General features: G+C 56.8%; 1 protein-coding gene across 1 annotated transcript; it reads left to right on the top strand.

Moving 5' to 3' along the window:
* The first annotated feature begins 6,192 nt into the window (after nt 1-6,192).
* On the top strand, nt 6,193-50,284 carry LOC137140818 (adhesion G protein-coupled receptor E5-like). The gene is made up of 30 exons (XM_067529464.1): nt 6,193-6,202; nt 6,698-6,754; nt 7,775-7,912; nt 8,581-8,736; nt 9,988-10,143; nt 10,926-11,081; nt 13,863-14,018; nt 19,745-20,054; nt 20,778-20,980; nt 24,521-24,655; nt 28,913-29,068; nt 31,814-31,909; nt 31,992-32,124; nt 32,849-33,029; nt 33,878-33,952; nt 36,053-36,242; nt 38,566-38,694; nt 39,575-39,621; nt 39,982-40,053; nt 40,696-40,870; nt 41,226-41,342; nt 41,459-41,697; nt 41,941-42,105; nt 42,882-43,073; nt 43,261-43,481; nt 43,913-43,979; nt 44,295-44,386; nt 44,643-44,811; nt 45,072-45,164; nt 48,555-50,284. The coding sequence occupies exons 1-30, from the start codon at nt 6,193-6,195 to the stop codon at nt 48,588-48,590; spliced, it is 4,122 nt and encodes a 1,373-aa protein (XP_067385565.1). The 3' UTR covers nt 48,591-50,284.
* Nucleotides 50,285-62,468: the final 12,184 nt, after the last annotated feature.

The raw sequence follows: 62,468 nt of genomic DNA, 5'->3' as shown, positions 1-62,468 counted from the left end.
CTGGCTGAACTACGGGCAAAGCAGCATCATGTCCTGGCTGGACCAGATTCAGACACGCCCTGGGCAAAGCCTGAACCAATCTGATCCCTCGCCTGGCCCCTGGGTGTCCTTGCACACCCGGGCACTAGTGCCAGGGTCCCTCGCACCCCTCATCAGCTCCTGGGTGTCCTCGCACACCCGGGCACTAGCACCAGGGTGACTCACATCAGGTGCCGCCGGGCCAGGCTCCCTAGCGGGACAGGATCTGTGCTGTGCACTTGTATCTGGGATGCCCTGAGCTAGGGTACCACACCCAACGCTTGGGCCTCGTTAGCAGCCTGCCACCCTGCAACCCCTAACGCCTCGGGGCTTTCGACACCGCGTGAGTCATGCCCTTCAGAGAAAGGGGGGAAGTGGCCAGGAGATAAGGAGCTTTGTGAAAAGGGAACCGATAAAACCCCCTAGTTACCAGCCGGATGTTTTCACTACAGAACTGGCCATGGCACAGCCCCGAGATCCCAACACTGACTATGGGCCAGCTCCCCAGGTGGGGAGAATCAGCCTCACGCAGTGTCAGTTTGTGCAGCCTGACACAGCAAACTACGCCCCCCGCCAGCCACTCTGCTTTGCAGCCCCCATCTATAGACCCCCGACTGAGATGGGGGGAGAGGGTGCAACACAGACAGCCCTTGCCCTGAGGAGCTAAACAAGGGAAGGCTCTTGGAGCAGATTTTTTTTTAAATCCATGGGAGTTCGGCACCTCAACACCTTTAACAATCAGAGCCGTATCCCTGTTTTACAAATGGGGGAAACTGAGGCACGGTGGGTGGAAGTGACCTGTCCACGGGCTCTGCGGAAGGGCCGGAGAACTGAATCTGGGTCGCCGGAGTCCCAGCCCAGCTCCTTATCCCCAAACCAACCTGCTGCTCCGGGTCTTTCCCTTTTTGCAATATTAATAGCCGCATCCGGCGCCAGACCCGGGAGGTACCTGTCCCGCCGCGCTTGGCCCTGGGGAGGCCTCAGCTGAGAACCAGGTCGAATGCCGGGTGCCGCACTTTAGGGAAGTGGACACAGTGGAGAGATGCCGGAGGAGAGTCACAAAAATGATCAAAGGCTTTGAAAATCCAGCAGTGCGGGGCTTTAAGAACAGGTTGGCCAAACCCCTGGAGGGGTGGGCTCGGTTTACTTGGTCCTGCCTTGGGCCTTGGCTGCTCGGCCGGGGGTGGAAACGCCCCGGCTTCCTTTCCAGATGGCCCCCAGCTGGCCCAGCGAGCGGCTACTGGGCTGGAATTTCAGCAGCCGCAGCCAGGCCAGGCTCCAGCCTGCCCTGCGTACCGGGGATTGGGTTGCACGGAACTACAAACGCGCTCCCCGCTGGCCAGGGAGATCGATCAGCCGTGCCCACTGGCCACCGGGCCCCAGCACCCCCTCTGGACTCCTGGGGAGCAATGCCAGGGGGATGCACTGCCGTGTGCAGCCCCATCTGGGAACAGTGCCCACAGCCGGGACCCCGTGTGCATCAGGGGGAAGAGGGACACCCTGGGGGCGGCAAATTCCAGAGGAAACCACAGCTGAGCCGCCTGAGAAATGCAGCCCAGATTGTGCTGAGCGGCTAAATCAATCCAGCTGTGCGGGTTGCCTGGGGGGGTGGGCTACGGGCCGGGAATTGAGGGGTGAGCCCTCCAGGACTCTGCTGTCTTAACCCCTTGTAGCCCTAGGAGGCGCCGGTCTCCCGAGCCTCTGGTGGGTGTTTCTTTGATTGCAGCTCTGGTTTGCTCCCAGAATAAACTCCTGGCCCCTGAGCAAAGCAGCCCAGCAGCAGGCAGAGTAGTAGGCTGTTATCCTGCAGCAGGGCGGCTGCTGGGAACGATGTGACAGACACTCAGTAAATGGGGGGGGAGGGGAGGCCAGTCTTGGCTGGGCTGGCCTGGGGCACTGCGACAAGAGTCTACGAGGGAAATCTGCCCTCTGTGCCCCCTGCGTGGTCCCTCCCCCCTCCCCCCGGGGGTGCCCTCCATGCCCCTGTGGCCTGTTGACCTTCCCAGGGCTGGGCAGCTGCAGCCCACTGAGGGGGGGCTAACGAGTTGGCCTGACGATGCTGGAGCTGGAGGAGACTTCGGCTCATCGGCCTGGAGCCGGGCCAGCTGTGCCGGGTCGGGGAGTGGGCATGTGCTCGTGCCAAGCGCTGAGAGCGTGGTAGGCCTGTCACGGCGCTCAGGGGATCTGCCTGACGCACATGTGGGGGGGGGGGGGGTCACTTCCATAGTCCGTTCCCAGAGCAGCCCCCTCCCCGTGTGTCAGCCCAGCCCCTCCCCTCCCCGGATGCTCTCCTGCCCCATAGTTTGTGCCCATGATGCTGGCGCCAGCCTGGAACCGCCCCCCCCCCCAGCAGCCCGGGCTCTGCGGTGGCTCTGATCCAACGCCCGGGGAAGGAGGAGGGCACAGCTGGGGGCTGGCTGCACTTTGCCTGGGGCCGCGGTCGCTGGAGTGGGGCGGCCCGTCCCAGTGCGTCAGGGGGAGAATCGGCCATTTGTCCCAGGATCGTTGCCTGGCAACAGCCCTGGTTCCTCCAGCCCCCCCGGGTGAGGTGGGGTGGCTCTGATTCCACCCCCCAGCCTGACCCCTGGGGCGGGAGCCTTGGGGCAGCATGGTACCAGTGGGGCTGTGTAAGGGGGGTCTCCGAGTGCCTGCCAGTCCGTGCTTGTAGGGGGTAGGGCACAGGGCCTGATCCAGCCCCCACTTACACCATTTCCCAGCTGGGTTACTCCAGATTTACACCCCCGTGTGGGAAAGGAGAACTGACATTCAGCACCAACGGCAGTAACTGGGCCTGTTCACAGTGGGGTGACTCCTGGGGGCAGCGGGAGGAGAATCCGCCCCCCCCGCCCCCTCGGGATCTCTCGGTCCCTTGGTGGGGAAAGGCCTGGTCTGGGGGCCGCTGCCCTCCTCCCCCAGAACAAGCACTCCCGGGCCCTGGTGTGGGATGCCCTGGGGAGGCACAGGGGGTTGGCTTGGGCTGTAGGTTGGATCCCTCCCTGGGGTGACTCCACGCGGGTCCGATCTGGGCACCTCTCCTAGCCTCTGGGTCTCTGCCCCGTGCCCCGCTTCTCTCTTGTTCACCCCCCGGCCCCTGTTGCTCAGCGAGGGCCCAATCCTGCGCCCCGGTCCCTTCCCAAACTTCCACGCCCAGATGCCCAACCCCCGAACTGCCGCGGGTGTCTCTGCTGCGGGTGCTCAGGGGCAGGATCGGTGCCGTTGGGGGGGCACAGAGGGAGGGGCCCTGGCTAGCTGCGCACTGTCTTTTTAAGGCCTCTTGACACCCCGCTCCCCCCCCCCGCCCCACGTTCCTTTTCATCACTTCTGCCCCCTGGGAAAACGTTCTTGGCTGGTGGGAGGCGGCTGCAGGCCAAGCCACAGAGAAGCCAGATGGGAGAAAGGGACGGTCATTCTGTGCCCCCCCCCCCCCCCCCCCCAGCTGAGATATGAGCCTGAACCATTCCCAGGGAGCGGGGGAGGGGGACACGGCTCATCCACCTTCCCCCCCAAATGGGGCATTGAAATGTCAGGGGAGCTGGGGGAGGGCAGACCTGGAAGGGGGACACTGGATCATACCATGGGAGCACAGGAGATGGGGTGGGGCCCCATCGGAGCTAGGACTGGGGGGGCTGCTAGATCCAGGGAGGATGTATTGGATCCAGACAGACGGGTTGTGGGACCATGGACCCAGGGGAAGTGGGAGTCCAAAGGGCTGAGGGGCCATGTTGGACTCAGAGCCGAGGGACCAGGTGGGATGCAGGGGCCGAGGGGGGCCAGGTGGGAATCCAGGGGGCAGGGGAATTGGGGTCTCTCAAGCGTCAGCTCTCAGCAGAGGTTGTGCCATGATTCCCGGCGCAGTGGGAGGGGACGGGGCTTGCTGGCCGTGGTCGCTGCCTGGCCGCTGCCATCTGCTGGGGCAGCCTGGCGCTGACGTGATGCCCCGGCTCCTGCCAGCTACACGGGACTCCTGCCAGCGCCTCCAGCGCCAGGCCCCACTTCCACAGCGGTTTGAAAGTGCTGGAGTATTAGGATGTCAGCCCCGGGCTGACCCAGCAGGAGGCGCTGCGGAGAACAGGGCAGGAGCGCTGGCTGTGGGGTACTTGGGGGGAGGGCTGATTTCCTGCCAAGAGGGTTGCAGTGGGGCTGGTAGGGTGGGGCGGGGCCGCATGGGGGATTCTGGCCATGTCCCTGGGGGGGGGGGGGGCAGGGCCCAGCATCGCCTCTCTCTGGGCAATCGCGGCAGCTCTTCGGCCTCCGTCAGGGCCAGCGGGTGGGTTTGAAGGATGCTCCCTCGAGTCGGACCCGGCTGGGGTTTGAGCAGAGGGTGCTGGGGGGAGGTGGGGGGCGGGGCTCCTTCTTCCTGCATCTGATGCCGCAGCAGGCGGCCTGCGGCTGTGAACATGGCTGTGCCTCGGTGGCACACGTGGGTGCCGTACGTACATCTGCACCCGTGCACGAATGTGAGCCCTTTCACTCTCTGCGACTGGGGGGCTCCCCAGCTCCCCTGCTCCACCCCCTCCCAGGCTGAACCCCCACTTGGGGGACCGGACCCAGCCCAGGCCTGGACACTGGGTCTGGGGCCTTGGTGTGAGGCTGCGGTGCCCCCTAGTGGCTGCAGCTGTGCAGTGCCGCGCAGTGGAAATGGCTGGATCTGGGGGGGGGCTGGTGGCCCCAGGGATCAGGTCCAGCCCATGACAGTGGAGATGAAAAATCACTGACAGCCGCTGTATGAAATGAGTCTGGCCCTGCTTCCATTTCCCAGGAGCTGGGAGCCAGGACTCCTGGGTTCCATCCCAGCTCTGGGAGGAGGGAAGTGGGGTGTAGTAGTTAGAGCAGGGGCTAGGAGCCAGGACTCCTGGGTTCCATCCCCAGCTCTCCCCTGCACCAATGGCCCTTTGCCCCGGGAGGGGTGGGCTGTGTCCCAGCAGGGCTGGAGCTGCCTGGGAAGCAGGCCGTGCTGCGCCCGAATCGCCAACGTTTCCCCTCTCAGGGCAGGACTCCGGGTTGTGTTTTAACGGGGAGGGGAGGGCAGTTCACCCTGGGACGCGGCAGATTCGGACAGATGGGGTGTCGCTCTCGAAAGCTCTGCTCTAGCCCCGTCCCAGCTGTGGGCTGGGTGCAGGAATCCCTGGGTGATTCTCTGGCCCGTGCGGGGCGAGGGCTCGGAACCACCTGCTCCTTTCTGGGCCTTGGAATCTCTGAGCTCATTGCTCGGCCTTCGCTCCCGGGGGCTGGGCTGCCGGGGTCTCCCCAGCTCCTTGTCTTCCGGAGAGTCTCCCATGGGGGGAGAGACCAGACCTGAATCTCAAACGGAGCAGCCCAGCAGCGCCCCCTTTCTCTCTCCCTTCCTAGGGCGACGCAGTGGGTCCCACAGCCCCGTCATTTCCTCCTCTGCACACCACCTGGGCACTCGGCCCACGGGCCCTTTATCGCCTGCTTCTTAGAACTGGCTTGTGGTTAATGACTCAGAGCAACAGGCTGCAACGCACTGGTTCCCAGCCTGGGCCCGGGGGCCAAAAATGGCCTGGGGGGGTCTTTCAAAGTGGCCCAGGGCTCCCCTCCCGCTGGCCGCAGCAGGGAGCCACTGCCTAAGGACCCAGGTGCGTTGCCATTGGCTAAAAGACGGGTGCAGGCTCCTTGCTGCAGCTGAGGGGACCAGAGATCAGCACTCTCCTCCCCCAGCTGCAGCAGGGAGCACGGCAAAGCTCTGCCTGGGTCCCTGGGTGCTGGGGTCCCTTCCGGAGCCAGAGGGAGGGGAGCACGGATCTCACATCCCCCTGGCTGCAGAAGGGAGCCACGGCCTAGGGACCCAGGTGGAGCGCCCGGGGCTAAGGGCAGGTGCGGTTTCCCTGCTGCAGCCGGGGGACGGGAGATCAGTGCAGAGGCAGCCTCCTTGCTGAACTCCTTCTGTCTGGCTGCACTGGGGGGGGGGGGGCTGCTGGCAGAGGCTGGTGACCCTTCAGGGTTGTAAAAACGATACCTGTGGCCCCCGCGCCAGAAAGGCTGGGAACCCCGGTTGTAAATAAACACCAGTGGGAAGCTGCTGATCTGGGGCGATGCCTGAGTGAAAAACAGATTCAAAGCAGCCTGCGTCGTCTTTCTGTTCCACTCCACCCCCTTCCTCCCCCCAGTCCTTCCCCTTTCCAAGTGGGTTTGTCCATCACATGCAGGCACTGCATGACCTTGGGTAAGTCATTACCCCCCCACCGTGCCTCAGTTTCCCCATCTGTAAAGTGGGGGGAAATGCTCCTCCCTTTTTCTATTGGCATGAGCCTTTTGGGTCACTGACTGTCTCACTGTGTCTGCAGCGCCCGGCGTGATGGGGCCCTGGTCTTGGTCGGGTCCATGCAGAACCTGGCAGGACGAGTGCACTGATCTCAGGTGGGATCTGTGTGGCGCCCGGCATGATCAGGAGCCCTCATTTTTGTTGCTAATACAGACAACCGCAGACCCAGTTGTCCTGGCCCAAAAGTCCAGCTGCCAACTGGAACCAGTTAAAAACATTAACAGGGATCCCAGCAGGGGCTGATTTCCCAGTGTGACAGGTTAATTCCACCATCTCCAGGGCGCTGATGGGCCCCTTGGCCCAGGATTGGCAGGGCTGGGGCGGTTGGGGGTGTCTGTCGCCAAGGGGTTGGGAGCGCCTGCCCATGGTGCCTTACCCCGTCTCTTTGCCTTCCAGGGCTCTGCATCGTCCTGAGCGTGTCAGACACCGTGACTCAGAGTAACAGTACATCAGGTAAGGCCAACTCCTCCTGGTTAACCTTCCCGAGTGCTCCGGCTGCCCTGGGTCTCCGGCCTCAGCCCTCTCCATTCTGGAAGGGAAACAGAGTCAGGGGTCTGGCGAGCAGGGAGCAGCCCCTTGGCGTGGGGGGGGAGGGAGGGTTAGGGCAGGGTAGGTGCATGCTGGAGAGAGGAGACGGTGCCCTGTGAAACCCTCACCTTCCCTTCCCAGCTCCGTGGCTGGCCGAGAACAGGCACCGGGGACTCTGCGCCCGACACCGGCTCTGCTGCGAATCCCCAGATGGTATCTGGGCAGATTCCCATTGATCCACCCTGCTCCGTCTGCTCAGATCCCAGGCCCTGCAGCCGGCTAAGCTGCGTCGGGCTCCGTCCCCCCACGCTGATCAGAGGGAGGGATCCCAGCTGAGCCCCCAAACACCGGGCAGCTAAAGGATCCAGGAGCTTCCCCTGTAGGCAGGTCACGATCTGGGTCACAGGGGGCAGCCCAGGATCCAAACTGCCTCGCGACCAATTCTGCTGTCCATCAATGCAGAGCAGAGCCAGGCAGGATTTTCCCAAGGAAATGTTTTTTGTCCTAAAGCACCAGTTCAGATCAGAGGAATGTTTGTATTTACTAGGAAAAAATTTGAGGTCGGGGGAGATGAAATAATTTTCAAAACGAGAAATGCCCATTTTCCGGTTCGAAGCGACTTTTCGGATTCAAACTGAGGCTAATGAGAGTGACCGGAACCGCCGCGGAGAAGAGAAAAATTGGGTGAAATTGAAAATGTTTCATGTGAACCGAGGCCAGGCCCTGGTGGCTCGTCCCGTTTGCACTACCCGGGGAGTCCAGGCCTCCTGTGCAGTGGGAGAAACTTGCTGCCAGGCAGTGGATGGCGGCAGACCTGTTTGCCAGGCGCTCAGGGATCAGAATCAGTGAATGGGGCGTGTGAAAGGAGTCGGTCCCGCTGTGTGTGTGTTTGGGGGGAGCCGCTCTGCACTAGCTGACCCTGTCCAGCTGTTCTCACCCCTCCAGGTACCTCTGAGAGCTGCAACAACCACATGTCACACCTGCCAAACGCCAAGTGTGTGAACAGCACCCACTCCACCTGCCAGGATGGATACCAGCCGATTGGGAATCCAATATTCAGCGATCCAACATCCATCTGTGACGGTAACGGGGCTCCTGCCTTGTTCTTGGGGGGCTGGGCCAGAGCAGCCACCTCTAGGGCCTGTTGGGTGGGGCTCAGCCCATCTGGGGAACAGGGGGCACCAGCACAGGTCAGGGCTGCTCTCCTGGGAAATTGAACCAGGGGATTCCAGAGCAAGGAGCAGGAGCTGCTGCGGCTGGGGCTAAAGAGCCAGGAGTCCTGGGCTCTGTGGATCGGGCACAGTTTGGGGCAGGGGAGGCCTATCACATGGACCAGTCTGAAGCCCAGCCTGGCCCTTTATCAGCCCTGGTGGCAGAGGCCCCACAGATCCCTACCTAGAGGAACTGAAAGGGGCAGCCAGCTACACCTTCTGCCTCCCCGCATATGCAGGGATCCGTGGGGAGGGGAGGAGAGAGGGGATGGAGCTTCTCTTTCCCCCACCCCCAACACACAGGGAGCCTAGAGCTCCAAGGGGACATCGCCCCACCCTCTCCTCACATGGGGGATCTGGGTGCAGGTGGAGCTGAACCCCTGTTCCTGGGGCTGGGCGCTCAGGGGCCTTGGTCAGACATTCCAGCAGCATAAATGGGGAACTGAGAATCGGGGCATTATTCACTCACCAGTCAGGGGTGCAGTCGCCTGGGTCTCGCTGCCCAGCTCAGTGGACATCACGTCCCCTCCTGTGTTGCAGATATTAACGAGTGTCTGGGGCCGAGCCGGGTGGACTGCGGAGCCAACGCAAACTGCAACAACACACGTGGGAGTTACTATTGCAGCTGCATCGATGGATACGAGTCCAGCTCTGGGAAAACCACGTTCAGGAGCGTGAGTGAGAACACCTGCCGTGGTGAGCTGTGCCCTGGCCCCGACCTTTGAGAACCCCCCTCATTCCCCCACCTCACATGCTCATTCCAGGCCTGGCGCTGCACCGGGGCTTCTGCCAGCTTTGGCAAAGGCACGAGGCCACCACAGAGGCTGTGACGAGACGTGACCCTCACCTGCTCCCGCAGTGCTAGGAGCCGGGCTCACCCCTGTCCCCGGCGCTTGGATGGGGGATAAACCCCACAGAGCAAACTCCTTCCACCCGGTGCAGCATTAGCCCGTGGAATCACTGCTACCGATTGGCAGCCAGGCTGTGAGGGAGTCGAGTTTGAAAGAGGGACTGGCCGCCTCTGTGGGGAACGACAATACATGGGTCTGTGATAGTTAATGGACAATAATTCTGGGAGGGAGGAAAACATCCCGCGTCAGGGCTTCAGCCGACCTATGATTATTAGAGACCTTCCTGGGGGCAGATTATCCCACGGCTGCGGTGGGACACTTACACCTTCCTCTGCAGCACCTGTCGCAGTCGGGATACCGGGGTAGATGGGCCTTTGGGACTGACCCAGGCTGGCAATGCCGGTGTGTTCCCCTGTGATTGGAACGTGATAGGGATTTCTGCCACATTTCTACCCCTTGGGAGACCAAGCTTCAAACATGGACTCCTAAATCTCCCCAAATCGTGGCCCCATTTGGCCCCATTGTGGGACAGGGATTGACCCATAGATGCCACAGTGACTGTTCTCCCATCTGTTATGTTCATAGCACACACGCACACAGTGGGAAACAAAGCATAAAATCCTCTCGCTGGCCGGCTGCAGCACAACACAAGGTTATTTCTTAACTCCAGAATCCTAACAGTCAAGAACCCAAAACAGAGAGAGACAAAGCAGGCTGCTCCCTGCGGCAGATGGGCATAACTCTTCCCACCCCTTTGCTCTAGGCTAGCTCCTTTGCAGACAGACTGCTGAAAAACCAGATCACAGACTTCTGTACAGAGGCCCCAGTCTGCAAGCAGGACCAGGAAGACCCCTTGCAGATGTAAAGTGAGAGCTTGTGATACTAACACAATTTTCAATACACCAAATTCTCAAGTGGTCGTTACGCTGCCAAAGCAGCCTGGTGTGGCCTGAGTGTTGCTGAGAATCAGGCCTTTGATTGTTAAATTCAATTGCGTCCTCGTCACCTAGGTCCCCTCACCCAGCTCAGTGCAGGGGGTGATACAGGAAACGTCTCCCTGCCAGGACTGGACAGAGCGTCCCCTCCTGTGTTGCAGATATTGACGAGTGTCTGGGGCCGAGCCGGGCAGACTGCGGACCCCACGCACACTGCACCAACATGCCTGGGAGTTACAACTGCAGCTGCATCGTTGGATACGAGTCCAGCTCTGGGAAAGCCACGTTCAGGAGAGCGAGTGAGAACACCTGCCGTGGTGAGCTCTCCCCTGACCCTCACCTGCTGAGACACCCCCCCACACACACACCTCACACCTGCTCAGCCCACACCTGGCGCTGCACCAGGTTTGGCAAAGGCTCGAGGCTGTCACTGAGGCTGTGATGAGACGTGACCCTCATCTGTTCCCGCAGTGCTGGGGGCCAGGCTCATCCCTGTCCCCGACGCTTGAATGAGGAATAAACCCCCAGAGTTAGAAAGAGATCCACCCAGCAAACTCCTTGTGCTGCCGAGAAGCACCTTGGAGACAGGAGGGGACCCTCAGTGGCCCCAGCACACAGCGTCCCGGCTGCTAGTGCCCCCCTGAGCCTGGGAAGGGGCCTTACATGCGGGCCACAGAATTAGCAGAGTGCGATCTGACCCGCATGGGCCCTGGGGGCAGGGAATATCCACAGTGCAGGGCACCCCAGCCACGCCCCTGATCTGCCCCTTATCGCCCCTGGGAGGCAGAGAATAGCTGCAGCGCAGGGCGTCCCGGAAACGGCCCCTGCATCAAGGGTGGGAACAGGGTGGGGGCAAGGCCCCTAAAGCTGCTCCACACCAGCTGGGGAAGCCCCTTGTTCAGGGCGGGGGATTCTCAAGTGGCCGTTACGCTGCCAGAGCAGCCTAGTGCGGCCTGAGTGTTGCTGAGAATCAGGTCTTTGATTGTAAACCTCACAGGGGCCCAGTCGCCTGGGTCCCGTCACGCAGCTCAGTGCAGGGGGTGATACGGGGAACGTCTCCCTGCCAGGACTGGACAGAGCATCCCCTCCTGTGTTCCAGATATTGACGAGTGTCTGGAGCTGAGCCGGGCAGACTGTGGACCCCACACAAACTGCACCAACACACCTGGGGAGTACTATTGCAGCTGCATCAATGGCTACGAGTCCAGCGCAGGGAAAGCCACGTTCAGGGGCGCGAGTGAGAACACCTGCCGTGGTGAGCTGTCCCTGGTCCCCCACTGTGCTCTGCTGAGACCCCCCCGCACCTCTGCGCTCATTCCAGGCCTGGTGCTGCACCAGACGCTGCTGCCAGCTGTAATAAAGGTGCCCGATCCAGGCACTGGGGCTATGATCAGCCGTGACCCTCGACCACTCCCACAGCCCGTGGGGGCCAGGATCTCCCCTGCCCTGGGTGTTTGGATTGAGAATAAACCCCCAGGTTTGCAGGGATGCACCAGGGAGAGGGAAGAGGACCCTCGCTGGCCCCAGCACACAGCATCTGCGCAGCCCTTTCTTCGCCCCTCCCCCCTAACCCGAGCTTCGGAAGGGGCCCCGGAATTGGGCTGAAGCGTTGTTGAATTCACCCCAGGTCTCCTAGTGTTTCAGCTCCCGCTGGGGCCAGGCAGCCGTGCTCACCCATGGCTCTAGAGGATGCGGCTGCTAGTTTGGGGGACACTCCCACTCCCCAAGCTCCCCTGGGCAGCGCTGTGCGGGGCACGTGCTGTGAGTGGCATTGCCAGCCCAGCCCCAGCTTCCCTCAGACACCCTGGCTTCCAGCAGCATGGTGCAGGACACGGGTGTTGTCAGCTGTTGGCTGCGTGTGTGTCCTCTCTGTGCGCTGACCCGGCTCTGGCCAGTAGCCGGCCTGGCAGACCTCGATCGAACTGCCCAGACAGACACAGAGTCGGTTCAGTGGGGCAGGCGTTCGGCCAGGTGTGTTGCCGACTAAACACGGTACTAACCCCATAGACGCTGCAGGGACATTAATACCTGTGTGCCCGTGACAATGGACCAGCTCAGCGAGTGGCGGGACTTTTCACTGCTCCCTACGGCAGACAAAGGGTTAAGGCGGGATTCGCCGACATCTATAGACTGAGACGAACAATCTGGGGTAAACAACTCACGAAGCACCTTCCATGTGTCACAAGGTGTTTGTGACCTGCCCTGGTACCTTTCTCCCGACACTTCACACAAAACATCCCTATTCACCGCCTGGCTTTGTACTTTCCTCCTGATGTTTCAGACCAAGCATCACTGCTCATCCCTTCTGTCAAACCATCCTATCGTGCCTGGCTGGGGCTGTTCCTTGCGCTGCCCTGCGGGAATGTGTTGACGTAGTCAGTGTGTTTTAGCAATGCCAGCACCACCGGTGCCGAGTTCACGTACCGGACAGGGAACTTGCAGGCAAGCCTCTGCCTCCGGACAGGGCCTGACATTTGCTCAGAGAGTAACTTCTGCTGACTTTAGTTCAGGGCCCAGGTCTTGCTCCAGGCCACGTGCTCTCTCTACTCCAGCTCCATGTCGCTCTCCCAGGGCAGTGCAGCCAGGAGTTGGCCCAGGGCACAGACAGAGGGGTCTCTCTGTGCTGGCAGTCCAGTGGATTCGGAGACCCCTTTGGGCTGGTGAAGCTGGCCCATGCTCCACCGTAAGTCCCCTGGCAGGAGATACCCAGGTGCTGGTGTCTTCTCCACCAGGGGATGCTAGAGGCATCTCTCTCTGCTGGTCCCTGTCAGTGCTCGCTGAGGCCCCCGATTCAGCAAAGCACATGCTTATATGCATCCCTGCACAGCTACACACTTCATTTGGCTTCAGTGGGTCTCCAGTGACGACGATCCCAAGCATTCAAAGAAATCATGAGATTGGTTTAGAAAATCACGAGCTTTAAAAAGACCAGAGAGCAAGGGGGCAGGGCATGGATTTCATTGACTCAGAAAGGTGGCAAATTCAAAGCAGATACAGGGAAATACTCTTCCACCTGCTGCAGCATTAGCCTCGTGGAATCACTGCTACCAACTGGCAGCCAGGCTGTGAGTGAGTCGAGTTTTAAAGAGGGACAGGCTGCCTCTATGGGGAACGACAATAACTGGGGCTGTGATAGTTAATGGACAATAATTCTGGGAGGGAGGAAAACATCCCACCTCAGGGCTTCAGCCGACCTCTGATTATTAGAGACCTTCCTGGGGGCAGGTTATCCTACGGCTGCAGCTGGACACTTACACCTTCCTCGGTAGCACCTGTCACAGTCAGGATACCGTGGTAGATGGGCCTTTGGGACTGACCCAGGCTGGCAATGCTGGTGTGTTCCCCTGTGACTGGAACGTGATAGGTATTTCTGCCACATTTCCACCCCTTGGGAGACCAAGCTTCAAACATGGACTCCTAAATGTCCCCAAATCTTGGACCCACTCAAGTCATTGGCCCCATTGTGGGACAGGGATTGACCCATAGATGCCACAGTGACTGTTCTGCCATCTGTTATGTTCATAGCACACACACACACAGTTGGAAACGAAGCATAAAATCCTCTCGCTGGATGGCTCCAGCACAACACAAGGTTATTTCTTAAGTCCAGAACCCTAACAGTCAAGAACCCAAAACAGAGAGAGACAAAGCAGGCTGCTCCCTGCGGCAGATGTCATAACTCCCCCCACCCGTTTGCTGTAGTCTAGCTCTTTTGCAGACAGACTGCTGAAAAGACCAGATCACACTCTTCCGTACAGAGGCCCCTAGCCTGCAAGCAGGACCAGGAAGGCCCCTTGCAGATATAAAGAGAGAACTTGTGAGGCTAAAACAATGTTCAATATACCAAATTCTCAAGTGGCCGTTACGCTGCCAGAGCAGCCTGGTGTGGCCTGAGTGTTGCTGAGAATCAGGCCTTTGATTGCTAAGCTCACAGGATACCGGTCGCCCGGGTCCCAGCACGCAGCTCAGTGCAGGGGGTGATATGGGGAACGTCTCCCTACCAAGACTGGACAGAGCGTCCCCTCCTGTGTTGCAGATATTGACGAGTGTCTGGGGCCGAGCTCGGCGAACTGCGGACCCCACGCACACTGCACCAACATGCCTGGGAACTACAGTTGCAGCTGCATCAATGGCTACGAGTCCAGCTCTGGGAAAGACACGTTCAGGGGCGCGAGCGAGAACAACTGCCGTGGTGAGCTGTCCCTGACCCCCACCCGCTGAGATACCCCACCCCCACCTCACGTGCTCAGCCCAGACCTGGTGCTGCACCAGTTTTGGCAAAGGCACGAGGCCGTCACTGAGGCTGTGATGAGACGTGACCCTCGTCTGTTCCCGCAGAGCTGTGAGCCGGGCTCACCCCTGTCCCCGGCGCTTGGACGCGGGATAAACCCCCAGAGTTAGAAAGAGACCCACGGAGCAAACAGAGAAGCACCAGGGAGATGCGGGGGGATCCTCGCTAGCCCCAGCACGCAGCGTCCGGACTGCTAGTGCCCCCCTGAGCTGGGAAGGGGCCTCATGTGCAGGCCATGGGAATAGCTCAGTGCGCTCTGCTCCCCATGGGTCCTGGGGACAGGGAATAGCCACAGTGCAGGGCTTTCTGGCCACGCCCCCGATCCAACCATCCCTCAGTGCTGATAGCAGAGTCTGTACCAGCTCCACACTGACAAGGAGACCCCTGTACACGAGGGTGTTTCCTTAGGGGACACTTACACCCCCTCTATGCAACCAGGGCAGCCTGAATGGAGAATGGGGCCGGCGTCTTCCAAAGCCCTTGTCTGCGATGTCCAGCCAATAGCTGTGGTCTGGGGTTGTGTAACAAGTCCCAGCCAGCCCCTCCCATAGAAACACCCGTTCACGGGAGGACACAGCATGGTGTCCCTAGAACTTGAAGAACTCGGGTGTGCATCTGTTCAAACACTTCCCCCGCCGGAGATCCCAGCCAGTCGTTCCTGCACCCAGCCCCAGGCCGTGGGGGTTAAGCGCAGCCAGTCTTCTGGGGCGGATCTAAGCCCAAGATGAAATCAGCGCAGCCGTTCTCCCAGCCAACATCACGGGGTTTGTCTGGAGACAGCTGGTATCGGGAGCTGCGTGGAGAGAATCCTTAGGGCTTGCCCACGGGGGGAATTGATCACGATCGCCCTTGCAGACCAGGTCCCTTTGGAAGTGCACTAATTATTCCAGAACGGAGTGTGCAGATGGGCAGCTATTCCACAGTAACGGTTACCATCAATTTCCCCATGTGCTGAAGCCCTTAGAGACACCCAGCCTCAGATCTCCCTGCAACTCGGTGCCAGTTAGGAAGCTGAGGGAGGGAGAGAGCTCTGGCCGCCCTACCGAGAACCCAGCCCCTGGCGCCCCTTCTTCAGAGGCCTTCCCTCTCCGCGGCAGGGAGTGTGTCAGAGCTGTGGGGAAAAGCCCTTTGGAGCAGCTGCCATGGCTTTGGCTGGGTGCGTACAGCACCTGGCACCACGGGGCCCCTGGCTGCAGTGCTAGAAATGTCCCAGTCGAACCATGACGGGCTCGATAAAGACGGTGGACGCTCCGTGCCCAGCCACCGTGGACTGTCGGAAGCCTTCAGGGGTGAACCAAACTGTACGTCGTTTCCAAAATAAAGCAGGGTTCTGGAAACGCGGCGCCGCCTTGCTGCTGTCAGAAGAACCCGAGAGCGCGAGTGGTCGAGGGGCAGAGGAGGCGTCGTGTAGCAGGTGCAGCTGGTAGGTCCTTCCCGGGTTCAATCTGCCCAGGAGCTGTTCAGCCTCTGGAGAGCCAAAACCGCGGAGCCGGCGAGGCTGACGTGCAGCGCTGACACTTGCACAAAATATAGGAGCTGCTAGACTGGATCAGACCGAGGCTCATCTAGACCGGTATCCCGGCTCCGACGGCCAACACCCGGTGCTGCAGAACACGGTGGAAGAGCCGTGCAGTGGCAGCTGGTGATAATCTGCCCCCGTCTCCTGGTCTCTAACACTCAGATGGGCTCAAGCCCCGAAGCAGGAGTTTTATCTCCCTTCCCAAACGCTGGTGACCGTTCGCTGTGATCACTCTGCTGTTCTCATACTCGGTATGAACGGCCACTTGCTCCTCGAAACTTGCCTAATTCTTGGTCTCAGTGATTCCTCTTAGAATCATAGAATATTAGAGTTGGAAGGGACCTCAGGAGGTCATCTAGTCCAACCCCCTGCTCAAAGCAGGACTAACCTCAGCTATATCATCCCAGCCAGGGCTTTGTCAAGCCTCAGCTTAAAAACCTGTAAGGATGGAGATTCCACCACCTCCCTAGGTAACCCATTCCAGTGCTTCACCACCCTCCTAGTGAAAAACTTTTTCCTAATGTCCAACCTAAACATCCCGCCCTGCAACTTGAGACCATTGCTCCTTGTTCTGTCATCTGCCACCACCGAGAACAGCCTAGCCCCATCCTCCCTGGAACCCCCTTTCAGGTAGTTAAAGGCCGCTATCAAATCCCCCTCATTCTTCTCTTTTGCAGACTAAACAAGCCCAGTTCCCTCAGCCTCTCCTCATAAGTCCTGTGCTCCAGCCCCCTAATCATTTTTGTTGCCCTCCGCTGGACTCTCTCCAACTTGTCCACATCCTTTTTGTAGTGGGGGGCCCAAAACTGGACACAATATTCTAAATGCGGCCTCACCAATGCCGAATAGAGGGAAATAATCACTTCCCGCGACCTGCTGGCAATGCCCCTCCTAATGCAGCCCAATATGCTATTAGCCTTCTTGACAACCAGGGCACACTGCTGACTCATATCCAGCTTCTTATCCACTGTTACCCCCAGGTCCTTTTCTGCAGAGCTGCTGCCCAGCTCGTCGATCCCCAGTCTATAGCTGTGCATGGGATTCTTCCTTCCTAAGTGGAGGACTCTGCACTTGTTCTTGTTGAACCTCATCAGATTTCTTTTGGCCCAATCCTCCAGTTTGTTTAGGTCACTCTGTATCCTATCCCTACCTTGCAGGGTATCTACCACTCCCTCCAGCTTAGTGTCGTCCGCAAACTTGCTGAGGGTGCAATCTACCCCATCCTCCAGATCATTAATAAAGATGTTGAACAAAACCGGCCCCAGGACCGACCCCTGGGGCACTCCGCTTGTGACCGGTTGCCAGCTAGACACGGAGCCATTGATCACTACTCACTGAGCCCTATGCTCTAGCCAGTTATCTATCCATTTTATAGTCCATTCATCCAACCCATACTTCTTTAACTTGCTGATAAGAATACTGTGAGAGACCATATCAAAAGCTTTGCTAAAGTCAAGGTATATCACATCCACCGCCTTCCCTACATCCACAGAGCCAGTCACCTCATCATAGAAAGCAATCAGGTTGGTCAGGCATGACTTGCCCTTGGTGAATCCATGTTGACTGTTCCTGATCACCTTCCTCTCTTCCAAGTGCCTTAAAATGGATTCCTTGAGGACCTGCTCCATGATTTTTCCAGGGATTGAGGTAAGGCTGACCGGTCTGTAGTTCCCTGGATCCTCTTTCCTCCCTTTCTTGAAGATGGGCACTAGATTTGCTTTTTTCCAGTCCTCAGGGACCTCCCCCTGTTGCCACGAGCTTTCAAAGATAATAGCCAATGGCTCCGAAATCACCTCAGCCAACTCCCTCAGCACCCTCGGGTGCATTGCATTCAGCCCCATGGACTTGTGTATGTCTAATCCTTCTAAATAGTCTTGGATCTGTTCCTTCAGCACTGTGGGATGTTCACCTCCTTCCCATTCTGTGCCACCCAGTGCAGTAGTCTGGGAGCTGACCTTGTGTGTGAAGACAGAGGCAAAAAAGGCATTGAGTACCTCAGCTTTCTCCACATCCTCCGTCACTAGGGCGCCTCCCTCATTCTCTAAGGGGCCCACACTTTCCCTAATCTTCCTCTTGTTGGCAACATGCCTGTAGAAACCCTTCTTGTTCCCCTTCACGTCCCTTGCTAGCTGCAACTCCAATTGTGCTTTGGCCTTCCTGATTTCATTCCTGCATGTTCGAGCAGTGTTTTTATAATCCTCCCTAGTCATCTGACCAAGCTTCCACTTCTTGTAAGCTTCTTTTTTGCGTTTAAGTTCACCAAGGACATCTTTGTTAAGCCAAGCTGGACGCCTACCATATTTGCTATTCTTTCTGCACATCGTGATGGTTTGTTCCTGTGCCCTCAATAAGGTCTCTTTAAAATACAGCCAGCTCTCTTGGGTTCCTTTCCCCCTCATATTAGCCTCCCAGGGAATCCTGCCCATCAGTTCCCTGAGGGAGTCAAAGTCTGCTTTTCTGAAGTCCATGGTCCGTATCCTGCTGTTCTCCTTTCTTCCTTTTGTCAGGATCCTGAACTCGACCATCTCATGGTCACTGCTGCCTAGGTTGCCACCCACTTCTACTTCCCCTACCAAATCTTCCCTGTTTGTGAGCAGCAGGTCAAGAGAAGCACGGCCCCTAGTGGGTTGCTCCAGCACTTGCACCAGGAAATTGTCTGCGACACTCTCCAAAAACTTGCTGGATTGTTTGTGCTCTGCTGTATTGCTCTTCCAGCAGATGTCAGGGTGATTGAAGTCTGCCATGGGAATCAGGCCCTGTGAACTGGGAACTTTCCCTAGTTGAGTAAAGAAAGCCTCATCCACCTCATCCTCCTGGTCTGGTGGTCTGTAACAGACACCCACCACGACATCACGCTTATTGTTCTTGCTTCTAAGCTTAACCCAGAGACACTCAACTGACTTATCTCCAGTTTCATACTGGAGCTCAGAGCAGTCATAGTGCTCTCTTACATACAGTGCAACTCCTCCACCCTTTCGCCCCTGCCTGTCCTTCCTGAACAGTTTATACCCATCCATGACAGCGCTCCAATCGTGAGAGTTATTCCACCAAGTCTCCGTTATTCCAATCATGTCGTAGTTTCTTGACTGTGCCAGGACTTCCAGTTCTTCCTGCTTGTTTCCCAGGCTTCTTGCATTTGTGTACAGGCACTTGAGATAAGTAGCCGATTGGCCTACTTTCACAGTATGAATCGGGAGGCCTCCCCTGCTGCACCCTCCTCCTCCTGCTTCCTTGTGGTGTCCCTCTTCCCCATTTACCTTTGAGCTTAGGTCCCCGTCCCCCGTCTTCTTCGAGTGCAGGCTCATGTCCGCTCCGTTTAGGTGTGTCAACGCCGCATGCACAGACCTTGGATGGTTTTCCCCAGCGGTGCCCGTCGGGTCAGTGCAGGCGCCCCATGGGGTCGCGCCTTCATGGCACCGTATATTGGGCACCACCAACCGCCACCTCTTCAGTTCCTTCTTCCCGCCCGTGACGGTTGTTGGCGCTTTCTGTCCTCTCTTGCTTCGGCAAGTGTTTCCCCGGGTGGTCTTCGACTGTGATTCCTCTAAATCGTTACATTAGAAAGTAGTAGTTAGTAATTAGCTGATCAGCTGAGTTTTCTTTTCCACCCACTACGTCTTTCTCACCCGGGAACCCGGGCAAGTCCCAAGGATTCAAACCGTGTGGGACCTGCTATAAACCTATGCCAAAGGGCGACCCCCATGAATCGTGCCTGGGGGAATCCCACCAGACTGATCGCTGTAGGATTTGCAGGGGATTCTGCCTTAGGACCAAGAAGCGGAGAAACGTTACACTGAGCGCTGGTCTGTGCTAGAGAGTTTTGTCAGCTTTTGTCGACCAAGCAGTGGACGTGCACACGCCGAAATGCTCCTCCGACGGATGTAATTCTCTTGAGTTGGTGACTTAGTAAAACCACCTCAATGTAGGGCTTAGGTCGGCATAAACAGGGCGACGCCGTATCAGTGTAGATGCTGCGTTCCTTACCTCAGTTGTTATCTCTCATTCGTGTCAATTGCAGGGCTCCACCCCCCCCACAGGTAAGGGGATAGAAGGAAAGTGTTTTGCCCCCCCCAAAGGCATGGGTTCCTCTTTACCCACCCACCGCCAGGGTCTCTGGTGGTAGCGGCAGCGAATGAGAAAGAGAGGCAGGGGATGCAAAGCCCAATGCCCACGTCTGAGGACTTGAAGAAGCTGGCCGCCTTTGGTAGGAAGGCGTCCTCCACCGGGGCTCCAGCTTCGCATCGCAAACCAACAAGTGATACTGAGCCGATGTCATTGAATTCAGGGGAGACCGGGACAAGGTTCAAAGATCTGCTCCCGGCCGACTGTGGATCAGAATGCGGCGTGGTTGTGGACGAGGACAAGGCAGTGGCAGGGACCTCGCCACAGGCCGCCCTGGATGCGGTGGAGTTGGCCACGTGAACCGTGTTCTCTGCGATCGCCCAGAGAAGGAGATCTCGGCTGCAGGCCTCTGGCCTCCCTCCAGAGGTTCAACAAACAGTTCAGGACCTGCCCTTCGACGGCTTGGGGTTGTTTTCGCAGCAGACAGACTCCAACCTCCACTGCCTGCATGATCCAAGGGCAGCACTGAAACCCTTAGGGCTGCGTACGCCAGCCACTCAAAGGAGGCATTTTCAATCACCGCTGCTCAGCGGTTTTACCCCGTGCAGCCTAGGCAGGACTACGCCAGCGCAGAATAACAGGTGTAGGACACCTCAACCTCCACCCAGCTCATACCAATCTCGGCAGGGCAGCCCTCCGGCTCTAAGCAAGCATTTTGAGGGTGCACCCGAGACTGGCTCATCAGACCAGATCTCGGATCCTTCTCCCTGCTTCCTGCACCGTCTGTCCCATTTCCATCGGGCAGGGGCTGAGACAACCTTGGACAGATGGGTGCTGCACACGGTAGAATGGGGATATTCTCTCCAGTTCTGTACCTCCCCTCCCCCCATCTCCCTTCCCCTCCCTCCTCAGGGACCCCCCTGACAAGCAACGTCTCCTGCGGGAGGTGCAGAGGTTCCTAAGAGCAGGAGCAGTGGAGGAGGTTCCTCAGGAACTAAGGGGAAAGGGGTTTTACTCCCAATATTTCCCAATCCCAAAGGGGGCCTCAGACCCAATCTTGACCTGCAAAACCTCAACAGAGCCATGGAGAAGCTGAAGTCCTGCGTGGTATCCTTAGCCACCATCATCCCTTCCCTGGATCTGGGGGACCGGCACACCGCCCATAGTCATCAGTTTACCGTCCTCCCCTTCGGCCTGTCCATGGCCCCTCGAGGGCTCCTCAAGGGTCTGGTGGCCGTCGCTGCCTTTCTAAGGACACAGGTGCACGTGTTCCCGTATCGAGGTGACTGGCTTGTCCAGGTCGCCCCAGGGAGCAGGTAGAAGCACATGTCAACCCCGATCCGGTCGATCTTCAACAGACTGGGTCTGCAGCTGGACGTACCCAAGGAGACATTGTCCCCTTCCCAAAGAGCAGAGTTTATAGGAGCGGTCCGAGACTCGGGCCAGGCCAGGCTGGAGTCTCCCTTCAAGACCGTTTGTTCCATCACAGAGGACTTCAGGCGCTTTGACTGGCATCAGCTTGCCGGCCGAACAGAGACAAACCAGACACGGTGCTTTCCCTTCCTCTGCGAGTTGTTGAGTCCCTTCTGCAGTGGCTCAACTGGTGCGTGCGGGACTGTCCTTCTCCAGACCCCAGCCGTCGCTGTGCCTCACCACGGACACGTCAGCGTTTGGGCAGGAGGCGCATCTATGGACCCTCAGGACTCAAGGCCCCTGGTTTCCAGCCGAGCCATCGCTCCACATCAATGGCAGGGAGCTGAAAGTGGTTCTCCTAGCGCGCCAAACCTTCCTGCCCCATCCACAACAGAGATGCGTGCCAGTCATGACGGCCAACATGCCGGCCATGGTTTATATAAACAGACAGGGCGGAGCCCGAACCTCTCCCCTGTCGAGAAGCCCTCAAGCGGTGGGATTTCTGCATGGCTCCCTCCAAACACCTGGAGGGGTCTTACCTCCCGGGATCCCAGAACGAGCTGGCGGACCATCTCAGCAGATCCTTCTGTTCCCACGTCCAGACGTCGTCAACAGCATCTTCCAGCAGTTCCCCAAGGAGATCTGTTCGCCATGAGACTCAGCAGGACGTGTCAGCAGTTTTGTTCATTCCTGTTCCTCCGTCCCTAGGGGCACTACCTGCTTTGCGCCTTCCCACCTTTCCCGCTCGTTCGCAAGGTCCTGCTCGAGATCAGAGGGGAGAGAGCGTCCGTCGTCCTGATAGCCCCAGCCTGGCCCTGACACCGTTGTGTCGGGGGTCGCTCCGATCACCCTGCCTTCGGCGCAGGACCCCGGCCGCTCCAACATCCCAACTGCGAGTCTCTCCACCTCACGGCGTGGAAGCTTCATGGATAAATCCCACGGAATCCGCACGCTCAGCGGCAGGAAACCGTCCATCAGAGCTGCATATTGGGCCAAGTGGAAGAGGTTTTCCGTTTGGGCAATGCAGACAGGTAACTCCCGGACTGTCTGCTGCACTGGAAGCAGCTGGATCTGGCGGTGTCATCCGTAGAGAAGCAGCTGGTGGTGAGCGCCACACTCCAGCCGGATCAGTTTTTGCTAATCCGCTGGGGACCCCGTTTTCTCAAGGGCCTGGACAAGCTTTGCCCCAAGTTTGCTGTCCAGTACTGGCCTGGGACTTTAACCTGATGCTCTCCAAGCTGATGGGGGGCCCCCCTTTGAGCCCTTAACAATACGTTTCTCTACCCCTCGTGGAAGGTGGTGTTCCTGCGTGCGATAACCTCAGCTAGGAGGTGTCTGACATCCAGTCTTCCATGTGGGGTGCTCCATAAGGACACGGTCCAGCTGTGAGTGCATCCGGCTTCTTCCCGAAGGCGGCATCCCATTCATACAAGCCAGGACATCTTCCTCCTGGTATTCCTCCCTAAGCCGCATGCCAATAGCAGGGAACGACCCCTCCACTCCCTAAATGCCAGGCGGGCACTGGCTTTCTACAGAGAATGGGCAAGACCATTTCATCAATCGAACCAGCGGTGAGCAGGTGCCGTTCCAGAGGATTTCATGGTGGATCATGGCATGTGTTAGGACTTGCTGTGACCCGGCAGAGGGACTGACAGCGCACTGCACGAGGGCACCGGCCTCCTCGGCCACGTGCCTGGCGCATGTCCCTACCCAGGAGATCTGCCGGGCCGCAACACGGTCATCGAGTCACACGTTCACCGCACAACGTGCCATCCCCAATGTGCCAGGGACGGGGCAGCGTTCAGCAGAGAGGCGCATCCCGTGAGCTCCGACCCCCTCCTCCCAGGGTCGTCCTGGGAGTCACCTACTTGGATTTGACACGGGCAAGCACTCGAAGAATTAAAACCGGTTCCTGCCTTTTCGTAACCGTTGTTCTCCCAGCTGCGTTGCTCACGTCCACCCCAAGACCCGCCCGCCCACCCTTTTTCAGAGCCAGCTGGCAGGAAGTACCGTATTTCCCCATGTATAAGACACACCTTTTTTCGAAAAATTTGGGGTCTAAAAACTGGGTGCGTCTTATACAGTGGTTGTAGATTTTTTTACCCTAGGGCCGGGTGGTACGTGCACCGCCGCCGAATGGGCCTTCCCTCCCACCCCTGCGAAGCTTTGCCGGTGAAGAAGGGGAACGGGCGGAAGGGTTTCGGCGGCGGGTATTGTTTCCGCCGCGAAACCCCGCCGCCCGTCTCTCCCTGCCACCGGGAAGCCACGCCGGAAATCTCTCCCGCCGCCGCAGCGAAACCCCGCCGCAAGTCCCCTCCCTTTTTTTCCCCGAGTGGTACTCGGGGGAAAGAAGGTTGAGAACCGCTGATGTACCGTAATACATTTTTTTTCAAATTTCGGGCCCCAAAATTAAGGTGCGTCTTATACATGGGAGCGTCTTATACATGAGGAAATATGGTAACCGAAGAGGCGGCAGGTTGGTGGGGCCCTATATACGGCACCATGAAGGCACGACTCCAGGAGGTGCCCGCACCAAACCGGCGGCTTCTGCTGGGGGGGAAAAAACCTTCCGGCGACTGTGCATGTGGCGCTCGCACCCCTGCTTGCAATGGACGCGAGCAACGCAGCCGAAGAGCAACAGGTACAGAAAGGTCAGTAACCATTTTTCCCACGGGCTAAATCGCTCACTGCGCAAAACAGCTTTTCCTTGGGTCGGTCTCGAACTTCCCCCTCTTCTAACGAGGGATGTAAAAATAAGTGTAATTAAAAATCCTCCCCCCCCTCAGTTTAAATGGTAATCATCCCTACTTCTAACTTCCCGGACTGTCCCTCGGTCTCGTCCTCTGAGGTGAGAACAGAAGCTCCCAGTTTCCCTTCTCTATATCCCAGTCAGTAATTTGTAGAGTCTGAACACGTCCCGTCTTACGTGCATCCAAAGGTCCCAATCCCAGTCTTTTCACTCTCTGCGTAGGAGAGTTTTCCAGGCCGCTGATCACTCTCTTGGCCTGTCTCTGAACCCCCCCCCCCCCCCAATTCTGCACTGTCCTGTGTGCAAGGGGGTGTCCTGTGCAGCTGATGGGATCCAGAGAAGATCACACCATTGACTGATATCAAGGCATTGTATTATTCTCTATCCCCTTCCTCCAAAGCAGCTTCCCATTTCTTCCTTTCCAGAGGAAGGCGGCTCGTGCAGGCAACACCATCTGCTCTGATGTTGTGGCACCAAGTCCCAGGACCTGGGCAGGGCTGTTTTCCCTTCTCAGCTGGAGCGGCTCATTTCGGACAATAACCGGTAACTCCCAGAGCATGATCTCTTTCAGAGGCCTAGATTATTTCCCATCAGCCTCACCCTAGTCCTCAAGGCACAGCTTCTGGATCAGCCTGACCAGCTCTTCCTCTCTCGTTGCAGACATTGATGAGTGCCAGCGAAACACCACAATCTGTGAGCCCCACGGGAGCTGCATCAACACACAAGGGGATTATGTGTGTAAATGCAATTCCGGATTTGGGAAGAGTCAATCAAATCAGTTAAAGATCTGCAAAGGTACAACCGGAGCTGGAAACGGTTGTGACAAAAGCATGAAGTTTCCGGTTTGCTGAAGTGGTATTGCCAACATGCGGCATTGCCTTAAAGCCCCGCCTTCTGGAGTCACGTGATTACAGGAGACTGTCCGCTTTTGGCTAAAATAAAAATTAGGGTCCTGCCCTCCAGGTGGAGGAAAAACTGCAAAATGTGACACAGGAATGAGCGAAATCTCCCAAACCAGAGTCAAATAAAAAGAATCCAAAATGGATTTAAAAAAAAAAAAAAAAAAATCATCTCATGATTTTTAAAGCAATGTCATGGTTTTGGGGGTGGTTTTTATTTATTGCTTCATGTTGGCGATGCTGTTAAAGCAATGCTGGGTCAGTGAAGCTACCCAGGGTCTCTGAAACTAACTAGCACGCATGGATGATGAAATTAACCCGGTTGCTGTCAGCTCTCGCTCTTTCACACCCGTGCAAAGTGTTTGTTGCGGATGTTCTGTCTTATGAATCTGAGCCCAGGGACTTTCTCCTGGCATTCTGCTGCCTGCTTAATTCCACCATCGCACGAGCGTGGGCAGTTGTGGATGTTGTTAGAAGCTGCAGGCATCCCACTAACCTGCAACCAGAGCTCCCATCAGGGGCCCGGCCCAAGATGTTCTTTTGTAGCAGAGCTTTGAGGCGGGAGAAGGTGGGGTCTTTGCAAAGCAAACTGGGCTGCGATGGCGCAGGGGACTCTGCATCGGACAACCTTTAACAGAGGCTGGGGTCAAAGGCCCCAATAGTTTCTGGAGCCCCTAAACATAACCCAAAGCAGCTGCTAAAGGCGCTGACATAATGAAGGCACCAACAGGCATCAAACTCAGGATCTCTATTGTTGAACACACACACCTCGGCTGCTGGAGCTAAGGGAGCAACTCCATCAGCTGCCTGTTGTAGCAGGCTGTTATCTATTTATGGGAACCAGCCACTAGACCCTCTCTCCTCATTCCATGGCTCAGTGACCTTCGCCAGAGGTTGGCACGTGTAAGGCCCCTCACAGGCATGGCGTAGGCAAGATGTTTAAGAATGGATCCAAAGTCGAGTTTCCTGCCAAAGGAACAAGGAATTTTTTCCAGCCCTGGTTCCCTTCCTGGCCACAAGCCATGGAGACACAGATCTCCTCACCAGGGAGGTGGAGCAGAGAGTAAAATCCACAGGGCGTGGCAAGGGGAGAGATGTTCTTGACCAGGTTCATGAACCGTGGGGCAGCAGCTCCGGCTGGGGTTCAGGCTGGGTGGGTCTCTTCTGGCTTTGGCTTCCACGGGCCTGGTTGGCAGCTCATGTCAATCTGGCGTGGCTCTGCCGTGCTCACCCATGGCCTCTAGAGGATGCGGCTGCTAGTTTGGGGGACACTCCCGCTCCCCAAGCTCCCCTGGGCAGCGCTGTGCGGGGCACGTGCTGTGAGTGGCATTGCCAGCCCAGCCCCAGGCTTCCCTCAGACACCCTGGCTTCCAGCAGCATGGTGCGGGACACGGGTGTTGTCAGCTGTTGGCTGCGTGTGTGTCCTCTCTGTGCTGACCCGGCTCTGGCCAGTAGCCGGCCTGGCAGACCTCGATCGAACTGCCCAGACAGACACAGAGTCGGTTCAGTGGGGCAGGCGTTCGGCCAGGTGTGTTGCCGACTAAACGTGTGTGGCGAGGTGGGCCTGTTCTGCCCCATGGGTCTGCGCTCCTTATGGCTATGCCGGTGGTGTGGCTGGGTGGGAGCAGAGGGGGGGGGGGCCCGACCCAGCGACTCTGCGAGGAGTAGCCTCAAACAACTTAGTCCAAGGGCTACTACCTTCCCTGGGTCGCTCGTCTGTAGCCCTGCCTGGCTTGCGGCTCTCCTTCAGGCTCTTTGGGGCCGGCGTCCTCTGGCCTTGGTTGCACAGGCTCCTTCTTACCTCCCGTGGCTGGGTGCTCTTGCCACACCCACACTAGCTCCTCCACTGGCTCCACTCCTCGTAGCAGCTCTGCTCAACTCCCTCTCAGCTGCCCCCATCTGCCTGACTGGGAGGCTTTTAACTGCTGGGGCAAGCTCCTTGATTGGCCCCAGCTGGCCTGATTGGCCTAATTGGCCTAATTGCCCTGGAGTGGCCGCAGCTGGATCACCCAGGGAACAAGGATTTGCTAAGCCTGTGGCTGATCTATATGTCTTCCAGCACCCTCCTATAGCCCTCAGGGCTGGCCCCGTCAAACACGGTACTAACCCCATAGACGCTGCAGGGACATTAATACCTGTGTGCCCGTGACAATGGACCAGCTCAGCGAGTGGCGGGACTTTCCACTGCCCCCTACGGCAGACAAAGGGTTAAGGCGAGATTCCCCGACATCTATAGACTGAGACAAACAGTCTGGGGTAAACAACTCACGAAGCACCTTCCATGTGTCACGAGGTGTTTGTTACCTGCCCTGGTACCTTTCTCCCGACGCTTCACACAAAACATCCCTATTCACCGCCTGGCTTTGCACTTTCCTCCTGATGTTCCAGACCAAGCATCACTGCTCATCCCTTCTGTCAAACCATCCTATCGTGCCTGGCTGGGGCTCTTCCTTGCGCTGCCCTGCGGGAATGTGTCAACATAGTCAGTGTGTTTCAGCAATGCCAGCACCACCGGTGCCGAGTTCGCGTACTGGACAGGGAACTTGCAGGCAAGCCTCTGCCTCTTGACAGGGCCTGACATTTGCTCAGGGCGTAACTTTTGCTGACTTTAGTTCAGGGCCCAGGCCTTGTACCAGGCCACGTGCTCTCTCTACTCCAGCTCCATGTCGCTCTCCCAGGGCAGTGCAGACAGGAGTTTGCCCAGGTCACAGACACAGGGGTCTCTCTGTGCTGGCAATCCAGTGGATTCGGAGACCCCTTTGGGCTGGTGAAGCTGGCCCATGCTCCACCGTAGGTCCCCTGGCAGGGGATACCCAGGTGCTGGTGTCTTCTCCACCAGGGACGCTGGAGTCTGCCAGCTGCTAAATCTCTCTCTGCTGGTCCCTGTTAGTGCTCGCTGAGCCCCCCGATTCAGCAAAGAACATGCTTAGATGCATCCCTGCACAGCTACACACTTCATTTGGCTTCAGTGGGTCTCCGGTGACGACGATCCCAAGCATTCAAAGAAATTACGAGATTGGTTTAGAAAATCACGAGCTTTAAACAGACCAGAGAGGAAAGGGGCAGGGCATGGATTTAATTGACTCAGAGAGGTGGCAAATTCAAAGCAGATACAGGGAATACTCTTCCACCCAGTGCAGCATTAGCCCGTGGAATCACTGCTACCAACTGGCAGCCAGGCTGTGAGTGTCTCTAGTTTTAAAGAGGGACTGGCCGCCTCTATGGGGAACGACAATACCTGGGGCTGTGATAGTTAATGGACGATAATTCTGGGAGGAAGGAAAACATCCCACGTCAGGGCTTAAGCCGACCTCTGATTATTCGAGACCTTCCTGGGGCCAGATTATCCCACGGCTGCGGTGGGACACTTACACCTTCCTCTGTAGCACCTGTCGCAGTCGGGGGATACCGGGGTAGATGGGCCTTGGGACTGACCCAGGCTGGCAATGCCGGTGTGTTCCCCTGTGATTGGAACATGATAGGGATTTCTGCCACATTTCCACCCCTTGGGACACCAAGCTTCAAACATGGACTCCTAAATCTCCCCAAATCTTGATCCATTCAAGTCATTGGCTCCATTGTGGGACAGGGATTGACCCATAGATGCCACAGTGAGTGTTTGGCCATCTCTTATGTTCATAGCACACACACACACAGTGGGAAACGAAGCTTATAATCCTCTCGCTGGCCGGCTGCAGCACAACACAAGGTGATTTCTTAACTCCAGAACCCTAACAGCCAAGAACCCAAAACAGAGAGAGACAAAGCAGGCTGCTCCCTGCGGCAGATGGGCATAACTCCCCCACACCCGTTTGCTCTAGGGTAGCTCTTTTGCAGACAGACTGCCGAAAAACCAGATCACACGTTTCTGCACAGAGGCCCCAGCCTGCAAGTAGGAGCAGGAAGGCCCCTTGCAGATGTAAAGTGAGAACTTGTGATACTAACACAATTTTCAATACACCAAATTCTCAAGTGGCCATTACGCTGCCAGAGCAGCCTAGTGTGGCCTAAGTGTTGCTGAGAATCAGGCCTTTGATTGTTAACCTCACAGTGGCCCAGTCGCCTGGGTCCTGTCACCCAGCTCAGTGCAGGGAGTGATACGGGGAACGTCTCCCTGCCAGGACTGGACAGAGCCTCCCCTCCTGTGTTGCAGATATTGACGAGTGTCTGGGGCCAAGCTGGGCAGACTGTGGACCCCACACACACTGCACCAACACGCCTGGGAGTTACAATTGCAGCTGCATCGATGGCTACGAGTCCAGCTCTGGGAATGCCACGTTCAGGAGCACGAGTGAGAACACCTGCCATGGTAAGCTTCCCCCTTACCCCAACCCTTGAGACACCCAGCCCCCACCTCATGTGCTCAACCCAGACCTGGCGCTGCACCATCTTTGGCAAAGGCTCTAGGCCGTCACTGAGGCTGTGATGAGACGTGACCCTCGTCTGTTCCCGCAGAGCTGGGAGCCAGGCTCACCCCTCTCCCCAGCGTTTGAATGGGGAATAAACCTCCGGGGTTAGAAAGAGACCCATGGACCAAACTCTTTCTGCTGCAGAGAAGCATCTTGGAGATGGGAGGGGACCCTCGCTGGCCCCAGCACACAGCGTCCGGGCTGCTAGTGTCCTCCTGGGAAGGGGCCTCATGTGCGGGTCATGGGAATAGCTCAGTGCGCTCTGCCCCCCATGGGCCCTGGGGGCAGGGAATAGCCACCGTGCAGGGCTTTCTGGCCACGCTCCCAATCCAACCCTCCCTCAGTGCTTATAGCAGAGTCTATACCAGCTCCACACTGACCCCTGTACATGAGGGTGTTTCCTTAGGGGGCACTTACACCCCCTCTATGCAACCAGGGCAGCCTGAATGGAGAATGGGTCCGGTGTCTTCCAAAGCCCTTGTCTGCGATGTCCAGCCAATAGCTGTGGTCTGGGGTTGTGTAACAAGTCCCAGCCAGCCCCTCCCATAGAAACACCCATTCACGGGAGGACACAGCACGGTGTCCCTAGAACTTGAAGAACTCGGGTGTGCATCCGTTCAAACACTTCCCCCGCGGAGATCCCAGCCAGCCGTTCCTGCACCCAGCCCCAGACCGTGGGGGTGAAGCGCAGCCAGTCTTCTGGGGCGGATCTAAGCCCAAGATGAAATCAACGCAGCCGTTCTCCCAGCCAACGTCACAGGGTTTGTCTGGGGACAGCTGGTATTGGGAGCTGCGTGGAGAGAATCCTTAGGGTTTGCCCACGGGGGGAATTGATCTCGATCGCCCTTGCAGACCAGGTCCCTTTGGAAGCGCACTAATTATTCCCGAACGGAGTGTGCAGATGGGCAGCTATTCCACAGTAACGGTTACCATCAATTTCCCCATGTGCTGAAGCCCTTAGAGACACCCAGTCTCAGATCTCCCTGCAACTCGGTGCCAGTTAGGAATCTGAGGGAGGAGAGAGCTCTGGCCGCCCTACCGAGAACCCAGCACCTGGCGCCCCTTCTTCAGAGGCCTTCCCTCTCCGATGCAGGGAGTGTATCAGAGCTGTGGGAAAAAGCGCTTTGGAGCAGCTACCATGGCTTTGGCTGGGTGCGTACAGCACCTGGCACCACGGGGCCCCTGGCTGCAGCGCTAGAAACATCCCAGTCGAACCAGGACGGGCTCGATAAAGATGGTGGATGCTCCATGCCCAGCCACCATGGACTGTCGGAAGTCTTCAGGGGTGAACCAAACTGCACGTAGTTTCCGGAATAAAGCAGGGTTCTGGAAACGCGGCGCCGCCTTGCTGCTGTCAGAATAACCCGAGAGCGCGAGTGGTCGGGGGGCAGAGGAGGCATCGTGTAGCAGGTGCAGCTGGTAGGTCCTTCCCGGGTTCAATCTGCCCAGGAGCTGTTCAGCCTCTGGAGAGCCAAAACCGCGGAGTCGGCGAGGCTGACGTGCAGCGCTGGCACTTGCACAAAATATAGGAGCTGCTAGACTGGATCAGACCGAGGCCCATCTAGGCCGGTATCCCGGCTCCGACGGCCAACACCCGGTGCTGCAGAACACGGTGGAAGAGCCCTGCAGTGGCAGCTGGTGATAATCTGCCCCCGGCTCCTGGTCTCTAACACTCAGATGGGCTCAGGCCCCGAAGCAGGAGTTTTTATCTCCCTTCCCAAACGCTGGTGACCATTCGCTGTGATCACTCTGCTGTTCTCAGCCTCTGTATGAACAGCCACTTGCTCCTCGAAACTTGCCAAATTCTTGGTCTCATTGATTCTTCTTCTTTGAGTGTGGGCTCATGTCCGCTCCGTTTAGGTGTGTCCACGCCGCGTGCACAGTCCTTGGATCGTTTTCCCCAGCGGCGCCCGTTGGGTCGGTGCGGGCGCCCCATGGGTTCGCGCCTTCATGGCACCGTATATTGGGCGCCACCAACCGCCACCTCTTCAGTTCCTTCTTCCCGCCTGTGACGGTCGTCGGCGCTTTCTGTCCTCTCTTGCTTCGGCAAGTGTTTCCCCAGGTCTTCGACTGTGGTTCCTCTAAATCCTTACATTAGAAAGTAGTAGTTAGTAATTAGCTAATCAGCTGAGTTTTCTTTTCCCCCCACTATGTCTTTCTCACCCGGGAACCTGGATAGTCCCAAGGAATCAAACCGTGTGGGACCTGCTATAAACCTATGCCAAAGGGCGACCCCCACGAATCGTGTCTGGGGGAATCCCACCAGACTGATCGCTGTAGGATTTGCAGGGGATTCCGCCTTAGGACCAAGAAGCGGAGAAACATTAGACTGAGCGCTGGTCTACGCTGGAGAGTTTTGTCAGCTTTTGCCGACCAAACAGTGGAGGTGCACACACCAAAATGCTCCTCCGACGGATGTAATTCTCTTGAGATGGTGAGATAGTAAAACCACCTCAATGTAAGGCTTAGGTCGGCATAGACAGGGCAACGCCGTGTCAGTGTAGATGCTGCGTTCCTTACATCTGTCGTTATCTGTCATTCGTGTCAATTGCAGGGCTCCAGCCCCCCCACAGGTAAGGGGATAGAAGGAAAGTGTTTTGCACCCCCCAAAAGGCATGGGTTCCTCTTTACCCACCCACCACCAGGGTCTCTGGTGGTAGCGGCAGCGAATGAGAAAGAGAGGCAGGGGCTGCAGGGCCCAACGCCCACGTCTGAGGACTTGAAGAAGCTGGCCGCCTTTGGTAGGAAGGCTTACTGCGCCGGGGGCTCCAGCTTCGCATCGCAAACCAACAAGTGATACTGAGCCTATATAATTTAATTCAGGGGACACTGGGACAAGTTTCAAAGATCTGCTCCCAGCCGACTGTGGATCAGAATGCGGCGTGGTTGTGGATGAGGACAAGGCAGTGGCGAGGACCTCGCCGCAGGCCACCCTGGATGTGGCGGAGTTGGCCACGTGAACCGTGTTCTCTGCGATCGCCCAGAGAAGGAGATCTCGGCTGCAGGCCTCTGGCCTCCCTCCAGAGGTTCAACAAAGAGTTCAGGACCTGCCCTTCGAAAGCTTGGGGTTGATTTCGGAGCAGACAGACTCCAAACTCCACCGCCTGCAGGATCCAAGGGCAGCACTGAAACCCTTAGGGCTGCATACGCCAGCCACTCAAAGGAGGCGTTTTCAATCGCCACCAGCTTGGCGGTTTTACCCCATGCAGCGTAGGCAGGACTACGCCAGCGCAGAATAACAGGCGTAGGACACCTCAACTTCCACCCAGCCCAGCCCAATCTCGGCAGGGCAGCCCTCCAGCTCTAAGCAAGCATTTTGAGGGTGCACCCGAGACTGGCACATCAGACCAGATCTCGGATCCTTCTCCCTGCTTCCTGAGTCGTCTGTCCCATTTCCATCGGGCAGGGGCTGAGACAACCTCGAACAGATGGGTGCTGTGCACGGTAGAATGGGGATATTCTCTCCAGTTCTGTACCTCTCCTCCCCCCATTTCCCTTCCTCTCCCTCTTCAGGGACCCCCTCTCATGAGCAACTTCTCCTGCAGTAGGTGCAGAGGTTCCTAAGAACAGGAGCAGTGGAGGAGGTTCCTCAGGAACTAAGAGGAAAGGGGTTTTACTCCCAATATTTCCTAGTCCCAAAGTGGGTCTCAGACCCAATCTGACCTGCAAAACTTCAACAGAGCCATGGAGAAGCTGAAGTCCTGCGTTGTATCCTTGGCCACCATCAACCCTTCACTGGATCCGGGGGACCGGCACACCGCCTATAGTCATCAGTTTACTGTCCTCCCCTTCGGCCTGTCCACGGCCCCTCGAGGGCTTCCCAAGGGTCTGGCGGTCATTGCTGCCTTTCTGAGGAAACAGGTGCACGTGTTCCCCTATCGAGGTGACTGGCCTGTCCAGGTCGCCCCAGGGAGCAGGTAGAAGCACATGTCGACCCCGATCCGGTCGATCTTCAACAGACTGGGTCTGCAGCTGGACGTACCCAAGACGAAATTGTCCCCTCCCCAAAGAACAGAGTTTATAGGAGCAGTCCGAGACTCGGTCCAGGCCAGGCTGGAGTCTCCCTTCAAGACCGTTTGTTCCATCACAGAGGACTTCAGGTGCTTTGACTGGCATCAGCTTGCCGGCCGAACAGAGACAAACCAGACACGGTGGCTTCCCTTCCTCTGCGAGTCGTCGAGTCCCTTCTGCGGTGGCTCAACTGGTGCGCGTGGGACTGTCCTTCTCCGGACCCAGCTGTCGCTGTGTCTCACCACGGACACGTCAGCGTTGGGGCAGGAGGCGCATCTAGGGACCCTCGGGAAACAAGGCCCCTGGTTTCCAGCCGAGCCATCGCTCCACATCAACAGCAGGGAGCTGAAAGTGGTTCTCCTAGCGCGCCAAACCTTCCCGCCCCATCCACAAGGTAGATGTGTGCCAGTCATGCCAGCCATGGTCTATATAAAAAGACAAGGCGGAGCCCGAGCCTCTCCCCTGTCGAGAAGCCCTCAAGCGGTGGGATTTGTGCATGGCTCTCTCCAAACACCTGGAGGGGTCTTACCTCCTGGGATCCCAGAACGAGCTGGCGGACCATCTCAGTGGATCCTTCTGCTCCCACGTCCGGACGTCGTCAACAGCATCTTCCAGCAGTTCCCCAAGGAGATCTGTTTGCCATGAGACTCAGCAGGAAGTGTCAGCAGCTATGTTCATTCCTGTTCCTCCGTCCCTAGAGGCACTACCTGCTTTACACCTTCCTGCCTTTACCACTCGTTCACAAGGTCCTGCTCGAGATCAGAGGGGAGAAGGTGTCCGTTGTCCTGATAGCCCCAGCCTGGCCCCGACAGCGTTGTGTCAGGAGTCGCTCCGATCACCCTGCCTTCGGCGCAGGACCCCGGCCGCCTCCAACATCCCAACCACGAGTCTCTCCACCTTACGGCGTGGAAGCTTCACGGATAAATCCCACGGAGCTCGCACACTCAGCAGCAGGAAGCCGTCCATCAGAGCTGCATATTGGGCCAAGTGGAAGAGGTTTTCCGTTTGAGCAACGCAGACAGGTAACTCCCGGACTGTCTGCTGCACTGGAAGCAGCTGGATCTGGCGGTGTCATCCGTAGAGAAGCAGCTGGTGGTGAGCGCCGCACTCCAGCCGGATCAGTTTTTGCTAATCCGCTGGGGACCCCGTTTTCTCAAGGGCCTGGACAAGCTTTGTCCCAAGTTTGCTGTCCAGAACTGGCCTGGGACCTTAACCTCATGCTCTCCATGCTGATGGGGGGCCCCCCCTTTGAGCCCTTAGCAACACGTTTCTCTACCCCTCGTGGGAGGTGGTGTTCCTGGGCACGACAACCTCAGCTAGGAGGGTGTCTGACATCCAATCCTCCATGTCGGGTGCTCCATAAGGACACGGTCCAGCTGTGAGTGCATCCGGCTTCCTCCCGAAGGCGGCATCCCAGTTTCATACAAGCCAGGACATCTTCCTCCTGGTATTCCTCCCTAAGCCGCATGCCAATAGCAGGGAATGACCCCTCTACTCCCTAGATGCCAGGCAGGCACTGGCTTTCTACAGAGAACGGGCAAGACCATTTCGTCAATCGAACCAGCGGAAAGCAGGTGCTGTCCCAGAGGATTTCGTGGTGGATCACGGCATGCGTTAGGACTTGCTGTGACCTAGCAAAGGGACTGACAGCCTCCTCGGCCACGTGCCTGGCACATGTCTGTACCCAGGAGATCTTCTGGGCCGCAACATGGTCATCTAGTCACACGTTCACCGCGCAACGTGCCATCCCCAACACGCCAGGGACGGGGCAGCGTTCAGCAGAGAGGCACATCCCGTGAGCTCCGACCCCCTCCTCCCAGGGTCATCCTGGGACTCACCTACTTGGATTTGACACGAGCAAGCACTCGAAGAATTAAAACTGGTTCCCTGCCTTTTCGTAACCGTTGTCCTCCCAGCTGTGTTGCTCACGTCCACCCCAAGACCCGCCCACCCGCCCCTCTCTCAGAGCCAGCTGGCAGGAAGTAACCGAAGAGGCGGCAGGTTGGTGGGGCCCTATATACGGCACCATGAAGGCACGACTCCAGGAGGTGCCCGCACCAAACCGGCGGCTTCTGCTGGGGGGAAAAAACCTTCCGGCAACTGTGCGTGCGGCGCTCGCACCCCTGCTTGCAATGGACGTGAGCAACGCAGCCGAAGAGCAACAGGTACAGAAAGGTCAGTAACCATTTTTCCCACGGGCTAAATCGCTCACTGCGCAAAACAGCTTTTCCTTGGGTCAGTCTCGAACTTCCCCCTCTTTTAACGAGGGATGTAAAAATAAGTGTAATTAAAAATCCCCCTCCCCCAGTTTAAATGGTAATCATCCCTACTTCTAACTTCACGGACTGTCCCTCGGTCTCGTGCTCTGAGATGAGAACAGAAGCTCCCAGTTTCCCTTCTCTATATTCCAGTCAGTAATTTGTAGAGTCTGAACACGTCCCGTCTTACGTGCATCCAAAGGTCCCAATCCCAGTCTTTTCACTCTCTGCGTAGGAGAGTTTTCCAAGCTGCTGATCACTCTCTTGGTCTGTCTCTGAACCCCACCCCCTCATCCTGCACTGTCCTGTGTGCAAGGGGGTGTCCTGTGCAGCTCAAGAGATCCAGAGAAGATCACACCATTGACTGATATCAAGGCATTGTATTATTCTCTATCCCCTTCCCCCAAAGCGGCTTCCCATTTCTTCCTGTCCAGAGGAAGGCGGCTCGTGCAGGCAACACCATCTGCTCTGATGTTGTGGCACCAAGTCCCAGGACCTGGGCAGGGCTGCTTTTCCCTTCTCAGCTGGAGCGGCTCATTTTGGACAATAACCGGTAACTCCCAGAGCATGATCTATTTCAAAGGTCTAGATTATTTCCCATCAGCCTCTCCCTAGTCCTCAAGGCACAGCTTCTGGATCAGCCTGACCAGCTCTTCCTCTCTCGTTGCAGACATTGATGAGTGCCAGCGAAACACCACAATCTGTGAGCCCCACGGGAGCTGCATCAACACACGAGGGGATTATGTGTGTAAATGCAATTCCGGATTTGGGAAGAGTCAATCGAATCAGTTAAAGATCTGCAAAGGTACAACAGGAGCTGGAAACGGTTGTGTCAAAAGCATGAAGTTTCCGGTTTGCTGAAGCGGTATTGCCAACATGCGGCATTGCCTTAAAGCTCCGCCTTCTGGAGTCACGTGATTACAGGAGACTGTCCGCTTTTGGCTAAAATAAAAATTAGGGTCCTGCCCTCAAGGTGGAGAAAAAACTGCAAAACACGACACAGGAATGAGCGAAATCACCCAAACCAGAGTCAAAAAAAAAGAATCCAAAATGGATTTTTTTAAGAAAAATCATCTCATGATTTTTAAACCAATGTCAAGGGTTTTTTTTGTTTTTTGTTTTATTGTTTCATGTTGGCGATGCTGTTAAGGCAATGCTTGGTCAGTGAAGCTACCCAGGGTCTCTTAAACTAACTAGCACGCATGGATGATGAAATTAACCCGGTTGCTGTCAGATCTCACTCTTTCACACCCGGGCAAAGTGTTAGTTGCGGATGTTCTGTCATATGAATCTGAGCCCGGGGACTTTCTCCTGGCATTCTGCTGCCTGCTTAATTCCACCATCGCATGAGCGTGGGCAGTTGTGGATGTTATTAGAAGCTGCAGGCATCCCGCTGACCTGCAACCAGAGCTTCCACCGGGGGCCTGGCCCAAGATGTTCTTTTGTAGCAGAGCTTTCAGGCGGGAGAAGGTGGGGTCTTTGCAAAGCAAACTGGGCTGAGATGGCGCAGGGGACTCTGCATCAGACGACCTTTAACAGAGGCAGGGTTCAAAGACCCCACTAGTTTCTGGAGCCCCTAAACATAACCCAAAGCAGCTGCTAAAGGTGCTGTCATAATGAAGGCATCAAACCCAGGACCTCTATTGTTGAACACACAGACCTCGGCTGCTGGAGCTAAGGGAGCAACTCCATTAGCTGGTTGTTGTAGCAGGCTGTTATCTATTTATGGGAACCAGCCACTCGTCCCTCTCTCCTCATTCCATGGCTCAGTGACCTTCGCCAGAGGTTGGCACGTGTAAGGCCCCTCACAGGCATGGCGTAGGCAAGATGTTTAACAACAGAGCCAAAGTCAAGTTTCCTGCCAAAGGAACAAGGAATTTTTTCCAACCCTGGTTCCCTTCCCAGCTGCGAGCCATGGAGACACAGATCTCCTAGCCAGGGAGGTGGAGCAGAGAGTAAAATCCACAGGACGTGGCAGGGGGAGAGATGTTCTTGGCCAGGTTCATGAACCGTGGGGCAGCGGCTCCGGTTGGGGTTCAGGCTGGATGGGTCTCTTCTGGATTTGGCTTCCATGGGCTGGGTCGGCAGCTCATGTCAATCTGGCATGGCTCCGTCCGCAGGCTCCGTGGATTCACCCTGTAGGGCCCTGCCCCTGGGGATCGCGGCAGGGTCCGGGAATGGACGTGGTTGGGCCAGCGCTCACTGCACAACGTTAGGAATAGGGGGAATCCCCTGGATGCTGCTGGCTTCCACATAACCCCATTTGCCAGCCGTGCGGGTCCTGGCCGCCTGTCGAGGGTCTGGGGGCTCCTGCCATAGAGCCCGTGAGCGCCACCAGAGGGCAAACCAACTATTTAAAGGGACAGAACCCCATTCCCCTACACTCCGTGAGTGCCCAACCCCCCCCCCCCTTCTCCCAGAGCTCCATGAGGGGAGGAGGAGGCGTCTGGTTGTATCTCAAACGGGGACCCCTCGGGGTCTGTAATGATTTTCACTCCCTGAGTGTGGCGCCCCCTTGTGGCGACGAGCTGCAGTTCAGCGCCCCCTTTCGTCTCTGCCGCCCTCGCAGCTCCTGGAGTCTCGGCGCGGCTGCCCCGTCTCTCGGCCGGCCGGCCAGGTCCCGCTGTGGTCCCCCTCCTGGACTGCTTCTACCCCGCTTCTTTCAGCTTCTCCTTCAGCAGCCTTCCCAGTCAGCCGCCCCTCCTAGGCCCGTAGCTAACCCTTCCTCCGGGGTTCCTAGCCCCCCCTTGCCTCAGGGAGGGAGGTTGCAGGCTTCCTCCCTGGCTGTACAGAAGCCCCACCTGCCCCCCCCAGGTGAGCTGCCTTCTAGTTAGTGCCCTGCCCACAGCCCAAGCTGCTTCCCCTTTGCAGTTTAATTGGCTGATCTGCCCCTCCCCCCCTCGGCTTAACTCCGCTCTGTCAGGGCCGTGCCGGGAGCAGAGCCCATGGAGGGACCCCCCAATCTGTGAGCTCGGGGGGGAGGTGTTACGCTGCAGCAGAGCAGCCCACAGACCGCGCCCCCTGCCATCGGGGGGGGGGGCGGGGCTCCATGCGCACGCCCAGTTCACCCCCAGCTGTGCTCTGTGCTGTGTGTGACACCCCGCTCATCCCCCCCTTTCCCTTCTCAGACATCGACGAGTGCGAGTCGAACTCGAACAACTGCAGCTCCAGTGCCGAATGCATCAACACGGAGGGCAGCTACAGGTGTGAATGCCGGCCCGGGTACTCCCGCCTCAACAACACGTCCCCGTGTGAAGGTGGGTCCTGCCCTGGGGGCTGAGTCCCACAGCCTGGCGGAGGGGAACCGGGGGGGGGGGGGAGGCCTGATCAGGATCTGGGGCTTCAAAGGCAGAGACCTTGTCCAAGGGGCAGCGAGCTGGGAACTGTCTAGGATGTTGTGCCAGCCCCTCTACCCCCATGGGCGGGGGTCTGGGTCTCAGCCCTAGCCTGGGGGGTGGGGCTCAGCCTCCAGGTCCTCACCTCCCCCCAGGCCAGTCTGTCCGTCCGCTGGGGTGTCCCAGGGACACAGCCACCAACTTGCCCACGTGTGGCTCCGGGAGAGGAGCAGGGGCCGGGCGGGGCTGCCAGGGGCCAGGCGTCTCTTCCCCTCCCCCACACAGCAGTGCCCCCTCCCCCTTCCCCACTGCGTGGCTGGATTCTCACCCGTCCCGAGCTCTGGGATGGCAGCGGGCAGGGGGCGCGATCTGTGCCTTTTGGCCACTAGAGGCCGCTGTGGGCCAGCCTGGCGCTCCCTGCCACATGCACAGGCTTCCCTTTGGGGTTATATGCAAATTAACTATTTGAATAATTTGCATGAAGTGACACATGAGTGGGGGAGGGGGAAGATAAGACTGGGATGATTCCACACCCCCTTGTCCCCCCCTCCCCCCGAGACCAGCTTGTGGATGGAGGGTGGGGAGAAGGGGCTGCACATATGGGGGGCTGAGGGGGGTCCCCGCTCCCCTGCTGGGAGAGGATCTATCACACCCCTATCACTGACGTGGGCTGGCTGTGTCTCTGCTGCCCCCTGCTGGAGGTTATGAGCCCTGCGGCGGGTGCACCTGGCTCTGGTGCAGGCACCTACCCAGCCAGGCCCCGCATCCCCCCATCTCACCCCTCCTCCTTTTCCATCCCTAGAGCTCACCTGCCCCCCACAGCTGGATGACAACGCTATCAAAGCCCAGGTGAGTGGGTCACAGATCCCGGGGGGGGGGGTTAGACCCCGATTCCCCTTTACACCCCACTTGGCTTTTCACTGATTTTACCCAGCCAGGATTCTGGGGCCAAACACCCCCCAGGGCAAAGAGCCAATGGCCAGTCCCTGGGAGCTGCTACAGGCCAGCCGAGCGCTGATGATTCTCAGGTTGCAAACTCCTTCCCCCACAATCCCTTGCACATGCCATGCACCCCCTAGGGGCCAGGTGCAGCATTGCCCAGGCTCCCTCCTGCACCTGGCTTCTGAGCCGAGGGATCCTCTCGGGATGGGGGAGGCGGGCTGTGATTCTGTGATCTCTTTTCCTGATCGGAGCAACTTCCCAGCGCAGGTGGGACGTCTCTGCGAGAAGCTGAAGTCGAAGAAGGCTCCGGACACTGCATCTAGGAAGGCAGCGCTGCAGGTGCCAAGCCAAACTCCAGGGCCTCGCTGGGTTTGTTCTGGTTTGGGAGGAATCACTCCTGCAACTCAGATCTAGTCTCAGGGCGATCTCTAGGGATGCAGCACCTGGAACGGGAGAAACGAACAGCAGCACTGCCCAGAAATTCCCAGGCCCGCCTCTCCACCAGGCTCTGTGCCCAAGAAGCTGGCTCTTTCATGTCAAAGCCAGAAGGGACCATTGTGATCATCTAGTCTGATCGCCTGTATAACCAGGCCACAGGACTGCCCCAGATAATTCCTAGGACAGATCCCCTAGAAAAACAGCCCTGCTCTGTCTGGCTGTGTCTTCACAGAACTGGTAAATCCCAGGGTCCGAGCCCCTGGCTCAGCCTAGCCTGGGTGTGACGTCTCCACAGCAAAGCCCTGGCCATGTTGCCGGGCGCTCGCTCGTTCTGCACCTGCCTGGGTGTGGCTGTGGGCAGCTCCCATGTGTGGTGAGACGCTCAGGGATTCTCTCTCGGGCAGTCGTGTCAATTGCGGGAGAACGTGTCTGCCCTTCAGGGGGATTGTGGGAAGGCAGAGGAGCACCAGCAACCTGGGCATGGGGGTGTGGGGCAGGGGCTCAGGCACTGTGACACCAACCTCCCCACCTTTACTTGGCCAGAAATTCTTGAACACGGTGGAGGAACTGCTGACCGGGGTCGGGCTGCAGAACGGGAGCATGGAGCAGAGACATCGCATGGTAACAGAGGCGATGGCCACAGTGGAAAAGCTGCTGAGAACGCTGACCCTGGCCCTGCCCGATGGCATGACGGGCATCACAGCCACCAATGGCACAGGTCAGCGCCCAGCCATGTGGCATCAGCATTTCCATTCGCGTTCTCATCACCCACAGCCCGGGCACCCGTCCTGCTCCCCACAGCACCCCCTGCTGGGGGATGGGAGCACCCACCCCCTCTGCCCACAGCGCCCCCTGCTGGAGGATGGGGTCGCTGACAGTGCCCCCTGCTGGGAGATGGGAGCTCCCCCCACAGCCAGCATGCCTGCCCCCCTGCCCACAGCGCCCCCTGCTGGGAGAGGCCAGGGCTGCAATAACCAGGAGCTCCCCCCACAGCCAGGGAAGCCCCTTCTTGCCGAGCTGCAGGCCTCTCGGCATTCCTCTGTTGTAAGCGCTGGTTGGCGTTGTGCTTCCAGAGCTGGGGCTGGCGATCAAGCGAGTCGGGTACCAGAGCCAGGAGGCCGTGACGCTGCTGCAGAGCAAGACGCAGATGGAATTAAACTGGGCCGTAGCCCCAGGGCAGGAAATTGAAGGTAATTTGGTCATGCCGTGTGCAGGGGGGACGGGGCATAAGCAGGGCATTGGGAGCAGCTCTCCCTAGTGCCCGTCTGCCCCATGCCCCTCATTTCCTCGCTCCTTTGTCTCTTAGGCTTCACGCTGACCGGGCTGCTGACATACCAAGGGCTGAGCTCCGTGCTGGAGGGTGCTGCGCAGGTGGAGGGACCGGAGTGGAATGAGATCAGCCAGGCTGGGAAACAGAAGTGGGAGGAGGAGCCAGGGCAGGCCAGCTACCGTGTGCTGTCTCCAGTGGTGTCAGCCTTCACCAATGCCCCACACACCCCGGCTTTCAACCTCTCCATCAGCTTCTGCTTCAGCCACCCGGAGCCGGTGAGCCCCTGGGCCGGGCATAGGGGGAGGAGACCCTGGGGCGTTGGGGGGGCAGATCTGGGGCCCAGCCAGTCGGCAAATCAGCCTCTCCCATAGGGACAAACTGTCTGTGCCCCCAGCCCAGCTCAGCCTGCCCACCTGCCCTCGCAGAGCCTGGGAACTCTGCCCCCACCAGCACCCCCCACTCCTGCCATTGGTTCCTCTCCAGGGGTTCCCGTGCACCAAGCGTCTCTCTGTCCCCAGGAGTCCAAGGATGAGCTGCACCTCCTCTGCGCCTACTGGAACTCTAAAACCATGCACTGGTCCACCGATGGCTGCACCCGGCTGGAGTCCAACGCCACCAGCACCCGCTGCCAGTGCAACCACCTGAGCAGCTTCGCCATACTCATGGCCTTTTACGAGCTGGAGGTAGGCGTGGCCCACGGCGGGGACTTGAGGTTGGCCAGGGGCTGATGGGGTGATGTCAGGAGCCTGGTTCCCCTCCATCTTCCCCAGCCTAGCCGGATTCACTCCAGATTGCCCCCAGCGTAAACCCATTCCCCACGGGCAGGCAGGGCCCTGGAGCTGATCTGGGGCACAAGCAGCCCCCCTCCTCCATGGGTTAGGTTTGCATTGTGGGCCAGGGAGCGGTCCCCATCCCCATTGCACAGATGGGGAAACTGAGGCAGAGAGGAGTTAAGGGCCTCTGCCAAGGAGACACAGGGAGGCAGGCTACACCAGAGCTGGGCTAGAACCCAGGAGTCCTGAGCTGTGGCGCCTTAGCTGCCAGATCCTCTGTCCAGTCTAAAAGCAGCTCCCAGCTGGGCAGGACCTCCGCCCCACGGCTCCCACCTGCCGGGGGGGCACTCTGCTGTCTGCTACAGGTGAACTGCCCCAGCCTCACACCTCCCAGCGCCCCCGTCCCGCAGGGTGTGGGGATCAGTGCCGAGGATGCCCCCTCAGTTGGTGGGCACCCTAGCGCCCCCTTGGGTGCCCATATCCCAGGGACTGTGGGTCAGCCCATCGTGGGGGGCAGGGCCAGGCCAGGCAGCAGCAAATCCATCAGGGATGCTGGACCCAGACGGACCCCGTGGTTCCCACAGGCTGCCCGGTGTTGTCACTAGGGGTCTCCCCCAGCTGTGGCCTGGCCTGGCTGCAGCATTACAGGAGTCTTGACTAACTCCCTCCACCCCTCCCCGGTGCAGGACTGGACCCTGGACGTCATCACCCAGGTGGGGCTGGTGATCTCGCTGGTCTGCCTGCTGCTGTCCATCCTCACCTTCCTCTTCTGCCGCGCCCTCAAGGGCCGCCGCACCATCATCCACCTGCACCTCTGCCTGGCGCTCTTCGTGGCCGACGCCGTCTTCCTCCTCGGCGCCTCCAGCACCAGCAACAAGGTACCCGGGCGCCCCCACCCCACCTGGCGCCCCCCCACCCCTCACAGCGCCCCCTGCTGGCAGAGGCCAGGCCCAGCACTCTCACCCTGCCCCTCACAGCGCCCCCTGCTGGCAGAGGCCAGGCCTGGCGTAGCCGGGAGCTCTCCCCCTTGCTGGGCCTGACGTCCCCGCCTCCCGTTGGCTGCAGGTGCTGTGCAGCGTGGTGGCCGGCCTCCTGCACTATTTCTTCCTGGCCGCCTTCTGCTGGATGTGCCTGGAGGGGGCCCAGCTCTACCTGATGGTGGTGAAGGTCTTCCCGCCCCACGGCCTCAAGCGCCGCTACATGTTCCTGCTGGGCTACGGGCTGCCGGCCCTCGTCGTGGGCATCTCGGCCGCCACCTACAGCGAGGGCTACGGCACGGCGCGGCAGTGAGTCACCGGCCCGGGGGCGGGGTGAGGGGGGGTCGACCCAGCGCTCGCAGCCAGGGCTTCTGCCTGTGGCCACGAGCAACCGTTGCACCGTGCCCAGCGCACACGGGGGAGGGGAGCGGCTCAGCCGGGCGTGCCACTGTCCTCTGAACCTACAGGCACGTGCAGCTCTGCTGCCGGGGGTGGGGAGGAGGCGTGGGTGAGGGGCCTCAGCATGTCCTGCTGGGTGCCAGGGGGAGGGAGGGGGGCACACACCCCCACTGGGGCACGGGGCACTTTCTGCGGGGGGGGGAGGGGCTGGCACGTGTCCGTCCCCCACTCCCAGAGGGGAGGGCGTGCTCTGCTGCCAAGGGAGGGGCAGACCCCACCCTGCAGTGCCCCCCGCTGGCAGGGGAGCCACTGACCCCCTCGTCCTCCCCTCCCCCCCCCAGCTGCTGGCTCTCGCTGGAGAGGGGATTCCTGTGGAGTTTCCTGGCACCCGTCTGCACCATTATTGCGGTAAGCCTGCCCCCCCGCACGTCTGTCCTTCCGCCCCTGGCCCCCCACTGCTCGTCTGGGCCTGGGCATGTTGTGCCTCCTCCTGCACCCAGCCCCTGCTTCGGGGCAGCCAGGCCCATGCCCCCCCCCCCCCGCCGCAAGTCCCCAGCGCCCAGGGACAGAGCCAGGTCTCCCCTGGGAGTGGGACACAACAGGCTCCCCGGCTCAGGGAAGGGGCTGCCCCATGGGTTGCCCAGCAGGCTGAGCCCGCAGCCCCCCATCCCCACCTGGGACACAGTCGCCCCCTCCCAACCCACCTCTCCCCTGCCCCGGCAGATCAACGCCACCATCTTCGTGGTCACCGTCTGGAAGCTGTCGCAGAAATTCACCGACATCAACCCGGAGATAAGCCAGCTGAAAAAGTTCAGGTAATTGAGGGGAGGGAATAGCAGGACCTGTCATCCACCCCACCCCTGGTGTGCGGGGAGGGGGCAACCCAGGGGATGCGGGCACCTGTGACTGCCCTCACCCCACCGCCTACAGGCTGTGGGTGCAAAGCAGGGCTGTGGAGGAAGACGTCTGTCACATGCCGTGGGGAGGGGTTCATACTTGGGGAGTGAGGCAGGCCGTGGCAAAGGGGCGGGGCCAAATGACTGATTCTTCCCCCCCCCCATTCCTCCGCAGGGTGTTCACGGTGACGGCCATCGCCCAGCTCTGCATCCTGGGCATCACCTGGATCTTCGGCATCTTCCAGTTCAACCAGCGCAGCCTGGCCGTGTCCTACATCTTCACCATCCTCAGCACCTGCCAGGGGCTCTTCATCTTCCTGCTGCACTGTCTGCTCAAGAAACAGGCCAGTCTGCCCCCCCCCCCACGGTGCCCGACCCCCACCCATGGCACCCCCAGCCGGCGCTCAACCCCTGCCCCACAGCACACCCCTAGCCAGGGGCTCCCCACACCAGCCAGCGCTCCTGCCCTGCTCCCCACAGCGCCCCCTGCTGGGAGGGGCTGGAGTAGCTGAGCACTTCTCCCCCAGCCGGTTCTGGGCCCTGCTCTCTCCCTACAGCTCCCGTGCCATGGGATGAGCTGAGCGGCTCTGCTCTCTCCTGACAGGTGAGGGATGAGTATCGCAGGTGGCTCCGCTGCGGCAGCCTCCAGAAGCCGTCCAAGTACTCCGAGTTCTCCAGCTCTGCGGCCAACACACGGGTAAGGGGGGCTCCTGGGTGAAGGCCCCCAGTCGCAGCTTCCACCCACGCTCCACGCCAGGGCAGGGCCCTCCTGCCTCGCAGCCCTTCCTCCTGCCCCATCATCCCCCTTTGCACCCACTGCCAAACCAGGCCCAGCGACAGCTGCGCTGCCTCCTGCCCACAGGGGAGATTTGGGAGTGCGGGGGAGGGGATTAGGCAGAGCTGGGCCAGAAAGAAAATTAGAATCCAGAGGGAGCCAGAGCCCCTAGGGTGTCCCCAGCTCTGGGAGGGGAGTGGGGTATAGGGCTTTGTGGACGAAACAAGGCTTTACTTTGCGTTGAGGTTTATTAGAGATTTGAGATTTTTTTATTATTATAAAAGCACAAGCATATGCAAGGGGAGAGCCACTGACAGAGTTGTTTTTGGTTAGTAAAGGGTTTTTATTTTTAGGCAGATTTTAATATATATTTAATATATATTTATAACAGTGTTAGAATTACAGCATTTATTTTTTATTATTATTAGTTAAGGCATTAGTTATTATTAGTACAAGCATTTTCAGCTAAGACAGTTGATATTTTTTAACAGTTTACATTCTTTTTTTTTTTTTTTTTTTTTTTTTTTTTTTTTTTTTTTGCACTGTTTTACTCTGTTTTACTTTCTCCCTTTACCCATAAGACATACTTTTCTTGACCAAAGTTTAAGGCCTAAGCAGTTTACTTCAACAATCCCCCCTTTGGTGCTTTATAGCACTATACTGCCTTAAACTTTTATATTTATCAAGTTTTTAATTTTTTATTTGTTTGTTTTATTTTTTTATTTTAGTATATATATTATATATTGCTGTTTTTTGTTTTGGGCTTAGCATATTTTTTTGCAGTATATTTGAAGCAACATTTTATAATCATTATGAATATTTGTATATATATAAAATGCTAATAATACTTTTAAATATAAGTAATACGATGTAGAAGATTTTGGATTTTTATTTTTTGAGCTATAATTACAGGCTTTATTGATTTGTTTTATGGAGCTTTGCTATTTTTTTAATATGCTTGGTTTGTGTGAAAATGTTATGGGTATTATTTGGTATGTAAACATAACATTTGGGTTTTATTAGGGCACACACTTTTTTTTTGCTTGCTAGGATAAAGTTTAGGTCTATTTCATTTTGCAGAACTATTTTTTGTATACTACTTATTTTAGTGGCTATGTGTTTAAAGCTATGGGTAGTTGCATTGGCTATTTTTTTAAGCACTTTAGCAATGCGCTTTATTTTTTTGATAGTGTAAGCAATTTTAAGGTGAGGCAAGGTGATATTTTAATATTGTTGGGCCTTGGTAATTGCTTTTTGGTTTTGGAGCTTGCTTTGGGGTAGTGTGGGTGTGTACTTAATGGCAGAGAGAATAGCTTTAATATAGCAGGAGCTTTTTTATTATGGGGGTAATTTTTATGGGCTTTATTTTTACAAATAAAATAATGACTTACTAAATGTATATGTTTTTGTGAGTAAGCTACAGAGCTTTGCATTAAGCGAATGCCATAATAGCTGATGTTTAGGAGGTAGGGAAAAGAGCCTTTAAAAGAGCTTTTATTTAGGGCAACATATTTTGTAGAGTTGATAATGAAGGTATAGTTACAAATGCTATAATTCACTTTTATACTTTTGTGGTGTGTATTTTTTTTATATGGATTAGTATTTTTGGGGGGCTTTATAAGCTAGCACAACATTTGCAATAAAAACAAAAGTGCAAATGTGTGTGTGTGTGGGGAGAAAGAACACTAAAAGAATCTACTATAATTTTTGGCTGTATTAAGTTGAGGATACAAAGGAACATATGGAGTGCTAGGTGGCCAAGCCTGGCCAGGTTTACATTGGGTCTTTAGCTTCTTTATTTGAATTTTTAATTTTTGTTGGGAGTTTTTTAGACTCCTTACCCGGGATTTATGCAGTCTTTTAAGGGTTGCCTTATACTAATCAATATATGCATTTCATTGAGCCTGTTTTGGTGACTCTAGGGCTCCGCAGAGGTGTACAATTTTATTTAAATTAAAAGTTCCAGTCAAAAGAAACTACTTACTAGGATCCTTTCTGGTATACCAATTCCACTTAGCCAAATATCTGCAAGTTTTTTGGCCATAATGTGTACACACATAAAATGCTGGGGTTCTTTTTGGTGAGAAGGAGGCATCCTTTGACCCTCCGACCCCCATTTTCTCAATTCACACGGGTACAATTACACAGGGAAGGTTCATAAAGGGAGTCCTGTTGCCAGCAGGGCGCATCCGAGTGAAATGCCAAAGGCACTTCAACGGCGTCTCCTACTGTGGCTTTAGGCTCATTGCCGTGGATAAAAGAGAGGAAAAATTAATCATTCCCACTGGGTCACAGGTTTCCACCGAGCCTGGGGTTCAGCCCTGGGGCGGCTGAACTCAGCTTAAGTCCTAGACCTGGTCAGCGGTTATCATTTCAATTCACACATTATCATTTTAATTCATATATTTCAGCTGGTTTTTTTAATTTACAAACCGGTTCTGATTTTTATTTACACACCGGTTATAGTCATAATTCACACTGGTTATAACCACAATCACACAACCCCCAGCTTTTAAAATCTTTTTTGACTAGTCACCTTATACCTTACCCACTATGTCTGATTAGCCTTCTTTCAAAAAGTTTAGATCGCGTCAGCCACTGTTCAGGATTTCCAACCCCCCGGGCAGTCCTCCACCGAGCACCCCATCAGAGATTTCAAAAGGTCTCTTACCTTGCTGTGGCGCCGGGGTTCGGAGGGAGACGGCCTGCAGCCTGTGTGGCCCTGACTGGGCTTTTAGCGATCCGAGTCATGGCACCAAGAACTGTGGAAGAAACAAGGCTTCACTCTGCGTTTTAGTTGCGGTTTATTAGAGATCTGAGACTCTTTTATTATTATAAAAGCATAAGCATATGCAAGGGGAGAGCCACTGACAGAGTTGTCTCTGGTCAGTAAAGAGTCTCCACCTTCAGGCAGATTTTAACATATATTTATAACAGTGTTGGAATCACAGCATTCATTTTTTTATTGTTAGTTAAGGTTACAGATATAGGCAAACTGCAGTACAAGCATTTTCAGCTAAAACAGTTAATATTTCTAAGCACTCTTTACATTCTTTTTTTTTTGTTTTGCATTGTTTTACTCTCTCTCTTTACCCATAAAACATACTTTTCTTAACCAAAATTTAAAGCCTAAACAGTTTACTTCAACAGGTTAGAACAGGGAGGGCGGGGCTGGGAGCCAGGACTCCTGGGTTCTATTTGTCATCTCACTCCCCATGAGGCCTCAGGGCTACTAATGACCAACCCAGGGGTGAAGGGACAGGGGGGGTTTGTCCTAGGTCCTGCTGTAACCACCCCCCCCTTCTTTTGCAGCAAGGGTTGCAGCCCTCCCAGGAGTCGGGCTTCTAGCACGGTTTTCCTCAGCCCCTTCGAGACACCGCAGCTTTGCACATGACAAAACCCGGCGCCCTGCCCCCAGCCTGGCACTGCCCGTGAGCAGGGACCCGCCCTGCAGCCGCCAGGACTCACCCCATGCAGATGCTTCAACGGTTGCCCAGTGGAACCTGCCAGGAGCCACCTCACGAGGCAGGCATCTTCACGCTGCCCAGCTGCCCCCAGCGCTGCCTCCCCTGTCCCCAGTGCCAGGCCTGCCCATTGCCCCCACCGTGGTGGGAGAGCCCCCAACCCCTATCAGCATCACCAGCAATAACTACAGCCCGGGGCCAGCCGCTCAACACCGCCGCTGTGAACTCTGGCTGCCGGGGGGACCTCCCCTTTGGTACGAACAATTCCCTGGCCCCGCCTGCGGTACCGGGGCAGCTGGACTGAGCATGCAATGGAGATGGGCGGCCGTGGGGCGGAGGCTTTCACCCCCCTGCCAGGGAGTGGGAATCCAGCCAGCAGCGATGACAGATGCCCTCAGTTATACATGGATGTAGCACAAGGGGCTCCCCACCCACCCCCCCCCGAGGGACTCCCCACTCAGGGACGTCAGCAGCAGCCACTGCCCTGGCTTCAATGGTACGACACAGCATGCGCTGAAGGAGGCAGGCGGCCCCCAGGGCTCTGCTGTGTTTGCGTCTCACTGGCGCCACGTCTTTTTTTTTATATAATCTTTTTAAAGTTATTAAAATATTAAGTTTTGTGACAAAAACAGCTGCTCCGAGGAGTCAAGAGCTCGGAGATAGAACCCAGGAGTCCTGGCTCCCAGCGCCCCTACTCTGACCACTAGACCCCACTGCCCACCCAGAACTGGACACAGGACTCAAGCAGCCATCACCCCAGTGACAAATACAGAAGAAAATAACCTCCCTGCTCCTACTGGAGCTTCCTCTCTTCAGACATCCAATCACACCAGCCCTGGAGTTCCAGTGTCACAGGGGACGCTCACTTTCAACTGATTATTCACCAGCCCCCCAACTTTTTTCCCAGCACCACTCCTGGGGAGAGTGGACTACATTGGACCCCACCCCTCTTCCAGAGCCAGGGTAGAACTCAAGAGTCCTGATGCGCAGGGTCGTGGGGAGACAGAACATTTAATACTTTGATACACGGCTGCTGCTCTGGGGTGGGACACGGCCGTTGTGAACAGCTGCAGACACTTTCCAGCCCAGATATAGTGTCTGATGAGGCATTTAAACATTAATTAGGCCTTCCAGTGCTGGGTGCTATTACACACAAAACGAATTCAAACCTCGTTAAAAAGGCCCCTGAGCCCATCAAGAAACTAAATAAACCCCAGGGGCATTTATTTGGTCATAAAAAGTTTATTCGAGACACACACACACCTACAGGTTTAAAAACTGTGTAAAAACAATGAAATACCCACGATGTGGCTTAGAAAGGGTTAAAACAGCAGCCATGCTGGTGCTGGGCAGAGGGGTTGAATCCGGTTATCGGCTCTGTTCAACTGCAAGAGAAAGGCTGTTATCCCACTACTGCCACCAGGGAGCTCCCAGTGACCTGGCTCAGCCAGACTCCCCAAGGCTCCACCACGGAGCTCTGCCCCCCAAACAACAGCACAGCAGCCATCACAGCCCCCTCTACAGTGGTGGGGACAGAGGCCTTGGGGTGGGTGTGGGATGTCCCTGGCTGCTGCTGTTGCACAAGCATCTGAGATCAGGAGGGACCCCATCCACCACTGAGTCTCATCTACAGGCCCATCACCATGGCATCTGGTGCCATAGGAAAATCTGCCCCCCACTCAGGACTGGTTATTTCTCCCTCCCCCCAAGCACACGGGGCTCCCCAGCTGTGGTGCCCCCCAGAAAGCCAGGATGTGGGCCCAAGCCCCCAGCTGTCCCCCTGGGCAGATCCGCCCCTGCAGGCGGGAGAGGAAGGGACACGGGGCAGGCCTCCCCGCGGGTACGTACTGTACGTGGAAATGTCGATCTCCTCGGGCAGCTCTGCCACGTTCACCTCGAAGCGATCCTGCACCTCGTTGAGGATCTTGGCGTCGCCCTCGTCCGACACGAAGGTGATGGCCAGGCCCTTGGTACCGAAGCGCCCAGCGCGCGCCACCTGCAAGGAGCAGGGAGGGGCCATCAGTGGGGAGCCCCTTGGGAATCCAAGAGGGGGAGGGGCCTCCCAGAGCCCCTCCCACCCGCACCATGTGACAGTCACTGGGAGGAGCCACTGGACTCCTATAGGGAGCGCCTGCAGCCAACCAGGAGCCAGCATGAAGTGAGGGGGGGAAGGGCATGGGCCAGCACAGGACCTCCAGGGGCTGGGGTGGTTCCGTGACCCACCCAGGGCAATGCAGCGGGGCAGGGCCGGAGGCAGCTCTCTCATGCTCCCCACCAGCCCCATGGGGACTTTGGGGGGAGGTGCCATAGTCAAGCATCCTCCCCGCCCAATGATTCAGCTGCTTTAACCCAGGCAAAGAGCCCCCCCATCCGCACACACCAGACAGGCCTGGACCAAGCCCCTTCCTGGGCAGCCAGGCCCTCCCTCCTCCCCGGGCACCTCAGCCTCGACAAACTTGCTCCAGTAGCAGCGGGAATCAGCAGAATGGCTGCTGGGCCCCCAATGCTGGGCAGAACCTGTGGACAATGCCCTGACCCCTGCCCCCCACACACCTGGTTGAATTCCAGCACGTCCAGCAGGTTCTTCTCGCTGTCCTTCAGCTTGACGTAGTACTGCTGCAGGCCGTGCAGCGTCAGCTTCGTCTCATCGTCCATGAACACCTCCATGGGCTGGGGGAGCAGGGAATCTCAGCAACACCCCCGGGTCTGAAGCCAGCACTAACAGCACCACTTGAGATGGGAGGAGCTCCCTTTGACAGCAGCTGTAGTAGACTCTTACCCTCCCACACACAGCCCAGATCCTAGAGGGGGGAGTCAAAGCCTCCCCCTCCCCAGCATGGGTCAGCAACACCCCCCAGCTGCTGCTGCCTTGCCAGGCTACGAACATGCCAGGGGCATGGGTGCAGCTGCCAGGCTCTGAGCGGCCATGCTCCCCGGCGTGGTGGGAAGGCATTTCCCCAGCAGACCCCCCACAGAGAGTACTGGGGTCCCAGGGACCCTCTGTGAAGGAGCCAAGCAGCCCAGACCAGCTGGCCCCTGCCAGGCTGCCTCTTGCCCGGAGCAGAGGTGGAGGTAGGGGTGGCTGGGTGCCCCATCTAGCCAGCAGGTGCCAGGCGAGTTGCCGGTGCCCAGCCTGGAGGGTTGGGGCAGGATCGAGGGTGGTTCTCCTGGCCAGGCTGGGGAGGGACCAGGGGCAGGCCCACAAGGGGTGATGGGCAGGGGGGCAGGCCGGGTCTTGGAGTGGGGGGACTCACATCCTGCATGAACTTCCTGCAGACAGGCCGGATCGCCTTGCTGAGGGTGGTGCTGAACATCATGCACTGCTTCTCGTGGGGCGTCAGTCGGAAGATCTCCTGCACGTCCCGCCGCATGTCTGCGGGGGGTGGGGGGGTCACTGCACTGGGGCAGCTGAGGGGATGCTCACGGGCCCCCAGCCCAGCCCGAGGAAGTGGGCCCAGAACCCAGCCTTGCTGACCGGGCCCCCCCACGCCCGCCTATGAGGCCTGAGGTCATACCCAAGACACACCAGCCTGCGCTTCTGCCAGGGTCCCCCATGAGTGGGCGGTGCCTGACATCAGGCAGCTACGGGCCTGATCCTGAGGGGAGCTCTGGGACCAAACCAGCTGACCCAGAGAGAGCAGATGCTCCCCGCCGAGGCAGCTGTAGTAGGCTCTTACCCAGCTCTGGGAGGGGAGTGGGGATAGAACCCAGGAGTCCTGCCCCCCTCCCCCATTCTCTCCTGCGGCTTAGCTAGCCCAGGCAGCTTGGGATCCTCTAGGGAGCCCCCAAGGCGCTGAGTGTTGCACCCCACGCCCCCAGTGCCCCACAGAAGCGGCCCCAGGGCCCAGCCCCCCTCACCGAGCTGCTCCAGCATCTTGTCGCACTCGTCCAGCACGAAGTGCTTGACGCTGCGCAGGTTGAGGCTCTTGTTGCGCACGAGGGCCAGGATGCGCCCCGGGGTCCCCACCATGATGTGGGGGCAATTCTTAGGCAGGAGAGTTACATCAGTCCGAGAGGAAGATCAGGTGATGCAAACGGCAGTAAATTCAGAGGGATTTCATGCATTACTCTGCATTGGCACAGTTGGAACTGAGAGCAGGATTTGACCCTGATGCCTCTTTTTTTCCATTCTGAATGACATGCTACAGCAAACAGACAGGATGTGTAGAAGTGCTGTGGCCTCCCCGGAGTCGGGACCCAATGAAGGGACACAGCATCCGGGGCCCAGAAGGCAAGTCTGCCCGGCAACAGAAAGGCCGGGCTGGGGTAGGGCCGGCAGGCCAGTCTGCCCGGCAACTAACAGGCCAGGCAGTGATAGGACCGCCCGGCCAGCCCAATCAGCTACTGTGGGGCGGAGCCCCGACAGGAAGGGGCAGTATAAAGGACAGGCCCTAGAGCTCAATTTGGAGGAGAATGCTGCTGGAGGCAGGTGCGTGGTGTTGTTGGTTGAGGCTTAGGCTAGAACAGAGACTCAGACCAACCCGGGCCTGGTGACTGGGTAGGGCCTTCACATAGCTGGACCAGGCAGCCCAGCCAGAGAGACTGGGCCGAGATACCAGAACCCCGGGGCTGGACTGAGTCCCCCGAACCCTGGGACTGGGCAGAACCGGCTGAGCAGCCCAGGTGGGAGATCCCCAGAGTTGGGGCAGGACCTGGCTGAGCTGCCTGAGGCTGAGCCTTTCCCCAGCCCTGTGACCTGGAGGAGCTGCCCCTCGCTGAGGAGCTCCCCCCATTGCTGCCTGTGGATGAGGGGGGACTGGTGGGCCTACCCTGGATGGAGTGACCCAGTGACCCTGAGGAGTCAGATACTGGGGGATACGGGGAGGAAGTGGCCCAGGAATGGCCATAGTCTGTGGCTGGGACAGGGGTGAGCCCCATCGGCGTGTTGTGGCGGGAGCCCTGCTGGCTGAGGGGCAATGCCAGTGCCACTGCTAGGGCCCTGGGCTGGGAAGCAGTGGAGATGAGTGGGCCTGCATCCCCCTCCCCACTTCCCTAGACACCCCAGGAGAGACTCCTCCCTCCCGACCGCCCCAGAGAGTGAACCCACGGCTCGCCCGCCCTGCCGAAGGGTCAGAGCCTTTGACTGTTTGCTCACCCGCCCTGCCTGAGGGCTGGGCTAAGACCCCCAAGAGAGCTAAGTGTTCTCCATTTAGGAAGGCACTGTGTCCTCCCCCGGAGTTGGGACCTGAGGAAGGACCGCAGTGATGGGGCCGGATCAGACGGCCCTGTAACAGGAGGGCTTACCTGCTCATTATCATTGTTAATGATAACCAGGTGAGACCCTTGCTCAGTACAGAACTGCTTCGCACCCCTCCAGTCTTTAGTCATATTTGAAAAGTAATAGCCGGCTTTCTCAGACTTCTCCCAGTTGGCTGCACATTTCACAGACTCTGGGAAGGTGCTGCAGAGGGAGGCTGTAAGGCAGAATTCAGGGCAGCCCTGCATTAACGCTGGAAACTTTGGCTCATGCAGGAAGCAGTTTTTTGCTTATTTAGTGGGGTCGCTCACTGGGAGTGTGTCACATGTTTTCCAGAGTTTGCACTATCTTCCCATTTGTTTCCATGAGACATTTTAACCTGTAAGTCCTTTTTGGTTTGGATTCTGGCTACATTAGAATCCTCCTTTCTCCAAATTTTGCTCTTATTCACACTGCTGTAAACCCAAAGTGACTCAATATTCTTCTGTCGAGTTACTCTGGATTTACACTGGGTAACCAAGAGCAGGAACTGCCCTTCATTCACCAGTCCCTTTTGATGCTGCTTGGGAGTAAAAGTGATCACAACCAACATATTTTCACTGCTAGTATGATCAGACCAGGCGAAAATACTGGAGATGAAAACGCCCCTGATGTACTCTCACCTTTGCAGTCCCAAAATTCCTTATAGCTCCTGTTCATGCGGCACTTGATTCGATCTCGCTCTGTTCGTGCAGCATCCAGCTCATGCGGCACTGAAAAATACAATGCAGCACATAAAGCAGCTAGGAAGTAGGCAGCATGGTCTGGCAGAAGAGGTGCTGTCCTGGGACTCGGGGGAGCTGGGTTCTATTTCCAGGTCTGTCCCTGACTGTGGGCAAGTCTCTTTTCCCTCTCATCCTGTGTCTGCCTTGGCTGTTTAGATTGTGCAGGCAAGGGCTGTCTGTCTTCATGTGCCTGTACAGCGCCAAGCACATGGGGCCCTGATCATGGTCAGGGCCTGTAGGTGCCACTGTAATGTAAGTAACAATTGAAATGCAGCTAAATAGCCATTTGGAGCTGAAAAACCAGACATAAGCTCTTCTGAGAGGCAGCCTTCCTCATGAAGGACCAGATCCTTAATTCCTTCATGGTGATCTAGTGATCCTATCATTTATTTGTTGTATTCACCTGATGTTTCTTGCCTTAGAGTGTCAGCTCTTTGGGGCAGAGCCCACAATTTTGTTTTGTGTTTGTGCAGCACCTAGCACAGCACCCAGTGGCCCCATCCCTACTACCACAATACAAATAAATGATAACTATAAGCCTCAATTGCTGTAAATGGGCATTTATTGACTGACATCAGCTAAGCATCTCCTAACTGTCCAGTCTCTGTGTGACCGTAACCGAGTCCTTCACCTCGTGCAGTCTCAGTTTCTCTGTCTGATTCTCCTCTCATGCTGTGCCGTGTAAATCAGGAGTAACTCCATTAAACTCACTTGGTCTGATCTAGATCTCACTTAAACCCGTGTGCACTGGTGTTAGAGACCTGTTACAGGACGTGTTACGTGACTGTAGCTGGGAGGGATGATCCCCCTCTGAGGAGGACCCAGAGGGAGCCAGACCCACCCTGGCTGATAGAGCCCCCAAGGGGAAACCCTGACCGGAAGCAGGTGGGGGGGGTCCAGGCCTTTAAAAGCCAGGCCTGTCAGCTCAGTCAGAAGAGGACGGCCGAGGGGGAAGGACACTTCTCCTCCTGAGCTCCCAGCTAAGGCCGGGCTGGAGAGCCATGCTGAGAGGGAGCGGCCGGCCTTAACCCCAGCCTGGGGATCGGCGGAGGCCCCACCGGAGTACCCCACTGCCTGGGAGCTGGAAGAAGGCCCACCGGGGTTCTCCGCTGCCTGGGAGCTGGAGGAGAACCCCCTGAGACACTCGCGGCCTGGGAGCCGGAGGCGGGCCCGCCGGAGCAGTACCGAGCCTGGGACCCAGAGAACCTACCGGCCCTGCCCGCGGCCTGGGGGCCCGAGGACCTGGAAGAGCTGCCCTCTGAGGATGAGCCCCTGGAGCTGCCAGAGCTGCCACCCGTGGATGAGGAGGGCCTCGTAGGACTAGCACGCCCCAGCGACCCAGAGGAGGCAGGTACCGAGGGTTTCGGGGAGGAAGAAGCCCAGGGGTAGGCACAGATTCGTGGCTGAGTCAGGCACAACCCGGGTGGCGTGTTGCGGCAAGAGCCCCACCGTCCCCGTGGCAAATGCCTTTTGCCGCTGCCAGGGCCCTGGGCTGGGACGCAGTGGAGACAGGGAAGGGGGGAGGGGGACGCAGGCCCGCCTAACAACCCTGAGAAGGAGCCTCACCCACCATCCCGCTCCAGAGAGCGGCCTGCTGACCTGGCCAGCCCTGCTGAGGGCCTGGCGCTAGACTGCTTGCCCGGGAGAAGGGCTCTAGCCTGCTCCCGGTGGAAGGTAGCTGGGGGGCGGATGGTCCCCCTCTGAGGAGGACCCAGAGAGGGAGAAGCCCGGACGCTGCTCCCGCTTCAAGGGGCACGTCCACAGTGACGTGTGAATAGCTGTGAGCCAGGCCAGACTCCATTTTGGATTTGGAATCCATCTTGGCGTCGGACCCTGGCAGCTAGACAGTGACACTTGGCAGGGTGCCAAGGCCTGAAATCCGCCCAGTGACGGGTGAAAAGGCAGGAAACAGCAGCCGGAGTGCGGAGTGCAAAGGCAGCAGTGCCGTGTGCACAACGGGAGGGCCGGGGGGAAAAGGCCTGCAAGGCGGGAAAATCCCTGACAGCCGATTGGCCAAGGCCAGCCCCAGCAGAAGCGCCCGGAGCCGACGCAGAGGATGAAGAGCAGATGGTGAGCAGCGCTGCAGGGGTGGAGCGAAGAGTGACTGTGAATAGTCACAGACTGAGGAACCCAGGGGGTGTGACTGGTTCGGGGCCGGGGGTTTCTCCCCGTTGGGTTGTGCTCCACTCCACTGGGTTTGTGTGTTGTTGTTTGTCACTGACTGAACACCAGCGGTGGGATTTACAGTCTGCTCCCAGTGAGAGATCCGGACGCCAGGGTAAACGAACTTCCCTCGTAACACCGGGACTAATTCCACTGGTGTCAAGGGGGTGAAACCAAGATAAACCGATGTGAGAGCTGAATCAGGGCTGAAGGGGTAATTCTGGTGTAAATCAGAAGTAACTATTGAAGTCAACGGTTCTTCCCTTGAGATAAGTGAGAGGAGAATCAGACCTAGGTGTAGCTATGAGCTCCTGCACGGGCTGGTTTGTTTAGTTTTTTTCATTGGGTGTGTGGGCTAGAGATGGACCAAGGACTCCTGGAAGGATTAGCATAGCCCAGATTGACCCATCTACACCTAATTGAAACCCAGCACTGTCCACTGTTAACCAGAAGTACCTACACCACGTTGGCTAGAGTCCAAGAACCTACCATTCATTAGCCTCTGAGTGGTTATAGATTAAAACTTGTAACTCCTCTGACATCTCCAAGCCTAAAAGGGAAACGAAAGAATATGGCTTTTCCATGCAGGTTAAAATAAATCCTCAGCTAGCTAGGAACGACGGACCACACTGGCTCAGATCAGGAATCTTATCTAGTCTAGTCTCCTGTCTCCAACAGAGGCCTCTACCAGTTGCTTCAGAGGAAGGTGCTCTGGTGATAACCTGCCTCCAAGGGAAGTTTCCTTCTACCACCCTATAGTAAGAGGTTGCCTTATGCTTTTAAGTCAACCGGGCTGTGTTGATCTACACAGCTGAGTATCTGGCCCAGTGGAGTTACTCTGGATTTACACCACTGTAACCAAGATCAGAATCTGATCCCTTAATGTGGGATTGCTGGCATGGGACCCAACCGCATTGCCAGGAGTCCCTCCCACCCTTTGTCTTAGGGTATGCCTACACTGCAAAAAAGGACCTGTGACAGCCAGTCTCCGAGCCTGGGTCAGCTGGCGAGGCTCCTGGGTCTCATGCTGCAGGAAAAAACCTAGCAGTGTAGACATTCAGCCTCGAGCTGCAGCCCAGGCTCTGAAACCTGGGGAGAGGCGAGGGTCCTGCAGTCCAGGCTCCAGCCCGAACCCAAACATCTGCTCTACTATTTTTAGCCCCCCAAGCCCGCGTCTGTTGACTCCAGTCTGAGACCGCTGCCATGGAATGGTGGGTTTTTGTTTTTTACTGTGTAGATGTACCCTCCTCCATTTAGATGGTGAGAGCAAGAACTGCCTTTCTCTCTGTTCCTGTACAGTGCCTAGGACAATGGGCCTGATCCTGATCATGGTCTCTAGGTGCTACTGCAATACACGTAATAATCAATAAATAATATAAGAACTTGGGGGGAGGGGAGGAGAGGATATGGCACTAACTTTTCTCTTCACCCAAATGGCCTCTCTTGGAGATGACCCAGTGGGAGAATCACTGGAGCATGGATGTGTCTGGAGTTGCTGGTAACACTCCCCCACCCCCACCTTCCATGTTCAGTATTAGTACAAGCCCACTTAACATTCTGTGGTGTTGCTTGTCTAGGTAGAGCTTGATTCCTGTCGCCCTGAACCTTGGACAGTCATTTACTCCAGTGCAAGGTGGGTGTAAAATACCAGGTCAGAACGGGGCTCAGGACAACATAAAATTAGGCTTACAGAGTTGTGACGTTACTGGAGTTACTCAGATTTACACTGGTGATACAGATCAGAGACACACAGTATGATGCTGATGCACCAGTGCTACTGAGATTAGTATGTATACTGGAGGTCCCTTGACACAAGTGATACAGGTGTGTGTGTGGGGGGGGGGGGAGAGGAGGGGGAATGCTTTGGTACCACTGTGAGATCTATGTGGGTTGTGAGGATGTTTTGGCACTAGTGTAACTGAAATGAGAGCATGTGGGTGGTGGGGTAGTAGCAATGCATTTTTTCTGTGAATTGCTTTTCTGTGCTGCCCTCTCCCTACTTCTGCCCCTCTGGCAGGCCTGTCCTAGCACAGATGTACTAATTCAGAGACCAAAATAACACCAGTAGCCCCACCCATCTCCTGAGTTCCAGCCCAGTGACTCCAGCACAACACCAGCCAGCCTCTGCTCAGCTAGAGCTCAGACCCCCTTTTGGAGCAGCAGGGGCTGAGCACTAACCCACTGTTACTGTGACGTTCTCAGTGCCCTGCACGTTCTCCACAGTGACACCCAGGCAGACCAGGTGGGTTCAGGCTCGTTACAGTGTTTAGGGACCCCCCAGTGGCAAATAAACAACAGTGTTTATTGAGAGAGAGCCAGCCAATGGCCTGAGCAGAGGGACTGTGGTGGAAAGAACAAGTCAGACCCAGGACTGAATTAAGGCAATCCAGGAGCATCAGGTACACCCCAGCATGGGGACTCCCCTTTGCCCTGCCTCTGGGCAGTGGTCCCATCCCTAGGGGGATTGGCAGGGACCATCTGCTGGGTGATTGGGGACCTACCACCACACTTCCTTAAGCAGGTTGGGGGCTCCCCCTGCCCAGATTCCTGCTTCCTTTCTTCAGATGAGCTAGGGTGTGTTCTGGAAGAGACAGGTCTCAGTCCTCACTCAACCAAGCATTGGCTGTGTTCCCAGTCACATGCCTACGGACCAATTCGACTCATGCCAGAGCTCCCCCAGCAGGAAAACACTCTCAGCGGATGAGACACAAGGCAGAGGCATGACCTCATCAGAACCAAATCTCATTGGACAGTCAGCGATCCTAGGATCAGGACAGTGTTGTGCAACAACTTCTAAGAGTATGTCTACACTTAAAACGCGACATCAGCTGTGCTGTAGTGCTTCAGTGTAGACACTGTGTAGGATAAAGGTTCTCCTGTCACTGTATTTAATCCACTTCCCCAAGAGGCGGGAGCTAGATCAACGGAAGAATTCTTCCATGGACCTAGCACTGTCATCAGCAGCTCAGCAAAGCTAAGTCTCTCAGGGATGTGGATTTTCACACTGCTGGGAGATGTAGCTATGCAGATTGTTAGTTTTCAATGTAGACCTGCCCTAAGAGCTGCTTACACCTTCTGTGGTTGTCCCTTTCCCCACAATGATCTACGTTTTCTTTATCCTCTCACCTAGGGACTCATGGAGATCTGAGAGAGTTTTGCTTGGAGTCTCTTCTGATCTTATCTCGATCCAGCTGGGCTTCGGCAAGAACCGGGGACACTGTAGACATGAGACATCTTGATAGGAGAGCAAAGTTTATGAGCAGGGGAAAAAAATCCATATTTGGGGAAGTCTGTGCTGCTGTAATGTGCTGCCAGTTACCACTCAAGACCCATTGTGATAACTGGGCCAACAAATTTACCCTACTTGTGAGCTCAACTGTGAAAAGTAAGTGAAAGTGTCATAAAGTGTCACAATAACAACAACATGTTGATGGGGATGGTGCAAAACATGAACAGAAAGACTGAATTAGTCCAAACAAAAAGGCCTCTTGATATAATTCAAAGATTGTGTTTAGATCGTGCCTGATAAACAAGAAAAATGTGAGACCAGAGAGCCCCCACCCCAATGCAGCAATGTTTCCACTTCCCACAGTTTTTTCACAACTCTCTCAATATTTGATTGGGTGTCTTAAAGCTGCAGTTCCTGCATTCATGTCACCGGGGAAGAATCCCAGCTTTCATTTAGAAAAGGGAAGTCTCTGGCCTTCGTGATTGCAGAGAGAAGCTTAAAAATGAGATTGACAGAAACCGTGAAGTCTCAGAAACCAGGAGATGAATAAAACAAGCCCAACATTTATCATATTTTAAAAAGCTCATGATTTTTAAGACAATCTCATGGGCCTAACTCACGATTTTTGAACATCAGTTGGCGATACTGTGGGTGTCAGTTGTACCATGACCTCTTGAGAAACATCAGCAGAACGTACCGTTGACCAGTTGATTGTTAAACGCACTGAATTCTTTGGACATCTTCAACTCTAAAAGGAAAATGAGAGAATGGGGAGTTTCAATTTGAAACAAAACCAGGGCCCCTCACCCTGCCCCACCACATGCCTGCCCATTGAGAGTGCCGGATCATGGCCACTCATCCAAGGGTATGTGAAAATGATGGCACAGTGGCAGTGTGTACCTGGCCCTTTGTGGCGCCCTGCTGGAGGCTCTGAGGTCCTACCACATCCCGCCCCAGGAAGGAGCAGCGAAAATGGGTCCTGCAGGCCTGCCTAGAAAGGCTGCACAGAAGCAGCCAATCAGAGCCCAGCAGACTCAGATAAAAGGAGCTGCAGGGGCTCAGCAGCTGAGCAGGTCAGTCCCTGGCTGGGGCCAGTGGGGTGAGGAACGAGGCTGTGCTCTGGCCAAAGGAGCTCAAGTGGCTGTATTTGCCAAATCTAGGAGTGAGAGGAGCTGAGAGTTCTAGCCCTAAGGAGGTAACGAGACCAGGTGGGAAGAGGCTGAGGGAATGTCGCAGCAACCAATTAAAGGAGGCCATGTGTGGTTGCTGTTTATGAGGTCCCTGGGTTGGGACCCGGAGTAGTGGGCAGGCCTGGTGCCACCACCAGCACTAGCTAAGTGGACTAAGCCCCAAGAAGGGGACAAGGCTTGTTCAGAAGAGCAGGATTCAAAGGGTCCAGAGATGGGACTGAAGCCTCTAGTGAGGGGTGAGAGCGTGTCAGTCTCTTTGCTACTCCAGAAGGCGTTCATCCATTTCTGACTGTGTGACTTGGCCAGAGGGCTGAGCTACTGAAGACTTGCCTAGCGAGGTGGACAACCAACAGTGGGCGCCTGGAACAGAAGGAAGTCCTGCAATACCAGATGCAGCGGCAGGAGTCACTCAAGAGGTGAGTGTCTCCACATTACAGGCAACCCCTGGTAAGGTTGTAAATGGATTTCATTTATTATTATTATTATTATTATTTTATTATTATTGCGTAGAAGCCCCAACTGAGATTGAGGCCTCTTGTTCCAGATGTTGTGGAGACCTCAACTGAGATCAGGATCCCGTTGCTTTGGGTGTTGCACAGAGACAAACTAAGAGACACTCCCTGTGCTGAAGAGCTTACACTACAAAGAGACAAGAAATGGTGCCCACTTCACAGATAATGAAACTAAGGCACAGAGAAATGAAATGACTCCTTCACGATCACACAGGGAGTCAGCGGCAAAACTGGGAACTGAAGCCTGATCTCCTGAGTTCCAGCCCAGAGCCTCAAAGATCTACTGATAGAAACCTGACCTCATCAGAACAAAATCCCATTGGACAAATAGCGATGCTAGGAACAGTTCTGTTTGATCGACAGTCCTGTCTGAGCTGGGGGTCAGATCCCCAGCTGATGTCCATCAGCTCAGTTCCACTGAAGTCCAAGGAAGTACACTGATTTCTATCAGCCATACAACTGACCCTGTGGGCCCAACTCTCCCCTCCCTTGAGGCGTAAGTACCCAAAAAGATCTGCCAAGTCAAAGGGAGAGAAACATTTTCTTTATCCTCTCACCTAGGGAGTCCTGGAGATCTGACAGATTGCGCTTGGAGTCTCTTCTGATCTTATCTTGATCCAGCTGGGCTTCAGCAAGATCCTGAGACACTGGAGACATGAGACCTCTTGATAGCAGAGCAACATTTATGAGCAGGGGAAAAACTCACA

Source organism: Emydura macquarii, unplaced genomic scaffold (genome assembly GCF_026122565.2).
Source record: "Emydura macquarii macquarii isolate MOO-44397 ecotype Brisbane River unplaced genomic scaffold, CSIRO-AGI_Emac_v2 contig_2989, whole genome shotgun sequence".
NCBI lineage: Eukaryota > Metazoa > Chordata > Testudines > Chelidae > Emydura > Emydura macquarii.
The sequence above is the reverse complement of the archived record's forward strand: the minus strand, read 5'-3'. Positions and strand labels throughout refer to the sequence as shown.

Coding starts and splice junctions, on each gene's coding strand:
- LOC137140818 (XM_067529464.1), top strand. Junction 32,125..32,848: donor GATGTGGCGGAGTTGGCCAC/GTGAACCGTGTT, acceptor AAACTTCAACAG/AGCCATGGAGAAGCTGAAGT. Junction 36,243..38,565: donor TCAGTTAAAGATCTGCAAAG/GTACAACAGGAG, acceptor TTCCCTTCTCAG/ACATCGACGAGTGCGAGTCG.